The sequence below is a fragment of the Tiliqua scincoides genome, chromosome 6 (genome assembly GCF_035046505.1).
Source record: "Tiliqua scincoides isolate rTilSci1 chromosome 6, rTilSci1.hap2, whole genome shotgun sequence".
NCBI lineage: Eukaryota > Metazoa > Chordata > Lepidosauria > Squamata > Scincidae > Tiliqua > Tiliqua scincoides.
In genome coordinates this window covers 59800740-59870859 of record NC_089826.1, presented here as the reverse complement: position 1 = coordinate 59870859, position 70120 = coordinate 59800740, and the positions used below count along the sequence as shown (strand labels likewise).

The 70120-nt window shown below is 42.6% G+C and overlaps 1 protein-coding gene across 1 annotated transcript; it reads left to right on the top strand.

Moving 5' to 3' along the window:
• The first annotated feature begins 29725 nt into the window (after positions 1–29725).
• On the top strand, positions 29726–68904 carry ENPP6 (ectonucleotide pyrophosphatase/phosphodiesterase 6). The gene is made up of 8 exons (XM_066632219.1): positions 29726–29963; positions 38785–38964; positions 50411–50522; positions 51954–52095; positions 53692–53871; positions 55525–55662; positions 65391–65514; positions 68699–68904. Exons 1-8 carry the CDS (start codon positions 29726–29728, stop codon positions 68902–68904), a joined length of 1320 nt encoding a protein of 439 aa, XP_066488316.1.
• Positions 68905–70120: the final 1216 nt, after the last annotated feature.

The window sequence follows — 70120 nt, the reverse complement described above, 5'->3', positions numbered from 1 at the left end:
TGAAATGTACTTGGACGTTGGTAATTTATCATACAGAGTACAGCTAGAGCACAACTAGGAAACCACAAGGAAAGCCAGCCAAGCCCTCATTCTTGTGCCTGGTCCTGATAATGGATTTTTCAAAGTATGAGTTATTTTTCTCATATTTTCTCAATAAAAGATTGCAGTGTAGCCTTTTAACTATTTCATGTCACCTGGGACAAACAGGTCCAAATGCATGTATACTTGGTAGCAATGGAATAGAAAAGGCATAGATAAAAAATCTTGTTTGGACTTTTTGTACCAAACAAAAAGTACCTCTTGCTCTGCAGGGTAGATCTACAACTGGACATTCTTTCAGAGCTCTGAATAGCCAGTGTGAAACTCATGTATCATCAGGAATGTCTGTATTCTTAGAACAAAAATGTGGGATTTATGTTTGCGCATCAGGGATCCCTGAAGTTGTCTCTAGCCCCAAAAGGTACAAAGAGAACCTCTTACATGTGTAAGAATTCTCTGCACTATGGTCCTGCTTCAGCTACGTTCCTGTGCAGCAGCCAGAACTATGTACTCGTAGATGATTGGCAATAGTGCTATTCAGACAGAAGCTAGAAGAGTATAGATCCAGCCTCATCCTCTGCAGTCTATGACTAGGTCTAAGCATGTACTGTCCCAACAGCTGGATTGTGGGTCCTTCAGGCATTTTAGCATACCGTACTGCAACCAGCAAGTGATATGCACACAGAAGCCCCCACCACCACTGGATTGGAGGCATACAAATTCACTGCTGCGTTTATGTTCATTTAGCCCAGTGTTTCTCAAACTGTGGATCAGGACCCACTAGGTGGGTCACAAGCCAATTTCAGGTGGGTGCCCATTCATTTCAATATTTTATTTTTAATATATCAGACTTGATGCTATCATGATATGCGACTGCATCTGGGGAAATGTTACAGCTCTGTACTTTTAACAGGCTACTATGTATATGTTTTCACCAATGATAGTAAATGGGACTTAAGTGTGGGTAGGATTGCAGCCTAGGATTGTTAAAAATTTTCCTGCTTGTTGATGTCACTTGCGGTCATGACATCACTTCTGGTGGGTCCTGACAGATTCTCATTCAAAAAGTGGGTCCCAGTGCTAAAAGTTTCAGGACCACCGATTTAGCCAGCAGAGGATCCTGAAAATATCTACAATTAAATGCTTATCATTATTAAGATATCTGTGGCACAGGTACAATCCACTCATCCCCACCCCATTGCCACCTTTCACCTGCCCCATTTTGACCTCATTCTGCCCACCCACCACCCTTCCCCACCTCTCCCATTGTCTTACCTTTGTTGGCGATTTGCAGGATATGTGCTGGAGTGGGTGGGAAGGCACAGGCCTTCCTGCTGGTGCTGCCAGCAGTGTGCCAAGTGGCGCAATGACAGAGCACCCTTTGCAACTGGCGCTGACTGCTTTACGGCTGTCAGTGGAGCATTGGATGTGAGAACAAATAGTGACTATAAGATTGGGCTGTCTCTGGCCATTATAATATACCATGTACTTAATGACTTGCAAAAGTGTCAAAAATGCCATCTATTAATAAAAGCAATGAGAAGCCTACTAAGAGAACAAGTGCATAATACATTGTCCAAAAGAATAAATAATATTTAAAAGGATACCAATGTGAACTCCACCCTTTGGTCACACAAACTTCTGATCACAGCCAAATAAGCACCTTGAACAACAACAGTACAATTTCAGCTGTGTCAACAAGGCATCAGTTCCACACCTGCTACTCTGAAATGAATGTGTCAGAAACTAAACAAACCAGCACCTGTTTCAGTAAGGACTGGCTCTGCCAAGTATTGAGTGGGAAGATATTTCAAGATCAAACAATGCTATAGAAACAAGGATAAAAAGAGCCACTGTAATACCGTAGTTGGAACCACCTGCTACATTGTTAACTGGCCAACCTTGTCACAGTATTCTTCACAGTGGGCCATGGTTCTTCCTGTCACTACATCATAAGGGTTAATCTGGTGGAACTCACTTAGGAAGTTTGTTCATTCCATGTTTTCCAACCAATGTTTCAGTCACTGGAAATCAGGAGGAAGATCCAGTTGCAGCTATAGCCACCCATCAATTGCATAAGTGTTTTCAGGAAAAAGCAGATTGGCTGCTGTTTACTGGAACAGAAAGCTAGTTTGGCATTGTCAGCCTTTGTCCCCGAAATATGAACAAATCCCTTCTCTGTGTTACTGGAAATTATTGATAGATAGACTGCATCCATGTGTTAGAACAGTGTTTCCTTTACTGTGGGTCAGGACTCACTAGTGGGTTACAAGCTGCTTTTTGGTGGGTCATGAAAAGTTTTTTAAACATTGAAAAATAAGTTTGCAAGCACCCTTGCCTAGTTTGCAGAGGAAAATTGTTAGCTGTAATGAGGTTATCTTCATAACCCCATATTAAAATGTCACATTTTCCCATTTTCTCTAGTAATTGGCATGCTGTAGATCACATGTGAACCTAGTTTCAGCCTTTTGTCTGAACTGGAATCTCCTAACTGCACATCTTGCTCTCCAGTTCAGCCTTCTGGGTACCCTGGAATGACTGTAAAGGTTTGGGGGAACAGTCCTTGAACTCCACTTCTTGGGAGAGGCTAGCAAATATCTGCACACACATACTATACGCTAGGTCTCTAGCAGCCTCTGGAGCACAGAACCCCAATTAGTATAAATTAATAATTTATTAATTACACAGGCCTACAAAATTGAGGCTCAGAAAAGTTTTTCCCAAACTTTATGGTGGTTTGATATGAATTTGGGGTGCCAATTCCAAAAATGTCATCAATTTTGCCCTATCACATCTAGTTTTGGAGATATAGTATAGCCTCATTAGTGAATGGTTCAAGCAGCTTCTTCATGAGGAAGCCATGGTGTAGGCTTGATCACGCCAAAACTAGGCGTGATAAGGCAAAACGGATGCCATTTTTGGAATCAGCACCCCAAATATACCCAGGAATTGGTGTAACATTTAAGGAGCCCACACAAATGTGTGTGGGCCTGTGTTATTATTAATAAATAAAATATTACTTTCTAGATTTCTTTTTTTGTCTAGTGGGTCATGATAGATTTTCATTTTTGAAGGTGGGTCCCAGTACTAGAATGCTTGGGAAGCACAGTACTAGAGTCAAGAGAACATGTCCAGGAAAACATGGACATTTTCTGGCATGAAAAGTTTCCTGCATGTTTGTGCAGCTGTTTCATCTATGGCCCTGGTGCTTAAAGGACACTAGTGGGAAAGAAAATATTTGTAAAATTATTCATCTTGAAAATTGATCACAACTAAAACTTCACAACCACTGTGGGAGGTTTTAAAATATAGCCAAGGTTTCTTCTGTGACCATGTGATGATGAAGACTTTGGTTTTGGAGTTGCATTTAGACCTGGAAGATGCAGGTCCAAATCCCCTCTCTGCTCTGAAGTGTCCAGGGTGACCTTGAGCCAGTCACTAGCTGTCGGCTTCACCTACTTCACAGAGTAGGTGAAGGAAGCAAGGAGGTGAGAAACTATGTATACCATCCTGAGCTCCTTGGAGGAAGGGTGGTATAAAAATGTGAAAAATGAATAAAAGTCTCAATTACAGTACTTGATATCTCATTTCTACTGTCCCTTCTCTGGTTCTGGGCATTTATATTTTTCCAGTTTTAATAACTTCCATACATGACATGAAGAAATTACTTTGCCTCCATTCACAATGGTGTGCCAACTTTTCTTTACTGGTTCCATGCCTGTGGCTTTAATAGAAGCCCAATATCCTTAGCCTGGGGGAGGTGATGTCAGGAAAAACATCATCAGCATCATTTGTTACAGGCACAGAAGCAAGGGTCAGTTAAAAAAAAAATCTGGCATCTTTAGAGTTTCTGCCTTTTTGCATGCACAGCAAGGTTTGGAAGAATGCTATTAAATCTGAGTAATTAAGGAGCTCTATTAACTAGCATAAAGTAGTCACTTGGATAACAAATCAAAATGTGTTAAATTCATTTGCACTTGGGAGGTATATATAATCATTGCACTTATGCATTAAACTAAGTAACGCCAGTCTTTATATATTTTATTTACATTTGTTATTACACAACAAGTTAGTGGTAATTGCTAAAATGTACACAATGAACAGTAGACTTTGAACTTAAACACCACTATTTATAGCTTACAGCATTACAAAGTACAGTATGCTACTGACTGCAATTCCCTGTGAACTTTAGACTGTCAATTGAGTATCTAAAAGCTGATCTTCTAGCACTGATTAGAGAGTTTCACTTGTGTTAACACTAATTTGGAGGGTTAAGATTAGCAATCACAGCAAATCACAGCACAGACATCCCTGTGGAGATGATGAGGATTGAACCAGGCAGTTTAATATGAAAATCGTATATTCTGTCAATGAATGATGCTCCCGTCAATAGAATTATGTAAAAAGAACTGTGTAAATACACTTTATTATTTAAGGCATACAATAGTATTTTGTAGAGCAGGGATTTAAAAAAACAAACAAAAAAAAAAAACAACCACAACACCTTAAAGGGCACTTAAACTTAAGAGCAGTGCAATTTTCCAGGAGCCAGACAAACACCAAATTTGTGATTCCCACAACAACTAGGCAGGTACTAGCCAACAGACCTAGTTTTGTTAGAACCTGGGCCAGAAGTGGGAAAAATGGCAACCTTTGAATAAATGTACACACTGCAACTACTATATATATTGCTTTCAAAGATGTATGTGGACCTCCCAAAAAGAAACCCTTCAGATGCAGACAGATTCATTGGTAGTCTACATTCTTAAAATGATGGAGAAAAGAGCATACAGATGGAAAAAGGAACCAGCAGCCGAGGCATGGCAAATTAAATGCATGCAAGCATTGAACTGCAGAATTTCTTCAAAACATAATCATGGTGTTTGGAATAATTGAAACTTCAAAATTCAGTAACTGACTTGGAGGGTATATGTTTACACTTTCAGTTTGCTCAACAATTTGCTCAGCTAGTCTGTGCTCCAAGTTGCCATAGTAATAACTCACTCAGCTACCTTGCCATGGTAACTGCCTATTACCTTCCAGTACTTGAATAACCTTTGAGCAGTAGAGCAATTCTTAAAGAAACATGGTAGACTACCACACAAGCAAGAAAGCAGACTCATATGTTCCAATCCATCAGTTGCTTGTGGGCATCTCCATTCACTTCAATGGAGAGGAAAATACCATGCACACACACACACACAGGAATGTCCCCATCATGGAAATGAATGAGGAAGCTGAGATCCAGGTAAGTACTGGGGGCACATGATGCTCAGGCATACTGATTAGTACACCACAGGATCAGTTCTACAGTATATGTAGAGAGCTTCAGTGAACATCATGTAGAGAATGACATAGTTCATGAACTAAAAGAAATATGGCAGAATAAGAGCATTATGTTTTCTGTGAATATTTGTATAGTTCTTAGTTACGTTGCTTCTGATTTGCATTTCTAAGGGAGATTAGTACTGTTACCAAGGAAACAATCTCTCCCCTTGCTATGAATTTGTTTTGCAGATCTTTAAAGGTTGCATATGGGTACTATTCCAAACACATGTCAGGACAGGTCTTGCTTGCTTGTTTTTAGTTGCACAGAAATGTGAAGATGTGCTGCTCTAACTATGGTATATTATGGCAACATGCAACATACAGTACTGCACTTGATAGGTTTTTGTCTGTTTATCTTGTGATGGAGATAACACCATGGTTTGGGGTTTAGAGAACACTTCAGAATACTGGCATGTATGACAGGCATTCTTACTCAGTTGTTAGAAAAGTTTGAAATATTACTTTTCTGAATCTCAACATTTTTTTACAAGTGCTATTTCTAACTATCTTTCTATTTTAAGAAACTATTACTGTATTTCAAAAGAATTCATTTTACTGTAGAAGTAGACAGAACAAATCCTTCTGATTTCCTTTGTTAAAAAAAATACTAAAATACAAAACTGCCCCCTTGTCATGCAGTTTCTTCATTTCAATACCATGTTATTATTAAATTGTTATTTAAAATATTTATATACCACTTTTCAACAAAAAGTTTACAAGGCAGTTGACATAATCAAGTACTGTAAATGCTCCCAGTCCAAGGGCTCACCATGTAAAAAGATGCAAAGGGGTATCAGAAAACCTTGCTAAACACGTATGGCAAATGTTTCCTGAGGTTTACCCTTAGATAGTTGCTGCAGTCAAGGGTTAGCACTATCATCTAACAAGCTGAAGTGAACAAAACCTAGGGTTTGGTTCCCAAAACATTTGTACAAAATGATCTTTTCTCTAACTTTTGAGTTGCTGCCCACAGGATGTTGGGTGGCAAAAGTTAATCTCAGGTGACTTTTGAGATGTGGTTAGACTCTGCTCTGATACAAGATTCCACCCCCCTCCCATAATTCTTGGTCTTGTGACATCATCAGACCCTGCCTCAAAAGTATCACCTTTGGGAATGTATCAACCTAAGCATCCTATTCAAGTCCCAAACCCACCACAAAGCCTTACCCTGCTTTCCCAACTGGATTCAAGATGGCAGGATGGAGCCAATGCCATGCTCTCACTGGAGATCGCTGTTACTTGCAAATCAGAGTGTACATTTTTATAACATCGCTGGTGAGTTTTGCTGACCCTGAATTAGAAGGTGAGAGCTAATTTTTCTCCCTGTTGCATCAAACTCATCAGTGCTTCTGTCTCACCTTCTCCCTTGGGCATTAATTAATTAAATTAATTAAATTGCTTTGCATCCAGGAAGCAGGTATCTGGATACCTGCCACCACTTGATACATTCTGTTCTGTTACAAGAAGCAACATGTAGCAACAGTCTTCCAGAATTGTACAATGACTTATTGAAGATTAAAAGACTTATGTACGTCATCCATAGAAGCTTTTTGCTGCTTTTCATATTGTGTTGCAGTTTTGCTGCTGGATGTTGCAGGTAATGATCCTTTCAGAAGCACCCTAATTGAAAAAATAAAAATAAAAAACCTACAAGTATGCGGTAATGGACCTGCCTTCAAGGTGTCCCAGGGCAAAGGTCCACGATGACAACCCACTGCACAATGCCACCCCCTCATATTCACTGAGCATGATGGAGCCTTGTGTAATTCCAGGATTGACTGGAAAAGCATTCTGAGGCTTCCCCACAGTATTAAAGTGTACCTCCGGAAAACTGGAAGTACAGTTTCCAATCATGTCAGGAATCTCAGTAAGGCTTCCCACATGGTCCTAAAAATCATCCAGGGCATTTGCCCCATTTGCCCAGTGCCAGGTCTTCAACTGAAAGTACATTTTAGTTTCCTCTGCTAGGATTTTCATAAATGTGAACAGTTTTACTATCTTCTTCCACTACTATGGCCACTAAAACATGAGGTTCTGACAGTGCAGCGGTAAGTTGGAATCCAAGTCAATGAAATGCTAGATTCCACATGAAACACAAATGTGTCACATGACCAATACCCCAATGTCTTGCAATGTCTGTACTGGAAAGATGTCAGTTAAAGGGCTGTTACACTGTGAGTCTTACAATTTTTTTTTCCTGATGTTGACCTTTCTGTTAAGACAACAAGGGGGAAAAAATCACATGCTCTGATAGAAACACAGAAATTCTCCTGTAATAAAGAGACAATTGGAAAAAAAATGCTGCTGTACACTGTACAATGATCTAACTAGACCAGTAACTGCCAGTTGACACTGGAAGTAACTGCTCATGGTCACAGGTAGTATTACTTTTGAAATGGTATACCAATTCAAGCCAGATATTCTGCATTAGGACAAATTAAACACACCACAGTCCAAGGTTCCCACTATTTGTCTCTTTCCATTTATAGCTGTAGGCCTTGTGCAAATGAACAGCACCTATGATGCAACTTCATCCAATATTACATTGTGTCAGGTTAAAAATAAACTGCTTGCTGTAAACTGGTCCAAAGGCTACATCAGATTGTTTTAACACTCCTGGCAACAACTCTAATTATAGAGAGCACATCTGATCCAAGAAACTTAAAAGGGTGCCATCAACTTCCCTGCAAATGCAAACTTATTAATCTCATTTGACTTAAAAGAATTTGATGCAAAGAGGTCTCTGATATACTTTCATGTAGGGTTGTTACATTTTTCTGTTAGCACTTCTGTGTATTTAAAAACACCTGTCAGAAATGTCCACAGTTGCAGCTTTCAGCATCTCTCACATGATCTCTATGAAGGGAGAAGATTCAGTTACAACCCAATTCTATCCCCAGCGCCCCCACCGGTTGCAGCAGTGTCAAAATAGCTATCCAGCAGAACTGCCAGGGCTACAGAAGGTCTTCTCAGGGGAAGGGATCTTTTGTCCTCTTCCCCAAGGAAAAGCCCCAAGTGCCACAATGGGGCTTCTCAAGTTTGTGCCAGCTATTTTGCCTGTGCAGACTAGAGAGCCTCTGTGTCCAGCTTTGAAGATCGTCATGGAGAATAGGATATGGCAGAGTAGGGCTCTGCTGGTCCCATCCTCCTCCTGCTCTAGTTTCTCCCCCACCCTCCCACTGCCCTGGAGTGTCCCCTGCCCCAAAGGCCCTCACTGCCACCTAGAGCTCTTACTGTGCTCTGGGCAGTGTCTGTCCAATACTGGGCTCAGTGTCAATTGATGCTGGGCTGACGCCAGTGCTCACTCCTCTATGGGTGTTGTGGACTTGTGTTACAGCACATTTGTGATGCCCAGTGCCGTGTGTGGACCTCACTCCAGGCACTGACCCACTATAGGATTGGGCCCTTAGTCTGGAGAAGAAATGTCATATTTTAATTAGAACTTTGGTGTGCCAAGCATTTTATAATGTTTTTATATCTACATCTGAAACCAGTTGGTGCCACTCTCTAATGTCTGAGTAGTCTGAGATATTGCGCTTTAATGTATCCATACTCCTAGAGATTGAAAAATAGTCACACTGTTAGTGATATAGTTGGAAAAAAAATTAGATGAGACAAATGGTCACATATGTTGGCAAATCATTAGGAGATGAATTAATTCACCAATTTTATTTCAATTTGCACATTTTGGGGGAAACTGGAAAGATGAATTTGTAAATGGATAAATATCTGTTAAAACAAACTGGAATTATTGCATATGATAACGAGTTTTTTTTCATTATGCGCTTTCTAAACAGCAAATAAAAAAAATTACATTGCTTCTTTTCAGAACGAAGTAAGTCATGTGACTGAAAATTAAAATAGCTGTAGATTTAAATGTGAGAAGTAAGACCCTGAGAAATGAGACAATGTCATTTTTCCAATATTATAGATAGTGAAGTTGATGCTGATGGTTTTCACCATCAACCAAATAAACTTTTAATGCCACAAGAGAGTACAAAAGTCTGTCACAGATCATGTGTATCAGTGTCTACAAAAGAAAACTAATATACAAAGGGTTAAAGAGAAAACAATTAAAGGAGGGAAGATGTTTTAGATCAGAAGTTTTAGGTCAGCATTTCTCAACCAGTGATACTTATACCACTGGTAAGTCACTGGTGGTACTTGGGGTGGTGTCCAGTGGTGTTCACAGGACCCTCAGACCTCTGCTACCTGGCAGTGAGACCAGCAATGCAGTGACAAACAGGAGGTTCGGATTGGTGGGTAGAGTCCAGCATGCACTTTTTGCACACTCAGATAAAGCCCTCCTATCCACCTTGCACCTCTTACTGGTGTTTGTTGCATTGCACTTGCATTGCACTTCTGTTGCATTCCAGAAGTTGCTTAATCAGCAACTGTTACCCTGCACATGCCCAATCTCGTCTGATCTTGGAAGCTAAGCAGGGTCAGGCCTGGTTAGTACTTGGATGGGAGTCTGCCTGGGAATACTGGATGCTGTAGGTTTATACCATAGTCTTTCGAGACTGAAGGTTGCCAACCATTTGGACCATGCAAAATGGTACAGCAGGAGACAAGCAATGAGAGACACTGTTTTAGATGAGTAAAAAATATTTTCCTTTAAAGAGAATTCTATTGTTATATCTTCATACTCCAGTACCCTAAGCTGTTCCAGGGGTGCATTGTTACCCTTGTAACAATGAATTGTTGAATGAATGAATGTCAGAATTCCAGACATGTCAGAAATGTCAGAATTCCAGACATGTCAGAAATGAATGTCAGAATGCCAGATGCAAGGCAGGGCACCAGGATGCAGGTCTCTTGTTATCTGGTGTGCTCCTTGGGGCATTTGGTGGGCCGCTGTGAGATACAGGAAGCTGGACTAGATGGGCCTATGGCCTGATCCAGTGGGGCTGTTCTTATGTTCTTACCTGGGTTTGAGTTTTCTTGGGAGTAGAGCCACAACAGTATCTTCTGTTAAGAACTTTGTGAAGAAATTGATCCCAGCAACCCAACAAAAGTATTTCATTGCCTGTGCTATGCTGTTGATTGTCCTGGGAAAGGGAATTTCAAATACATTGTACTCAAGGAATGCAAGCTGAGAAATGATGCAGGGGAACATCGAGTGCAAATGCACAACATATATTTTGCAAATGCAAACATGTTTGTGGTGGTAAGTCTTCATGCAGTATTTGAACAAAACTATCCATGCACTTGAAATACTTTGGCCTGCTGGTGACAGGAAGATGTGCAAAAGATGGCCCACCACTGTTATTCATTTAGGACAGTGGTTCCCAATGTTTTTTTCATTCATGTACCCCTTGGCAGTTTATTTCTATAAATTTCTATGTACATTTCTATGTATCCCTCATATTAGCAAAATGTTACTAATTAATATAGTTGCTGGTATTTCAAATGTATATGTTTTCAACTACTGATCCATATCTGAATTGATGACCAGAAACTAACACTTGTTGGGCTTTCACAGCCAGCTAGCTACCTTCCTTCCTGCCATGCCAGCTCCACAAGGCATTCTAATAGAGTCCTGTTTTTTTCCACCATTTTTCAATTCTTTTACAAGCATCCCTAAAGGTCCTGGTAAGCACCTGTGGGGCACACATACCCACAGGTTGAGAATCACTGATTTAGGACATATGGAATGATTAACAACACATGTGGAACAGAGTTGAAATATCAGATGTATGTCATGACTATGGTGGCAGTAAATGACTACTGAAGATTGGTAATGCACTGCTGGTGTTAACATTACCTGATATCTCCCATTTCATTGCTTGTATCAGCCAGCAATTTCTCATCTTTTGAAACGCAAGATATTGAATGAAGAAATATACTACAAAAACCAACCAATGCCAAGAGATGAAGCCAAGCAAGCAGTGCCTGAAGCGTCTTGCTCATCAAATTGTGAACTCATATGTTGTACATATGCCAAAATGACTCATTTCATTTCTTGTTGACAATTCCTCCAGATTAAGTTGTGACCTGCTGTGCCGCTTTGAAGACTCAGGAAATCTGCTAGAAAATGCTGGCAACCAGGGCCTAGGAGAGGGGGATATTTGTACCCGGGCCCAGGGTCAGAAAGGGAGCCCAGGAGCCAAATGAGGGGGCCCAGAAAGTTCCTGGGACCTGACCTTTTCCTATCTCATCTGAACTCAGTGCCAGTGCATAATGCTGGGGAACAACCACGCGCATGCAGTGTTAACTGCTGCTGCAAGCCATAAACACCAGGCCCAGGAAAGCATCCATGACCCTCCTTAACACAGTCAAATCTGGGAGGAAACTGGCCTGCTACAGTAGCTCTTTGGCTTGTGGATCCCATAACCATGAAGGAGTGTATAGAAGCTCAGGGACCCAGCTGTGGAGCTACAGTGGCTGCAGTTCATTTCGATCCATTCTAGTGTGAATCTAAATACAATTATGCTAATTTTCTGCAATCAATTTTCTATATTAAAAATTTTAGAGAGACTTAGGAGTGTGTTTGGGCTTTCTTATTACTTTATCTAGCTGCCAATGCTGCATAGTCAGGCAGACCTGGGCTCTGCATCAAGAAGCCTAGTAGATCTGAGCTCCAAAGACTATTGTGGCTATCTGCACCCTCTCCTGCCCTATTTTGCCCCCCCCCGGTTCTGCCTGCCCCACTGCCCCCCTTTCCCTTTGGGAAGGGACCCAGAAGAAACTTTCTACCCCTTGCTAAAATTCCTCTCATATGCCCTGCTGGCAACTGTATCCTCTGCATTTTCTTGCAGTGTTACTGTCATTTAGAAGAATGAAACCTAATTGTCTTTCATTGATGCAGGAGAGCTATTATGAATTCTGCATTTAGCATGTGTGGTGTCACGGATGGAATACTGGACTTGTATTGCAGAGACTAGGGTCAAAATCCCTGCTCAGGCATAAGCACTTTCAGCCTAACGGATCTCAATGAGGATGATACAAGTATAGACACAGCAAACATGATTGTCTCATGAGTGGGGTTCAGTTCCACATGGCTGTTGGCATCCTTCAGTCTCGGATGACTATGGTATTGCGCTCTGAAAAGTGGTTCTGGAACAGAGTGTCCTCTCCAGTGCACGAAGCCTGGGTAAAGTAGATACGGAGGATAGACTGTTAGCCATGCAGCAAATCCTCCCTCTCCACGTTGCTGAAATGGTCCAATGGAAAGGCAGAAGCCAATACGGTTGGTTTCAGTGGCGTCAAAGGAGTTGCCAGAACATGACTGTGTTCAGCCATGAACTGCCTAAGGGACTCCGGCTCTGGATTTTGCCTCGAGGTTGACTCCTGAAGCCTTTTCCACAATTGGATGTAGCCACAAGGCAGTGGAGGTTTGCGATAAGAGTTTTCCTTCTCTCAGATGAGCTGCCTTCCCAGGCTAACGAGTCCCATCTACCTGGTGGCTGTTTTGTCGCCTCTTACGACAAGTATAGCCAAACCGAGGGCCTATTCTTATCCCCAGCCCCCAGGGGATAGTTCCACATATAGTAGTAAGAATGGCAAGAAAGGACAGGATGTCCTGATAGTCTCCTGCCTTGATTATTGCCGGCTCCTCCTTGCTAGTTTTCCGTTGGCTTATCCTAGACCCTTCATCTTAATCCAACAATCTGTTGCTGGGGGCATTTATCCTGTTTGTCCCACAAACCACATCAGATCCCTCTTTAAATTCCTTCCCCGGCTTCCCAAGCTCCTTGACATTCAAAGCCCCATGACATTGTTCCTCCGCAATTCTCTGCTCTCCATCTGTGCTACACTCCTGCCTTTGCATTCCTGCTCTTCCAGTCCCACCAACCTTAAAAGGTTGAAGGTCTCCTGCTCCCACAAGTGACTCTGTACTTTCTTTCTTCCATTCTCCCCCAGTCTTCATGCCGGCCAGCTGCATCTGGGTTCTGTTGCATCAGAGGCTTTGCACCCAGATTTCTAGGCAGATGTGGCTGACTGGTCTGCTCCCACAAATCACTCTCCCTTTCTTTCGTCCATTTGCCCTCAGTTTTTTTTCTGGCCACTTACAAGTTCCAGTGCCCCAACAGGCTTTGCGCCTGGATTTGCGCAGACGTGGCCGGCTGGAGTGAAGACTGGGGACAAATGGAGGGGCTTTTGAAGGCTCCCTGGCAGAACAGTAAGCACCATCCATGCCAGGGAAGCCTTTGCCGGTGTGCAATGGTCTCCACTTTGGATATACACCTACTTATCAAGTAGATCTACATCTACTTAACTTGATCCTCATGTGGCTTCCTCAAAGCCAGAAGTACAAGATTTCTGGTTTTATTTACAATGCAAACGAAGGAGGCCCTTCGTTGTTCAGTCCCTTTAAATAAAACCAGCAGTCCCACAATTCCAAGTTTGTGGAAACCACGCAAGGAGCACAGTAAGGGGATGGTTTTGTTTTGTTGGTAATGCAGAGGCAGCAGCATTGTAATTGAACAGTGTTCTGGGTCACAATATTCATGACAAGAGGACTGTCTTAAAATGAATGAAATGAATGAATCTTAAAATGAATGAAATGAATGAATTAAATGAATCTTAAAATGAATCTTTTAGTATATTTAGTATATTTACTAAAAGAACGTTGAGATGTGTAAACACTTACTAAAATGCATTGTCATGTGCTCTGTGTGTACAGTTTCCTTTCAGGTTCTGCATACTCTGAGACATGTGTGTTCTGTATCAGAATAAAGAGAAGCTGTTACCAGAGTAAGCAGGCTGGTAAAACTTAAGAATGACAGCGTAATGGATCCTTCCACAGGCATTGCCCTGAGGCAGGCATTGCCCTGTTTTCTGCTTCCCCTCAGCAGCCATGACAACAGTCATCCCATTATAAACAGTTGCTAGGATGCCAGCCAAGCACCAAGTTGGAGTGGAGGAAACAGAGGCTAATTTACCAAAAAATGAGAGCTGAGATTTTCAGCATGTAGAATTTGGTCAATTAAATGTGACTGAACAGAAAGGAGCTGGTCTCACTTAAAGGGGAAGCATACTTTTTAAGCGTATGATGAGCGTTCGGCATGTCTCAGTCTTCAAGGCATCTATTGTACCTCAGCTATTAGCATTTTATCTGCCCCCTTAGAAAATGGAAGTGAGTTATGCTGGGGTTTACCCTTGAAACTTATAATGCAGACCAACTTTCTTTCCAATGTCTTGCTCTTCAAGGGAAATGTTGCATGGACACTGAGTTGTCTGAATTTGATACATAGACTTGTGTCCTGAAAGTATGAACCAAATTAAAAATTTGGTATCAATGGAGCTATATTACAAAAAATAGAACTCAAGTTAAACCAAAGACCAGCTGGGCCAGCGAAGCTTGTCCATAACACTGAAAGGAGTTGCTTTCTGTTCTGTCCCTTTAATAATTTCCTGCTCCTTTTAAAGGCAAATTAATCCTCTTGGGTTATAAAGATTTCTATAGTCTTAATTGGCATACTGCTTTACTTAAGCTTGATAGCTTGACTTCTCTTTACCCAAAGATGATTATATTCAGGATCTCAGGGAATGAGACATGTTTTGGCAAAAACACATCAAACCAATTCAGCAAATTTAAGATTTGCATAGCGGCTGTCATTCCCCAACAGGGTTAAGGTGGCAAACACAGCTGGAACAGAAGTTACCAGGAAAATTTGTCAATGGATTTTGCACAGAAAACTGCTGTGTACTGAAATGACTGCAAAAAGTAAGTTTAAACAATGCTGACACCTAGTGGCTACACACTATACACTAAGAGCTAAGATAGTAATTGCCTGACTAGAGCAGACCAAAGTCCATTTCATCAGTTTTCAAGTGACAGTGGTTAGCCAGGTGTATCTGGAATGAAGGATATGAAGATGACTTTCCCGTGTTTGATCCCATCATCTGTGTCTACCAATCTATCAGTATCAATATCCCCACTATTTATACATGGAAATTTCACATAGCAATCACAAATAGATATAGTATTCTCTACAAATGTATGTGTGAGGCCTCCCTGTGGGGGGAGGGGAGGATCCACCCAGCCTTTCCAAGGGGGACCCCCTCGTGGAGGCCTCAGAACAGTTCACCAGAAGAAGGGGGGGTGTCACCCAGTTCCCTCTCTTTGGGTTGACAGCATTTGCCAGTCAGGAGCAAGGGCTGCTAGCAGCAGACCCACCTGCCTGCTCTTCTGACTCCCAACTGCCTTGTCATCCCTGACCTCCAGGTTTATGTAGGGCAGACACCTCCCCTCTGGCCCCTCCCCTCCCCTCACAGGGATGGTACAAAAAGGGCCTGGCTGTAGGACTGCCCTCCCCTGGGATTACCACAACTCCTTCCCTTCCTCTCTGTTTCCCTCCCACCTCCTCTCACCTGGAGCTACCAGGGTTGTTCCTGAGAGGGCTGGGAAGGCTGCTGCCTCTGCTCTGGTCTCTGCCTTTGGGGGGTGGGCTGGCCCTGCCCATCTGGGTCCTGTAACTCTGCAGATGACTTGGGGAAGTCCAGCTATGGGCTCCTGATGTCACAGCCAGGTGCCCTGCCCGGCAAGGTAGGCCCCGGCTGGTTGGGTGAGGGAATGCTTCCCTCCCCCCCAAGGTGGGGGAGGGGTGGCTGCATCCTGTCTCCCCCCTCCCTCCTGCAAGGCGGGGGGCAAGGCTGGGGGGGTTTGGCACACAGTGTTCTTCCGCTGTGCCTTGCCACCCACAGGAGTGCCCAGGCAGCCTATTGGGAGGTGGCCCCATGTTCCATCGGCTTCCTCCCTGATCCTCTGGCCCAGAAGCCTCCTCCCTGGGTAAGTTGGAGACTTGTGGGAGGAGGGGAACCCCGACAGTATAATCATTTTTGTGGGTTGTTGTGAAATGTGACCTATAGTTGTTTTTTTAATGCAATTTCTTCATTAGTAAATTTGTGACTTTACAGTCAAATTTACAGCCATGCAACAGTATGAAAAACGGAGATTCAAAATATGAGCATGGGAGCGGTCCTTTGTTCTTTTTTTCTGACAACTAACATTGGAAGAAAGTTTTTCCACACAGTTTGTCATATTCTAGATCTAAATGTTCAGCCAACTGTTATAGCACATCAGGAATGGCAGTTGGCTCCTTTGCCCAAGGGCTCTCAGTCTGCATTTTTCTAATTATTCAGTAATTAACATCATGTGCAGTCATGCCATTAATAAACAAACCAAAGGTAGAGGGGAGAAAAGAGAAGAAAGGCACTATAGCAAGTAGCAGCTTTAGAGCAGACAATTTTTTGGCACGAAAACAACATGATGGGAAGGGCTTCTATCCTCCTCTCTGCACACTGTGTGGTCCTGATGAGAATATCTCCCCTTGTGGGCTTTTAAGTGAAGAAAAGATAAATCAATTAATCAGCAAGTTGGTGCACATCTTGTTTGGTCCTGGAAGTGTAGAAAGTTCATGGGCTTTATTAACATCCTAATTAGTGTCCTGACTAGACTGTTGGAAGATCTCCTCCACACAGGGGCGCTGTGGCACTCTGGAGAAGAAAAAAAAAAGCCCCTTACTGTACTCCTCACTTGATCAGTGATGTGCAATCAGGGTGGCAGGGTAAGTCTCACCTGAACCAACAAATAAAAATTTAAAAAGACCCAACAAATTAAATAAAGTATCTTTTGCCTTTCCCAAGCTGCTTCTCTCCACTTCAACACACAGCTCCTTTAAAGCAACACACATGCACACAAGGAGGGAACAAGGAAAGCTGCCAATCAGCTCAATCACTAAGGTGGTGTACAAAGAACAAAACAGGCAGGGATACCTGTGCAACTAGGAGAGCTACCTCCATTTGCCCAGTAAGAAAAAAGACAGCGTTTGTGTCATCAGTCTCTGGGGAGACAGCAGGAAGACTTACCTCCAGTAGGTTAAGCTGGAATCATAGGTATCTTCCAATTAAAAAAAGCAGGGCAGCTAGCTAGCCAATCAAAAAATAGCCGGTTGCCTGCATCAGCAAACTCTGAGGAGGCAGCTGGTTGAGTTGCTTCTCTTCTGTTTAAAAAAAAAAAAAAATCCAATGAAAAAACAAGGAACATATGCAATGGATTGCAGCACCAGGATCTCCAAAGCACCAGGAACAGCCATTTTCTTTAGAAGGCCTGTGCCAAGCTCTCCCCAGCTCTGAGTGGGGGAAGAAGAGGTTAGTTTAAAAAAAAATTATTGCTCCTCCTGAGGAAGTTCAACATCTTTTCAACCAATACTACCTATTATGACTGCAACAACTCTCCATCCAGAAGCCTCACTTTCCCAGTTTTGTTACTTGAACCACCTAATATGTTATGGGTATACATGCAACTCTATCCTATCCTGTTATATCAATTCATTCATTCATCAATCAATCAGTCAAACTTTTGCTACTGGTTTTGATCCTTGACTGATGTTTGCTAATTTTTCTTTTGTTAATTTATACATTGGTGAATTTATTTTATTGCTGTGTCACCTCCACAATTTACACTGAATGACTTTTGAATGACTTTTCTGTTTGGTGGAAAAGCAGCCTAAAAATAAAGGTAAATAAAATCATATATTCAGGCTGACACACTGTCATTGAGGCATCCATGAAAATAATACCAGAAAAATAAATAATTTTGTAATAAATAATAATAAAATAATAAATAATGCCAAACATTTGAATACTTTGTAATGGAGAGAGAGATGGAAACTGCCTTCAGCTGAGTCAGACCATCGGTTATTCTACTTCAGCAGTAACTGCTGATGGCTCTCCATAGTTTCAGATATGGAACTGAGAGGAACATGCAGGAAACATGTATGTTCTGCCACTAAACTACCATTCCTCCCCAGATAAGCTGTAATTTTTTAAACATGAGAGGGTGCATTCTGGAGTATAAAATTGTTTGATGGGACATACCATCTGACTTCATGAAACTGACTAAATTACAAGGGGTTGTGTGATAACTGAAACAGAGATGCTTGTGTTGGCTCGGTCATGTTGTGAGAATGGATGATGGCCGGATCCCAAAGGAGAATTCGTGCAAGGAAAGCGCCCTAGAGGTAGACCACAGCTGTGATTCAAGGACATCTGCAGGAGGGATCTGAAGGCCTTGGGAGCGGACCTCAACAGGTGGGAAACCCTGGCCTCTGAGTGGCCTGCTTGGAGGCAGGCTGTGCAGCATGGCCTTTCCCAGTTTGAAGAGACACTTGGCCAGCAGTCTGAGGCAAAGAGGTAAAGAAGGAAGGCCCATAGCCAGGGAGACAGACCAGGGACAGACTGCACTTGCTCCCAATGTGGAAGGGATTGTCACTCCCGAATCGGCCTTTTCAGCCACACTAGACGCTGTTCCAGAACCACCATTCAGAGCGTGATACCATAGTCTTTCGAGACTGAAGGTTGCCAACAACATGTGTGATAACTACTGCAGGCACTACAATGTGCCTTGTAACCAACCCCTCCCCCTTCCCCTCATAGTTGGAGCAATTCTGGACAGCGACAGCAGCGTGTGCCTACAGTACTTACCGCACAACCCCTGGTAGCTACGCTGCTGATGGGCAGCCCAAACCTGAGCTGCCTGGTGCACGGGCTGTTGCAGTCCCAAAATGGCTGCTGCACTATCCAGCACACAACCAGGCAGCCACTGGCAGCTCCTCAGGGGACGGGACCCCAAAATGAGGGCGCTCGATTCTATGGCAGTTCTGGAGCTGCTGCAGAATTGGAGAGTCCTGTGTCAGACTGCGCAGTCCCACACAGGGCTCAGGATCCAGTGAAGCCGAACTCCACTGGTCCCGTCCTCTTCCTGCCCTACTACTTCCTCCACCATACTCCCTCCCTGTCCTTTGCCTGCCCTCCCCCTGCCTCCCCCCAGTCCAGAATACCTCCCCCCACCTCCCCCCACACCCCACGCACCTCTCCGCTACCAGATGGTCTGGGCAACTGCTGGACAGCAGAATGTGGGCCCAGCACTGGAGGTGGTCCAGTGTGGGCTCGTGCTGGGCTACCTCTGGCACTAGGCCTGTGGTAAGGGCTCACAAACATGCGTTATGGCATGTTTGCAACAGTGCGCGCTGGTGATAAGCCAGTGCGCACAGGTCTGAATTGGGCCCTATACTGTAATACTATAGAAATAATAAATAAAACTATTGGAGAACAAGTGCAAAGAATCAGCCCACTCCTCAAGCAAGCACATTCACTTTCACCATCTTCAGTAAAAGTTGTAGCAACCCAGTTATGAATATACGTGAATGTGCTAGGAAATAACAGCTTCATTGTGAGGGTGAACAGTCAACCCAACAAATGATTTATTGCTGCATCCCTTCTTTTTTGCCAAGCACAAGGAAACCAATACACTTGGACACACAGCTCTGCATGGCATGAGTCATTGTACAGCCGTTGGGGGCATAGAATAGCCACATTTTCTAGAAAGACAAAAAAACCTCTCCCTTTTCAGCTTACAGATTAACTATGTGACGAGAAAAGACATCCTTGCTGTCAGGGCAGGAGGTCTTCTATAGCCACTGGTTTCCCTGCCTGGTGAGATCTTAGAAAAGAAATAAGGTTCATTTTGTCCTGGAGGACTACAAAAATAAATAATAGAGATTGAGGATATCAATAAGCAGTTTTCCATTGGACCATTTCAGTGACATGGAGAGGGGGGATTTGCTGCATGGCTAACAGTCTATCCTCCATATCTACCTTACCCAGGCTTCGCACACTGGAGAGGACACTCTGTTCCAGAACCGCTGTTCAGAGCGTGATACCATAGTCTTCCGAGACTGAAGGATGTCAACAAGAAGAAGGTTCAGAGTCCTGCTTCCTGGCCGACCACTATGATAAACAGGATATTGGGCAAGGCTGGCCCAGCCATGAAGTGAATGATGCAGCTTGCATCAGGGCGGGTGGCAGGAGAAGCAGCAGATGCAGGGTGTCCTACAGTCTGCTGTCACCACCTCCCTCTTGCCCCCTGTGGATGTGAGCCACACTGATCCAATTCCTTAAAATGCTCTGTCATGTTCAGCACATTCCTTGACTCCTTCGCATTCTCAAATCACCAAGTGTTGGTCTTTTGGTTTTGTTTAAAGAGGCGGTATGACAGCTCCTTTGTTCACACTGTCCCTTTAAATAAAACTAAAAGTCTGGCACTTTCTGGTTTGGGAATGTGAAGAAGCATGGTAAGGGGCTTCTCCCCCAAGAACACCATGGTGGAGGTGGCAGCGGTGGACGTGGGAAGCATCAGGTGATGGATCTGTTTGCACTGCCACTGGCTGGATTAGACGGCCCTTGGACTGACCCAAGAGGCCTTTCATTGTGCTCTTAAAGGCGCAATCCAGCCCTTGACTTAGGCACGTTTGCACCTCCCTGGAAGGAAGCTGGGCTGAAGAAGCGCTGGCCTGTGGAAGCTGATGCAAGCCTCCACGCCACCTTCCTCCATGTGCCTTGTGTTAGCCTGGCTGGGCCAACGCAAGGTTCTGAGGTAGGTGGGGGGGCGGGGAGGAGGTGGAAGGGAGGTGTTCCTGGGCAGGGGGAGGGCGGGTGGTAGGTGGCCATGGGGGCAGGTGGGTGGGGAGCAGTGGAAGGGCTGGGATCTGGCAGTTATGCCAGATCCCAACCCCTGTTCCTGGGGAGAATGGAGCAGCTTCAAGCTGCTCCGCTCTCCTTGGACTTGCACCACCTCAAGAGGTGGCGCGAGTCCAAGGAGACCCATAGGGGAAAGGGCGCCTTTCCCAGAGGTAAGGGGAAAAGTTTCCTCTTGCCTCTGGCTGAGCTGCTTATGGCCCCTATCCTGCGCTGGATACAGCGCAAGCCTCCTTGCTTGCCTGTTCCAGCGCAGGGTAGAATTGCGCCCTTTGATGCAGTAAAATGACAGAACACTGATGGTCTTGTTCAGGCATGTTAGCACTACACTGAAAGTATTTTATTGGGAAATCTGATACCTGAATATCAGAGGTGATTAAAACTATAAGTACCTTTGCAAAAACTGCTATTAAGTAGCATTCCAACCCAATGGTTCCCAAACTATATGCCAGGGCAAACTCACAAGGGTACTGCAGTAAGTCTCTCAGGTTTCTTCTTCCTGGCTCTCCCAGGTGCCATCATCTTGAATAGTGTGAGATCTTGCATGATTCAAGATGGCGGTGCCCAGAGAGTCGGGCAATGGCTCTGAGCCACTGTGACGGCGCTTCGTGACTACAAGGTGCTGTGACCACAGTAAGTTTCAGAACTGCTGCCTTATGGAACTGGCACTGAACACGGAGTTCATGTGGTCATCATATAACATCAGGGCTGGCCTTAGGACCTAGGAGCAAAGCATCTTTGTGGGGGGCCCTACCCTCCTGGGCCCCCTGCTCACCGGGATTAACAGCAGTGACAAGTCACCTGGCAGCAGTGTCACTGCCTCTGGGGGCGGGGGGCAATTTCAAGCCAATCTGACCATGGGGCAGGCAGGAGGGAGGGCCATCCAGCAGCAATGCTCTGCTTGCCACGCTCTCCTCATCACACCTCGGAATGGACGATTCCATTATAGAGCATCAGCTGCAGAGCAAGGTGCTGACTGCAGTGCTTTGCTTGCTGCCCCTGTGCGGGGCCACTCCAAGCGCAGGACCCAATTTGGCCAAATTGGTCAAATTGCCCTAAGGCTAGCCCTGTATGACATTACTAACATGTATTGTTAGTATCACATTTTTTTGAGATATAAGTATAGAGATAAATCCACTGGCCCACCTATTTTTTTGTTTTGTTTTTGGCATCACTTGTTGAATACAATTTTAATTCACTGGCTTTATCACTGGTATAATTTGTTTTTAAACTCTGCCCCTCTTGAGTCAGTTTAAAAGGGCAATTAAATCACTCTAACAAAAACAAGGTAATATTCATTCATGAGTTTAACTGCCCCTGTGCTAATACAAAATCTTACAGCCCATAACTTAGAAGCTCTTAAAATGTCCCTTAGGAACATGTAAATTCTTAAGAGCTTATTACATTTTAAAGTGACTGACAGAATGAGCTGTGAAGCTCTATATTCAAGAAAGGCATTGTTTGATTTTTACAGCATTACTCAGCCTTCCAGCAACCTCTAGTCAACTTAGAACTCAGAGAAGGTGAAAATGGAATTCCTGAAGCTTGGCTGCAGGGGGAATAAAAGATTCGCATATGTAGCGCATGGAAACAAAGTGAGAATTGAAACAAGGTGAGAATGAGTTCAATGGGACATGAAACCTTGCAAAACCTTTTTGGATCAGAAGAGAAGGAAAGAATTTTAAATGGTACTGTTTGGAACAATGGTATTCTACCAAAGGCCCAGTTCTATTCAGATGCCATGCCAATGTCACATAGACACCAGTGTGATGTCCATCAGATCCTAAGCCTTTCTTGGCAATGTCATAACAATGGCACACAAATGCTGGACAGCCAAATGCCAAACCTATCCTGTCAAAGCAATGCTGGCACAGCCCTTCCCAATAATATCCCCAGAGTCCATGGAAACATCAACACAACCTCATATCCATTGGCATGTTGAGCACATCATTGACATCAGTTCAAGTGATGTCTGAGCAACACTGGTGCAGTGTTTTTCTGACATAAGTGCCAATGTCCATGCTTCCCCTGTGAGTGGCCGTGTATCCTCACTGGTGGGGCTGTCATTGCACCGGTGTACATGGAGAAAGACTGGCATATCTCAAGGATAGGATTGGGCCTTTAGCCTCAGAGCATTTCAAAAGCAAAAATTTATTTACAATTTTTTTGACTCTGTCTGACCGCTGCTTCCGGGAGTGCATTGTTTGCCCATTTGTTTCCAGGCCCAATTCAAGGTGCTGGAATTGGCCTTTAAAGCCTTTCACAGTTTGGGTCCAGGTTATCTGAGGGAACACCTTGTCCCATACATTCTGGCCTGCTCTTAAGTCATCTGCGGCGGCTCTCCTTCAAGTGCAGTCTTTATCCCAAGTTAGAGGTATGATGGCAGGTGGGTGGCATGGCACCACAATTATAGAATTCCCTAATGGCAGTACTAAGAACTTCCCCCTCCCTTGTGGTCTCTGGTGAGGGTTCAAAACATTTTTGTTCCATCTTGCATTTGGGTGTTATTTCATTGTCTGTCCCTGAATCTCTATAGCAGTGCTTTGGTTATAAATAGTTGCCCTCCTCCAATTTGTAGTTGCTTTTATGATTTTATTTACTGTATTATACATTGTATATTTTTAGTTATTGAATTGTAAGTCACCTTGAGCATTTGCTCCGGCATAGGAAAGTGGGATATAAATCTTTTAAATAAATTAATACCAGTCAATAGCTTGCCATACCTGCCTGGGAAGACAACAGTTTGGGAAATTTGGGCTAAAAATTTGTTTGCATTCCTTGGTGTAACCACTTTGAGTAAAACTTTCTGTTACATTAGGCATTGTAGTTCAAAGCCTTAGGGCTGGATTAACCATTATGTTAAAAACCTTGTGGTGTATTATCAATGCCAATATGAGAGTTCAAACAATTATTTGCTAGCTTGAGAGGGCTGTCCACTGTTACATTTAACTGGCAACTTAGGGCCCGATCCTGTGCTTCACATGCTGGTTCCAGGCAAGTAGATATTTCCTTATCACATGATGAGGAATGCTAGTAATATTTCTCAGGACAGTTCCTTGAATCAACATGAACTCTATCACTGCTTAGAAGAGCTGAATGTATGCCAGCTGGCATTTATATCTGACAGTGTGCAAACATAAACCTGGGTCTCTTTAAATGAGATACAAATTACCCGTTCATGTACCAGCAATAGATGTGGGCAGGGATATATAGTTTTTTGTTTTCAAGCTCAAATAGATCAATAGATCAAAAATAACCTGACAAAACAAATCAAATTATTGTTGTAGGCATAAGAAAACACAAGCACACTGGAATTGGTGGAAGCAACTTCTACAAACACTGCAAGAATGAAATTTATTTTCAGAGAAATGGGGACTGAAATATATTGGGCTAAATCAATACTTGCCTGTAAGTTATGTATTCTGAATTCCTTTTTCCATCTAAAATAATGAAAAGACTGCATGCTGCTTTACTTTAGCTGAAACTGATTAGATCAAAAGCCAATTAGGAACAGGCAGACACGACTTAAAAACAATAAACCATATTTCCTCAGTTCCTATGCAGGTACATGGAGCCACAATTTTTGACTAGTTAGCAGAGTGCATCCAGATGAATGAAATCTGGAGACAGTTATTGTAGAGTTATCTTATGTTCATTGTTCTGTGTTCTGCTGTGATCTTTGATCAAGCTGATTTTGCAGTACCAGGGGAAAGTTTCAGACATATCACTTCTGCAATAGGCTGTGCATGTCATTGCAGGGCTGCCATGTGATGTGAATCTTTGGATAGTGCCCCTGACACACTTCTCCAACTCCCCCAAATGTCTGAAACTCTTTTGGAATGGTGCTTGAAACATTTACAATTATATTGTTTTTAATTTAAAAGGATGGGTACAAAGAGGAAAAAAAAACCCCACAACATTCCAGTCAGGACTGGAGTGAGACTGATTAGATTTGATACTGTTTACACTTTGCTTTAATGTAATTCATATGTTATTTGAATTATATGGGACTCTGGGGAATGACTGCAGCTTGGAACTAGGAGAATGAAATGAATAGCCCAAGCACACACACCTCCTAGTTTCTCTCTCTCTCTCTCTCTCTCTCTCTCACACACACACACACACACACACACACACACACACACACACACACACACTCTGCCTCCATTACATTTTCACAATTATCAGGCTACTAATGCTATACTAGAGCAAGTGCAAAATGAAGAGTAACAGAAATGTCATTACCATTATTCTACAGAAAGAAAAATGTCTGAGAAAAGCTTGCACAGTTAACCCACTGCATTTGTTTAGCCACTGCAGACTCCAGATAATTGCACGAAGTTTGCACTTTCATAAATCCTACTTAAAATTTCTGAGAAAACAGAATGCTGTCCATGAAATATGTGAGAATCGCAGCATGTCAGCAATTCTGGCTGATGTTCTATGCTCTTGGCCTCAGAGTGTCCTTGGCTTTGCTCTTGTTTTTCATTCCAGGTTACTTTCAACCTTCCTTTAACCATGACACAGCTCTGACCTTCTCAGCTAGTAACTGTGCCAGTTCTGGTTCTTTCTAACTTTGCCTTCTGACAATTTCTGGCCCTGTCTCTTGTCTGACTCTTTGTTTTGGCTCTTTTCTGGGTGCTTGCACTTTGCGTTGGCCTGTCTCCAACCACATCTAGTGTGAATCACCCTGTCACTTGGTTCTTGAAAATGAACAGCTCCACGGTAGTGAAAGTGGTGAAGATTGTTCAGCAAGAATGAATTGCTTTTTGTTAAGCGCCCAAAGTTTTTATATACAATTTCAGTGATCCTTACAACAATCCCCATAATCCATGGCCTGGATTATTATTCCCATATTATAGAGACATTTCTTTTGCTGAAGGATGCAGAACGAAACTGCTGACACAAGCTGGGACTTTTAAAGTCACTTTAGGAGCAACACTAGAAAACTTTTGCACAAAACAACAAGAATTTTCTGTCTTTAGATCATAATTGCTAGCAAAGACTGATCAATTCCTTATTAAATAGTTCACCTCTCTCTCTCTCTCTCTCTCTCTCTCGGCATGATATCCTAGTTAACAATAGGCAGAAGCATATTGATTTATTAATTCTTTAACATATTGATTTATTAATTCTTAATACTCAAGGTAATCAATCAAACCTCATTCCAATATCAGGCTTTGAACTAATGTAAGGGTGCTACCACTCAGCGATTCAGAAGTGTCCTACCTTATATAGCAGCATTTCTCAAACTGGGGGTTGGGACCCACTCTGTGAGTTGTGACCCAATTTCTGGTGGGTCCCACAGAGCTTCCAATGAAAACAAAGGTGATGGAAAGATCAGATAACTAATTGCCTCAAGCTCTCAGCCTATTCAAAAATGAGACTGCTGCTAAATGCCCTGCAAAGAGCTGCACTCCTGCAGTTTGCAAACTTGTATAAATATAGGGAGATAAACGTCTGAGCATTTTTTTCTGGTGTGTTTTGTTCCATCAATGAGAGGTAGTGGGGGCAGGTGAAGGTGGGCTCACATAACTAAGCCCCTCAAGCTTTGAGGCTATTTATTAGGGCTGCCTCATTACAAGAAATTGATTTTTTTTGCAAACAAATAAATAAAATATTACTTGTACACAAATAAATAAAAATATTTTTTTCTTTCTAGATCACCTTTTTAAAAAGTCCCATAAATTAGGTGGGTTCTGATAGACTTTCATTTTAAAAGTGGGTCCTGGTGCTAAAAAGTTTCAGAACCACTGAGTTTAAGCTGGGAACAAAGAAGCATATTCCTATCTCTTCTATGGATACAAAGTAAAAATCATAGAGATTAAGGGCGCAATCCAAACCTGCGCTGGAGCAGGCAAGCCAGGAGGCTTGCGCTGCATCCAACACAGGTTAGTTGGCTGCAGCAGCTCAGCCAGAGGAAAGGGGAAGCTCTTTCCCTTACCCCGGGTAAGGGCTGCTCGCCCCAATGGGTCTCCTTGGACCTGCGCCACCTCTGGAGGTGGCGCAAATCTGAGGAGAGTGGAGCCGCTTGAAGTCGCTCCATTCGCCCTTGGGACGGGGGTTGGGATCCAGCATAACCACCAGGTCCCAGCCCCGCCCCCAGCTTCCCGTGCGCCCACCCCCGGAGTCGCCCATCGCCCACCCTTCCCCCACCCAGAAACACCTTCCTCCAGCCTCCTCCACACACCCCCACGCCTACCTTCGCTGCTTGTGTGGACGTGGGTGCGCTGGCACAAGTGGTGGTGAGGAAGCTGCCGCAGAGGCTTCTGCTGGCCTCTGTGCGTCGGCGCATCTAGATGTGCCGATGCAGCTTCCTCCCATGGAGGTACAAATGTGCTTTATGGCACATTTGCCACCCTCCCAGGGCACCTATGCCAGCATAAGTGCCGGTTAGGATTGCGCCCTAAGCTGCATACTGATACTTCAGTATGCAACTACAGTGATTTGCTCCTTTGTTTCTTTGTGGCACTAATCCTGATAAGCATTAGTTGCTTGATAACTGTACAGATATAGTGAGAAAGGAGGAAGAGGAAGAAAAAGTCTGTTCACTCCCTATTCCTAATTCCTTATTGTTGCCACTTTTCCATGTCTTCTACAAATCACCTATGTGGTGAAATTTACTAAACCAGATCAATATCTAAGGAAAGGCCCCTCCCAAAAAATTTCTTTTAAGGAGTACCAGAAACACTTACCTGGTAAACAGGGTAAGGACTTAGAATGTATCTTCTAACTTGGTGTTGTTTACTAATTTTGAGAACAGTTCCAAAACTTGCTGGACATGGGGAGAAAAGAGAATACATTATTCATTTTACACTATCCAAAATTAGAACAATATGCTGTGATAACTCCAGTGGGGAGTGAAACTGGATTAGCAAGTAGACACAAAGTGTGGGTTGCATGCTAGTAGAACTAGTTTTTCCAGAAACAGGAACTCAAACTGTTGGAAAGTGTCTGTATTCTCAATGAACAAAGGGCTACAGAGTGTGCCTTTCTTTAAAAATGAATGAATAAATAATCTTCACACAACTATAATGGCCTGTTCTGGTCTGATGGTCCAGGGTCTGACCAGAAGACATAAGAGACAACACTCTTGCTAAAAGTAAGTGGAGCTGGGTCTTGTCAGTGCCTTGATTGGGGACTGCATCAGAAATCCTTGTACACCACCTTGATTCTATTGTGGAACAAAGGTGAGATATCTCTGTAGTAATTAAATAAAACAAATACTGGATCATTAACCCTCAGAGAAAACCCACAAGGCTGTAAAACTAGCTGTGCATCTTCACTGTGCCTCTCTCCTCACAGTGCCTCTCTCTTCTGCCTTTCAAATATTACTTAATTCCTTCACACAAATTGCTCATTTATTCATTCATTCCATGTTTTTCTAAAAGCTTAAGGTGGCTTCCAGCACTTGATAAAATTGAACTAAAAATACCAACTTACAAAAAAGTAAGTTTAAAAGTACAGAGTCCAAAAAAAATAACAACAAATTTAAAATTCTAAAGATGCTTGCAAAGCTGGAGCAACAAATGGGGAGACTTGATAACAAGCAGCCACAAGCAGTGCATTCTGATTTGTATAATCGACAAGTATAAGCATGACAGCATAGCAGAAAAAGAAGTGCAAAAAAGTGCACAGAGCATGTCAATGCTTGGCACCTCCTTTCCTCTGCAAATAGACTATAAGACAGGCAGCTATTTACATTACGGTAACATTTCAAAACTGGTTAACAAACATCTATATAAATTTCCCAATATTTAATACAAAATCAATAAAAACCAATATATGTTTGTGCCCTGTTAAGTTCAGTGTTCTTTATCTAATACAGTGGTTCTCAAATTGTGGCTCGGGATCCACAAGACGGGCCATGAGCTAATTTCAGGTGGGTCCCCATTCATTGTATTTCATTTTTAATATGTTAGACCTGATGCAACATAGTATGTGACTGCATTTTGGGAAAAAGCTACAGATCTGTCCTTTTAACAGGCTACTATGCATTTGCTTTGAACAATGATAGTCATTGGGGCTTACTCCTGGATAAGTAAGGATAGGATAGCAGCCTTTGAGATGTTTAGAGATTTTTTTTTAAAACAGATCAGCAACTGCTTAGGAGGGTTAGGAAAGTTCTTTATTTTAAATTCATTTTAAAACTTGTACTTATTATAACCTTTTAATTTACTTAATTTTATTTGATTTTGTCATAAGAGGGTGTAAAAACTTTTTCCTGCTTGATGATGTCATTTCTGGCCATGACATCACTTCCAGATTACTGACATCACTTTCGGTGGGTCCCGGACAGATTGTTTTTCTAAAAAGTGGGTCACAGTGCTAAAAGGTTTGAGAACTACTGATCTAAAACATTATAAAATATTACAAGATTGGGGGTGGGGAGTAATGGATGACATGGATTTCTTCCATTTTGTTTTCAAATGTATTAACTGTTATGTAAGTGCTCTGAAAATCCAACATGTAGTAACTGGAAAATGGCTGCATTATTCCTGTGTCAACTTGTTGCATGATTGGAAACAGCATTAGATTCAATAAACAGACTTCAGCTTCTTTGTCCAGTTTCTTTAAGCTCTTTTTTATTCAGCTAGAGCTCCCTGCTAGACGATGGCAGATGGCACTACACCACCTTTACACCAGAAGGCAAAGTTCATAACGTTATGCTAGTTAGCCAGTAACTTTTACAGTCTGGCATTTTCAGAGAATGCTGCTGTACCTTTAAACTCTGGAGTTAAAGTAGCAAAGTGAGAACAAGCAGTGTGAGGTCCAGCCCTTGACAGCAGCTTCAGACTCCTCAGCCAGAGTTGCTGCAAAGGGACAGGCAGCCCTAGTGGTGCTCTGGTGAGGCTCCTCTTCACTCAGCAGAATGGCAAAACAAATGATCCTCTCTCTTCTGCTTGTCCTCACCCTGGCACGCTCATCCCTCACACGGCGAAAGCTCCTGGTGTTCCTGATTGATGGGATGCGCCACGATTATATCAGCGATGAAGCACTCAAAACCTTGCCTGGGTTCCAAGAGATTGTGAACAGGGGAGTGAAAGTGGATTACCTGGCCCCAGACTTTCCCAGCCTTTCCTATCCCAACTATTACACACTGATGACTGGTGAGTACACTTTTTGACTTTCTCACTGTGATGCTCTTAAGGGCTGGAGGCTTTAAATTGCCACAGATCACCTCAGGTCACTGGGTTCTGTAACACTGTGGGATGAAAGCAGGTAAAGTTTGCCAATGAAACTCTCACCCCCTCAGTGAAGTTTAAGGCATGACTGGAATAACTTTAGTGTCTGAACTGCAAACTGGAGAAATCCATCTACATATTTACTCTACTCCATTCTCAAGTAAGAAACATTTTTGCACAAATATGATCTTTTCAAAGAGTTACCCTTTGTTGGCTCATCTCAAAAGCCTACAGTATAAAAATGCAACACGTTTATTTTAATATCCTTTCATTTTTAACAGCAATTATGATAATTCTGCTTTGAAACTACCAAGTAATGATTTGACTTCTCCCCTCAGGAGATAATACCTGACATGAATAAAAAGAATGAAATGATTCCAGGATATAGAATACTTTTTTTTTCAGTTGGCACATATTCCATCATTAAATTATGCCAAGTGTGTTTTTTCTTTGTTGACCTGTTAAATTAACCTGCAAAGACATATTTGATCCATTGTTTGAAAATGGATATTAAAACTTCAGGGCAGAGAAAAAATATTTCATGAGGTCAAGGATCCTTTCTTTATGGAAAGCAAAATCTGCAACCATACTAACTAAAGCTGAAGAACCACAAAGGACAAAGTGGGGTTGTTACTATTTTCTTTTTTTGTTGATTGTTGCACTTGAGAATGCAAATGCTTCCAAGGCTGGTTTTTGTACAGTAAAGAATGGTTATGTTGTAAATTTAGATGCGTTAGGGCTGCAATTCTATCCACACTTATATAGGAGTAAGTCCCATTGACTGTAGTGGGACTTACTTCTGAGTAGACATGTATAGGATTGGGCTGAAAGTCAACCTTTGCAGACATGAGGATTCCAATATATTCCACAAAACACGAATTTCTTGTTCTTGTGAAATTGCTTCTCCAGGATACACCCTGATACCAAGCATTTGTGCCAACATCAGTACTTATGACACTGCCCTAATAAATAACCTGTGAAGCTGGTAGAAAATCATGGCTTGAGACTTTGGGCTGGTGCTTAGCGACAGCATATCCTACAATGATACAGGAGGCCTTATCATCATACAATTACAGTAACTGCAAAGTTTGACCACTCATAATTACCCTGGACAAGTCCTATTAGCTTCAATAGGCTTCCTCCAGAGCCAACAAGTTCTGAATTGTTCACTTCCAGCATGTTTCCAAAGTACACTTTTCCTTCTTGATCCTGTTACACAACAAGAATGAGTGAGGAAAAAAATGCAGTGTAGACAAGGGAAGGTGCTGAGAAACTGCACAGGGAGTCCAGAATGAAGATGAAAGACAGGCTCCGTGTGAACTGAGGAACACAAAGGAGACTTCATTATTTATTAGACTTTTATTCCTCCCTACCGCCAAGAAGGACAGGTCAATATATGTGGCTCTTCCTCACCCATATCCCTTCTCAACAACCCCATAGTGAGAGAGGGCAACTGGCCGAATATCACTGGGGTGGCTGGCATCCTATACCTGCATGCCAGACTAAGGACGAAGGGCCTCCAAGCAGCTGGAAGGCCTTGACCACAGGGCTTATGACAGTCAAATGGGGGGTAGGAGGCGGAGTTGGCTACAGTCTTTAAAACTGAGATGTGAGCCAAGCTGGGGATGTGGAAGAGAAAGGCAAGAAGAGAAGGATGAAACAAAAGCTGATGAGAGAAGGAGGGGGACCTGAGATTAGGTCCCCCTAATTAGGGGCATGAGATTAGGAGACAGGGAGAAGAGACAGATTGGGAAGGAGGAGGACAAATGAAGGAGGCCAGGAGAAAACTGGATAAGACAAGAAGGAAGGGGGAACAAGGAAGTGAGACAGAGAAGACCTGGGCTGGCCAAGAAAAGGCCAGGGGGAAAGCCAAAGAGAAGGGGTGGGCAAAATGCCCTGGAGATGATGGTGATTGGCCAGCCATCCTATCAATTCCAGCTAACTCCTCCCTGCAATGAAAGGAAGGGTGCAGGACTACCACAATGGATCTTAAATATGTTTTAACTGCATTTTAATGAGTGTATATTGTACCCTATCTTCATTGTGCTCTACTGCTTGAAGCAGCTAGTTCCCATTTCAGAAGTGAGCTGGACTAGAGAAAACATCTTAAAGTAATGGAGCACAGTGAAGGGTCATGGAAGGGGCATGAATTTCACTCTTTTTCATGTAAAGAACAGACCCCCTCTCTACCTCCTTTGGTACATGAATGGAGCAAAGATGGGAGAGAAAAAAAACACATGGTTTTCCTATCACATCTATTTAAAAATATTCAACAGTGACTTATGCTCTCAAGTGAATTCTGGGAAATGTAATTTTGTAAGGGGAGATGTGATTAAACAGCACCTTTTCCTCTTTCTGTAAGCTTTACCTATTCCCAGCTCAGTGAGGACCTGGCAGATGTAGCAGTCGAACAATCAGAGAGTTCCCAGTTAAAGGACCACGGGATGAGCAAAGACTCTCTTCCTCTTTCTGTGGGAGCAGCCACGCCAGGGACAGCCTGCTCTGGTAATGAGAGTGAAAGACTGTTGGGAGTAACCCAGCAGCTCAGGTACATACAGGTCAAACCTTGTTATACACAGATTTTTTTATACATGGATTTGATTCAACACGAATGGCCCCTGCAAATGAGAAGGAATGTGCTGATCCCTGGAGAAGGGGAGAAATGCATCCCTTTAAAATCACAGTTTTAAAAACTGTTTTTCTTACTGTTGTAGAGAGACAGTCATGCAAGTGATCATTCCATTCTTCAGCTGAGCCAGGCAAAGGCAGGGAACTCTTTGCATTTCTAATTGCTGACTCCCTCTTTACAACAGTAAGAAAAGCTGTTTTTAAACCACAATTGTAAAGGGATGCACTTTTAATTTTTTTTAACTGCTTTTATTTAACACATTTTATGGTATCAGCAGGGAGTTCCAGAATTAAACCCTTGACACTTATTGTGTGTTAGTTCTAATCTTCAGGCTTTAACTCATGCATGCCTGCATTCCTTAACAGTGTCACATCTGACCAGGAAACTGACCTGCTACAGTAGCTCTTTCACTAGTGGATCTGCTTATCATGAAGGAGTATAGAGGAGCTCAGAAGTCAGTTTTGGTGTACACAGGACACTTTCCATTCTATTGTAAGCCTAAATACAATGATACTGATCTCCTGCAATGATTTTCTATATTTGAAAGATTTTTTGAGAGACTTAGGAATGTGTTTGGTTTTCCGTATTACTGTACCTAGCTGCCAAAGCCAGGCAAGCAGGTAGGCCTAAGCTCTGCATTAGGAAGACTGGTAGACCTAGGCTTCAAAGACTGTTACCATTTTCCCTCTGCCTGTTTCATCCCCATTCTCCCCACCCCCATTGCCACCCCTCACTCTGTTTCACCCCCTCCCACTCTGGGAAAGGGCCCAAAAGAAACTTTGTACCCCCTGATAAAATTCCTCTCAGAGGCCCTACTCCGAGGTAAGGGAACAAACATTCCCTTCCTTTGAGGAGGCCTCTGTGAGTGACACTCAACTGCAGGATGCAGCACATGTCCCACTGGCACCATTATTTCCAGTGCTGGAAAGCACTGACATAAGGGGTTAGGATTGCACCCTAAGGTTCTATGTTTTCACTGGTGAAAGTTGGTATGCATGTAATAGCCTGAAGCATAATAAAATAATTCAGTTTCACACAGGTGTGCTAATGTTTTGCTGTAATATTTTGCAAATCTAGAGATGTAAGAAAAGTCTCCTGATCAGACAGCCTTTCTCCATCCAATATCCCAATGCTATACCACTGCAGTGCAGTCCATTGCTATGAAAACTATTTTCTTGACTGTCACAGAAGATGATCATCTCAGGTAAAGAAGAGCAATGAACTTTTTACAACAGGCTCTTTGGGGCATGCATCCAAGGAACTAAAGTACCAAACAGAAAGTAATCTGGAAGTACTTTTCCCTGTTTTCTTCAAAGGGGTCAACAGCTCTTTAACCTACACTGCATTACTGCTCAGTTGATGGATGCTTGAAGATGGGAACTCCCTGGCATGTGATGCTTGTCAAAGGCAATGAAGTGTAATCAGAAAACTTACAGCAGCAGGGAGAAGTGTTAGAAAGAGTGCTTTTGGAAGAGGAAAACTGTTGATGCTGAATAGGATTCATGGTGATGAGATGTTCCAGTGGGAACATTTTTGACAGATGGTGTAGAAAGTTGTTGAGTGAATTGCTGAAAGGTTTGGCAACTGATGACAGAAATTGAGATCAAGTGTAGCAACTTGATCACTATATACTTGAGCAACTTTTGATCCAGGTGGGCTGTGGGCCATTGATGGCTACCTAACAATGCTGACCCCAATGTTGGCCTGCTTGAGCTTTTCTTTCTACAAAACACTTTCTCCACCAGCTTTTTTTTTTTTTAATTTCTGGGGTTATGAAGTCTTACAATGCTTGGCACCAAAATGTACAAAACAAAGATGAACTCCAGTCCACACAACCAAGTGGCTGTGATGGGAGCATGGGCTGAGAGTGACACTTTTTGCCAAGAGGTGTGGAAGGGTTGGGTGCCAAGGGTTGGGTGGCTAAATCAAGATTAGCAAAGCATTCACTCAGAAACCTGAGAGCCTAGATATCTTAATAGCCAAATTCTATCCAAATTTCCAGAGCTGGTGTAGCTGTCCCAATGGGGTGTGCGCTGCATCCCATGGTAGGAGGGTAGTTATGGAGGCCTCCACAAGGTAAGGGAATGTTTGTTCCCTTGCCTCAGGGATGCATTGCAGCTGAACTAGTGCTGGAAAGTTAGATAGGATTGGGCCCAAAATGTCTTGAAAGGAAATTTAACTTACCACCTACCTGTTCACAGGATAAAATCAAATAAACAGATATTTGCAGTATTTGGGTAATAGGGTGAAACAGAAGGGCAATGTGAATAAGAGAACAAACAACTACACAGGTCACATTCATGTAGTACAGTTATAGGCAGATGCATCAATATTAGTTCAATGTTGAAGTCAGCAGCCCTATTCATATATTCCCTTCCACATATATAGCCAACAAATGGAGGGGAATTGACCCTGCATCTGCCGCTAGATGAGGCTTGATTCTGCAGTTTCTGGCACACCTGCCAGCTCTGTTCTCCAACATCCTGACACCAATTTGTGCAGTGGCACATGTGAAAGAGGAGCCTGTGTGCATAGAGTTGTACATTCATCCGCTTTTCATTTAATTGGAAATCCCAACTGTGTAAGGTTGCCAATTGCATTTACAATGGTACACGTGTTGGTTCCCACTTTGTAAATCCCACCAAATGTGTGGATGGGGGGGACGGGACGGCAGGGCTTACAATTCCTTGGAACAGGGTTGATTATCTTCATGCATTGCCTATATGTGTGGAAAGCAAATTATGAACAGAGTGACAGAGACCTTTGAGAGTGTAGTGTTCAACCGCAACATGCATTTACTGAAATTCCAAGGCATATGCCATGGTTTGTCTTTACATGGTTTGTCTTTACAAACATGGTTTTGTCTTTACAAAAGTGAGTGTTCAACACACTTCTCTCTCTCTCTCTCTCTCTCTCTCTCTCTCTGTGTCTTTCTGTCTTCATTCTGATTTAAGATTACCCTGTCACATGCCCCAGCCATTCATTAACAGTAAGATTTTCTGTCTTTAAAAAACATTTTAACTTCCAACCAAGTTTAATTTAGAATCCTTTTGCTTTAATTCAGGATTATTTTGAGAAGACTGTGAATAAAATTAAAATCTATTAATATCTTAGCACAGAGATTCAGAGGTCTAGCTGGGCCCCCTACTATTTTGTGTTTGTCAAACTTTGTTAAGCCCTGGTTTCAACAAACATTTTCATTTAATACATAGCTTCTGTGTTTGAGTCATCATATCGTTCTCTGTGCGTTCAAGCTCTCCCCACCCACCAAGCATCAATACTTGAAACAAAAGAATCTGATACTGTCCACACACAACAACTGATACTGTAAGGCAGTGGTCTTCAAACCTACTGTCATTGCAATGCGCTCTGTGCTGCGGACTCAGAGCTTGGCACCCAGAAGTAATTGGCTGGGATGAAATGGGATGCAAGGACGTGATAACATTGCTGCCACTTACATCCAGGTTGCAAGACTGTGAAGCAACCCTTAAAATGGTGGCAGGAGGCTCAGGTTGGGCAGGTGAGCTTTTCATGCAGTGAAAACCTCCTGCATGGGGCCCAATCCGCCAAGCAGAGCCTGTGCATTGCGGTCTTCGGTGTCATATCATCATTGTTTTGCCAAGTGCTTCAGGTGATGAGTGTCCTGTGATGTTCCTGAGCATTTGCTGTGCTGCTCCACAGAGCTGTGACTGACAGCCTGGGAACCACTACTTAAGAAACCATGAGGACTTGAGAGATACCATACTCTCTCCAAAGTAAATCATAGACCATCTTTTACTTTTTTTAACTTCCACAAGTTAAAACAACGTTTTACAATGTTACACAATGTTTTCCTCTTAGTTGGGCTGCTCTTAAAATTCCTAACAGTTCTTTCACATTGGCAAGATTAATGTTCTTCAAGATTAAGGAATGAAGTTCACCATCATACTATGCATTTATTCTTCTTAAAAGTATTTTCACAGCAAGAATCTAATTCCTTATGCCTGCTTAAAGGATATGCCTTTTGCCCAATTGCCTCTTTAAACGAATCCAGTTAATGTTTAATCATGAAAGAAATTGGGATAATCAAGGAAGGCACTAGACTGGATGATGTAACTAGATGGGGCTGCCCCTGAAAACTGCTCTTTGGCTGCTCACCACCTTTTGGTGGGTTGTGGGTAAACAGCAGAGGTTCTCAAACTGGGGCATTGTTATGCCCCAGCCTGAGGACTTCTGCTTTTGCTCCTTTTAGGGGCAGGGAGGGAGGAATGCAGCGATGTGATCCCCAGTGTCCCCAGGATCATGACCCACTTCTGAAACCCACTTCACAAAAGAATAATTGCAATCCAGATGTGGGTTGTGATTGTTCTTTTGACATTTTCCACGGCTTGGGGAACCTTGCAGGGGGTTCCATGGAACTCTCTGCACCCCCAGGAGGTTGCTGCTCCTTCCTGTAAGTAAAAGAAAGCACTTGGTGCCCCAGGCAGTGGCATGATGCTAGGGATTGCGTTGCTGCATTTGTCCCTCCCCCATGGGGACTTATTGTGGCTACTGAACTCCCGGAGACTTTGGGAACCTCAGGTCTACAGAACACAAAATATGTTTGTCCTCCAAGGTCTGTCAGTTTGATTCCAAGGCTGATTGAGGATGTGGTTCTTAACTTTATAATATTGTACAGACCCAATACAAAGAAGATGTGGCTTCTCCTATATAAATCTCCACAACAGACTTCTTCCTGGGAGGTTTTGCATGGTAATTTAAAGAATTTGTTGGGACAGAGAGGTGAAGTTAGCAGGGTAATGTCTTCTCAGTGGCAACAGACGCAGAATGTCTTTCACGGAGAGATATGCTATATGTAATATTTTTGTTTTAATTCAATAAGGTAGTGAAAGCATACCTATCTCACCAGTTTCAGGGCCAAGTACCACTGCTGCCACTCTCTTTTTTGTTTTGCTCCTGACAAAATTGTGGTTTTCATCACTTGGTGTTTAGTCTTACCCTACCATAGGAATTCTACAGATGCTGTATGTTGCCAGACATGCTTCAGCAGGGGCTACAAAGAACCTATTGTAAGGCAAATTATACATTTTGATAACAGAAAGGTGAAATATGAATGAATGAATACTGTTGAAGGAAGGAAGGAAATTACAGATAGTTATTTATAAGCTTACTAAACAAATTATTTCACAGAACACCTCAGCATATTGCTTTCCTTGAGCAACTATTGTGTGAAGAAATTCTTTTGCAATTTAAGTTACTGTAGGCTACAGTTTCTTATACAAAATGCAAAAATATTGGAAACTCTTGCCCCAAGTCTGGCCTTAACTGAGCTTGCAGTACAGGCAGGCTGAACCAACAGCAGCCTAAGCATCCCTACTAGTCTTTGCTCTCTATTTCACACAAAATGTAATTGCAGTAAATGCTGATATGGCATTCATATTAGGAACATTAGTTATACAGCAAAACTGTAACAGTCAAGAGATTTCATTCTTATATGTCTAAGACTGCATGCAAAAGGAAAGAAAAGCATTTATATTAGCGGCCTTTGTTGTAGATTGGGAGCAAAGCCCAATGTAATACATAGAGCAATGAGGCTGTCTTTCAATCCAAGCTTACCTTTTCCTCTCCAGGAATGAGCAATAAAAGGGGGAACCCCCCTCAGTTCTGTATGTCACCGTCTTACATTTCTGAGCAATTTTGCACCTGTTAAAAATGTTTCTGCCTAAAAAGAAATGTATCTGTATGTAACATTTAAAGGGAAAGAAAGGCAAGCAGGCTGCCTGATGCATGGGGGATAGGAGGAATGCTGACGATGAAGCTGTGTTCAACTCATTGTAATGTACCTTTGCCATGAAAATGAGAGCAAGCTAGACTCTTATTGTGGAAAAAGAACCCTCTGGGATTTCTGCTGCTATCTTGTTCTGTCTTCATGCTTCACATTTCTCCTCCTATTTTGCTTTATACCAGTACTGGTGTAGGTGGCTGATAATAACTGACAACCAAAGTCTCAGTTAGACGAATTACCGTATTTCTCTAGTGGTGCCACAGAGACAACATTGGGATTTATTTTACTTTCACAGGGGTTTTTACTGTTAGATTATGGAAGAGTAAAAATATAAAGCAACTTTCACCTTTTAGGTCGCCACTGTGAGGTCCACCAGATGACTGGAAACTACATGTGGGATCCAACTACAAATACATCTTTCGATATTGGTGTGAATCAAGAGAGCCTGTTGCCTCTTTGGTGGAATGGATCAGAGCCATTGTGGGTCACTATGATGAAAGCGAAGAGGAAAGTCTTTATGTACTATTGGCCAGGTTAGTATGACTGGATTCAGCCTCCTTAAGTTGCTGACTAACAGTGAATTTTGCACTTTTTACCAGCTATAAATAGCAGTGTAAGGCAGATTGCTGAGGCTCTGATCTAACATAACACATATGGAACTCTTCTAAAAAAAAAAAAAGCTGAAATCCCATTGATCGGTTCTTTGGCAGATAAAAGATAAAACCCTGGATGGGTCCCCTTCTAAAAAGGGCCAATTGGAAGGATTTCCAGGTGCTTTTTTAAAAGAGCTTAGTACACAGAGCTCCAGTAACTGAATTGGGAACTATACACACAGCACCTGTTTCAACTCATGGTTTGCTGAGTAGAACTCCACTTCTACATGTGTATAGTTGGATCATTACATCTATGATCCAACTAGTGTTGAATATCGAAACACTGGTTATTCTTTAACATCTACACATGACTGATAAAATCAAGCCTTTGCTTTATCCCTTTGCCCTTCTACTCTATGGATATTAAACCTAAGCACATTACTGAAATATGCAGCCATATCTTAGAGAACACAGGAGACACATTTCCCCCAAAGTTGAATGCTGCATGAAACAGAGCTGTTGGAGACATATCTGCTATAAAAGGCAGGAAATGGAGCTGGAATGTACTGCTCCTATTGGTTAGAATGGCTGGGACAGAGAGCACTCTGACAAATCAGTGCTAAAGGAAGCTATCAAAGGTACACCTGTGCCCACTGTTACACTTGCCCACCTGCCCATTGTGTCAATCATGGATGGCATTAAATCAGTACTACTAATGATACTATTACTGAAGTTTAGATTGCTTGAAATTTACATAAAGGATGAATGGTTTAAGACCTCATCAGACTTACTTAATCTTAAACAATAAAGTGAACTTTTAAAAAACTCTCTCTCTCTCTCTCTCTTGCTCTACACACACACACAGAAAAAGAGAGAGAGAGAATATTTTTCAGAAATCCTCTCTCCAGGTTAACTGCAATCCGGAAATCATTGAACTCAATATAGTCAGACTGTAATCTTACGTGCAATTAACTTGAGCAAATTCAAGTATATGCACTTGGCACAGAGAGAGAGAGAGAGAGAGAGAGAGAGAGAGCACAGTTTAAATAGTGTGGGTGATACAGCCTACCACTCCAGTCACTGAGTTTAAATACCCTGAAGTGAGCATGAGAAAGGATAAAGAATCTACAGTTCTCTGAGTTGTCTTAGAGCCCAATCCTGAGCTCATACTGCTAGCGCTCCGCCAGCAGTGAGTGTCGCAAATGTGCCATAAAGCGTGTTTGCAGCCCTCAGCGCCAGCCCAGTGCTGGAGATAGCTCAGCACTAGGCTAGTGCCAGTGGATCACTGGAGCTCCATTGCTCAGCTTGGTGGTGGAGGGGTAAGTGGTTGCTTGTGGGGAGGTGGGGAGGAGGCATTCCAGGGTGGGGAGGAGGTGTGCCTGGGGGGAGAGTGGGACGGGAGGGAAGCAGGACCAGCAGAGCTCTGCTCCGCCACATCCAGAGTCTCCATGTTGGGTTGCAGGCCTGACACAGAGTCTCTTGATTCTATGGCAGCCCAAGGCAGAATCAAGTAGTCCCATTGTGGGGCAACTTACCTTACCAGGGGGAAGAGGATGAAAGTCCCCTTCCCTCAAGGACCCACCGGCGGCTGCTCTGTTGTGCATAGGATGCAGTGGCAGCTGTTTTGGTGCCACAGCAGTCCCAGCACGATGGGCAGCTCAGGACTGGACTGCCCGTTCCTGCCTGTCTCCAACAGTGTGATTTTAGTTTTAAAGACACAGTACACATGTGTGGGATTTAATTGTCATTTTGACTATACATGATTTTCTCCTTACCCAGTGACATCAGAACCTAACCCACACGTAAGGTGTGACCGGACTGTAAATGTTTATTCCATTTACGTAATGTAGCTGTACTATGTTAGTATTTCTATGAAGGAAGTAATTATATGGACTGCAAGTACATTATCCTGCATAGCATTTTGACTTCTAGCTCCAAACTCTGAGTGCTATTATTACTTTTACATGCCTCACATACTCAAGCCTATCGTTATTTCTGCTCATATTAAACATACTAATTTCAACTGAAATTTTACAATATATTTCCAAATACGAACAATATATTGATCAACCCAGTTAATGCATTATGCTAATGGTTCTCAAGCTTTTATCACTGGGACCCACTTTTTAGAATAAGAATCCAGAAAGATCTCTCCAGACTGGCAGAATGGGCAGCAAAATGGCAGATGCGCTTCAATGTCAGTAAGTGTAAAGTCATGCACATTGGGGCAAAAAATCAAAACTTTAGATATAGGCTGATGGGTTCTGAGCTGTCTGTGACAGATCAGGAGAGAGGTCTTGGGGTTGTGGTGGACAGGTCGATGAAAGTGTCGACCCAATGTGCGGTGGCAGTGAAGAAGGCCAATTCTATGCTTGGGATCATTAGGAAGGGTATTGAGAACAAAACGGCTAATATCATAATGCCGTTGTACAAATCGATGGTAAGGCCACACCTGGAGTATTGTGTCCAGTTCTGGTTGCCACATCTCAAAAAAGACATAGTGGAAATGGAAAAGGTGCAAAAGAGAGCGACTAAGATGATTACGGGGCTGGGGCACTTTCCTTATGTGGAAAGGCTAAGGCGTTTGGGCCTCTTCAGCCTAGAAAAGAGATGCCTGAGGGGGAACATGATTGAGACATACAAAATTATGCAGGGGATGGACAGAGTGGAAAGGGAGATGCTCTTTACACTCTCACATAATACCAGAACCAGGGGACATCCACTAAAATTGAGTGTTGGGCGGGTTAGGACAAACAAAAGAAAATATTTCTTTACTCAGTGTGTGGTCGGTCTGTGGAACTCCTTGCCACAGGATGTGGTGCTGGCGTCTAGCCTAGATGCCTTTAAAAGGGAATTGGACAAGTTTCTGGAGGAAAAATCCATTACGGGGTACAAGCCATGATGTGTATGCGCAACCTCCTGATTTTAGAAATGGGTTATGTCAGAATGCCAGATGCAAGAGAGGGCACCAGGATGAGGTCTCTTGTTATCTGGTGTGCTCCTTGGGGCATTTGGTGGGCCTCTGTGAGATACAGGAAGCTGGACTAGATGGGCCTATGGCCTGATCCAGTGGGGCTGTTCTTATGTTCTTATGTTCTTAATCTGTCAGGACCTGCTGGAAGTTATGTCATGACCGGAAGTGACATCATCAAAGCAGGAAGAGTTTTAACAATCCTACCCACACTTACCCAGGAGTAAGCCACATTGACTATCATTGTTAGAAGCATATACATAGTAGCCTGTTCAAAGTAGAGATCTGTAACATTTCCCCGAATGCAGCTGCATGCCCTGGTAGCATCAAGTCTAATATATTAAAAATAAAATATTGAAATGAGTGGGGATCCACATGAAATTGGCTCATGACCCATCTAGTGGGTCTCAACCTACAGTTTGAGAAACACTGCATTATGTCTCTCCTGTTATGCACACAATTCCCATACGGAAATACAGGGTGACTATCCCTTATCCAGGATTTCAAAATATGGAATGTTCCGAAATACAGAACGTTTCTGAGCACCAATTTGACTTTTTAAAAAACCATTTTGTCTAAAAAAATAAAATCACAAACTGTGTTTCATGCACAAACCTTGTTTCATGCGCAAAATTATTAAAAAATACTGTATAAAATTACCTTCAGGCTATGTGTATAAGGGATATATGTAACATAAATGAATTTTGTGTTCAGATTTGGGCCCCACCCCCAAGCTCTCTCATTATGTATATGCAAGTACTGTACTTCGGAATACAGTGGTGCCTCGCATAACGAATGCCTCGTGCACCGAAAAACTCGCAGAACGAAAGCGTTTTGCGATTTTTGGTGACTCGCACAACGAATTTTTATGACCCGTGCTTCGCAAGATGAATTTTTTTGTTTGTTTGTTTTGGTTTGTTTTAAGGGGGGGGGGATCTTCATGCCAGTTTATGATCCCATTCACCCTAGTAAGGGGAGGATCTTCATGTCAGTTTATGATCTCGTCCACCCTAGTAAGGGGAGGATCTTCATGCCAGTTTATGTAAGTAAGTCCCATTGTGCTTGCTCCCAGGAAAGTGTGCACAGGATTACAGCCTTCAAGCTCCCCACTCAGCATCCCCCCCCCCCGTTTTTGAAATCCTCAGTACAGTATGTATGCCTTTAAAGAGCACTTAATAAACACTTTGTAAACCAAATTTGACTTTGTTCTGACTTTTCTTGCCCATAGGAACGCATTAATTAAATTTCAATGCATTCCTATGGGAAAATGCGCTTCGCAAAACGAAAAACTCGCATAACGAAAGGACTTGAGGAACGAATTAATTTCGTTATGCGAGGCACCACTGTATAGAGATAACCAAAATCTGAAACACTTCTGGTCCCAAGCAATTGAACTGGTCAACAATTCACTTTGTGACAATTCAAAATCTGTGTCTTATATAACACAGAGATGCATGTGCACAACAGAAAATTTTGGTCAGTTTCCTAATCAGTTTTGGTCAGTTTCCTAATCAGACCCTGCCTCCCCAGAAACACTATCCATTTGTCAGGGAGGGATTTGCTCAGTGTGGAAACTCTGGATATGAAACTGTGAGGAATTGCCATTGTTAATATATGCAGTGAATTGCATATGCGCACAAATGACCCACATTAATATTAGCTTTTGTCTTTGCAACAGTTTATTGCTGCCTCCCACATGTATGTGCGTGTGATATATGTGTGTAGAACGTGCCGATGAGGCAGCTGATGCACTGTGTCCTATACCAATTCATTGCACCTCATCACATATGAGCCTAGTCACGTCCTCCTCATACAATAGCGCATTAGACTTTTTAACAGAAAGGTCAGTGTCTGAGCAAGAGACAGACAAAAACACAAGTTGGTGTCTGGTCAACTTTGACAGGCAGAGAGACAAGTTGAGCCATTCTTCTCTTCTTAAATAAGACAGCTGATGAACAACTCAAATATCACAGCAATTTAGACCTAACAGAGCACATAAGTTGCTACTGCTGTCAATTTCTTCCCGAATCTATCAAGATTCAACATCATCTCATGATAGCACCAAAATGATTATTTGATAATCAACCTATTAAGCAGTTGTTATTAAAACTGTAATAGTATAGCAAAGCATTACCCAGAAAATCTTTCATTTTAAAACATGGGTAATTCTGTAATCAAAAAACAGATTTTGATTTAGGTTATGTAAGGAGGTTTAAAAACTGCACTACCATTAACTACCAGAGAGCTTTTCCTTCCAAAAATAATGGGCAACCAAGAGATTTTTTTAATCGATTTCAATAGATACCCCACCCACTCTCAAGGGTTCAGACTAGGTACCAACATTTTACATCAAATAGTTAAAATGGTATATTAAGTTCATCTAATTCCTTTCTAAATTAAATTAAACAAGATTGTAACCCACCTAGAAGGTATTAATGCAACTTGAAGTTGGCTGCATTAGTTGGCTGGGTCTCCAGGGAAAAGAAAGTTAATGTACAGCCAAGGCCAGCCCAAAACTTCTTGATGCCTGACAGCACAATCCTGAGCTGCCTGATCTTTCGTCCCCTTCCCCCAGGTAAAGCAAGTAGCCCCGCAATGGGGCTACTCAATTCTACGGCAACCCAAAGAGCCTCCGTGTCCGGCAAAGCTCCACCAGTTCCGCCTCCCTCCCACTTGCTCCCTCCCCCCAGAACGCCTCCTCTCTGCCTTCCCTCATGCCTCCACCTATCTCTCCACTGCTTCACCACCCAACACAGAGGCTCTTGATTTTACACCGAACTTGGGTCACTGTAGAATTGAGCATCCCCAGAAACAGGGGTCAGTTACCCGGAAGAAGGGGACAATTGGGCTGTCGGGCATCAAGAAGTTTTGAGCTGGCCTTGGCTGTACCATAACTTATTTTCCCCTGGAGACCCAGCCAACTCCAAGCTGCATTAACACCTTCTAGATGGGCTACAATGGGTGAGCTGTTGCACAAAGCTTATGATTGGGCCCTGAGGGTCAGCATATTGAATGCTGCCACCTTATCTTATGATGTGCTAGCCTGTACGCCCCCCACTCTCAAATGTTGTAGCTCAGCACTCTCTTCCTCTTAACATTTCCCCTTCTTTTTTACCAATCCAGGGGGTGGAAGGAGAAGGAACAGCAGTGGAGGCAAGTAGGAGGACAGAGTAACAGCAAAAACATCTCCCACCAATGTACTGTCTGATTGTTTGGGTTGGCATCATGAATGGACCAGCCTTGGGTACAGTCACTCAGAACACCTTTGTACATGGTCTTGCAGTGTATATGAAGAGTAGAAGCAGGGAAACATTCTGGTTTGATCTTAAAGTACACAGTTCTTTGAAGCTACTCTTGCTACCTGGAGCTTTCTGACCACCTTTGACCCTAAGCATGAAGAGGTTAGAAAGAAACTATGTTGCACCAGGTACATAACATAATCCTTGACCATGAGTTCCCACATGCAGTCTGAAGTGGAACAGTTCAGAGGTTTACCACCTCATATGTTATTTGTAAAAAAGTAGGCACCTTGATTTTAAACATTTGATATGCTTGCAAAGCTAGTGCAATATCTGTTACAACTTGCCCTGAAAATCTATATCCTTTCATAGAACTCACTATCACCTAATATCTCAAGAAGTATGACAAATCCAGCATCTGTAGATGGTACAGTTTATTTGGATAACTGAAATTCTAGTCATGGAAGAAGGTAGATTATTGAACTGTTACTAAGTGGCAAATTGCTACAGAAAAAGGATTAACATTTGCTCTCTTTAAACACACACATGTCATGTTTAATGTCACGTTTTCCAGTGATCATTCAGCTGTTCAGTCCATAGCACAGGCACGTTTGCTTTAACTGAAGTGTAATGGCCACATCTTTAAACATTAGTGGATTTTTTTTGAAAGCCCCACTCAAATTCCATTCCTTTGACGCTACGCAAGACATTTCCCAGACCATTTGAGCAGTTCTGCAAAACTTAGAAAGATTCGTGCTGTGACATTCAGTATCCAACTGTTAAACCAATGTTTAGACGTGCGATTAGAAAATGACGGAGGTTCAGGTTTCCACGTCAAACAGATAAAAATGAAGAACGCTACACATTTCATTATAATATGGGTTTCCCATTTGCTTGTCAGCCCAAATAGTTTCACACTATAAACAGAAAATCAGCATAATACAAAATGGCAAGACTTGAATGTTCAAATGCTTTGAGTGTCAAATGAGCCTAAATGGAAACTGACATACTGCCAACAGAGGTCATAGCAAGAGTAGTATGACAGAGGCATAAAATGCACCCATGGTATATGTATGCACTTATGCTGCTATTGTCTTTGTCACAGGGTTTTCAGGTTTCTGCAGTGCTTCAGAAGCTGCGTCCCTGTGTACGGTGCCGCTGGGGACCCTTGGACAAAGAACTAACTGGGTCCCATCACCTAATGGCACATTGAGGGTTAACATTGCTATCAGTACTAAGGGGTCAGGGGTCAGACCAAATCAGGCCACCTTCTGATAGCCATGGGCCCTCAGCCAAGGCTCAACACAGCCAACCTCTGACACCACCACACTGTCTTTGTGATTTGAGATGAGAATGGGACAAAAATGACCATGTGTGAACCACAGGAAATAAAGCAGGTGCTTCTGGTATGACTATTGGTTTCAGCCTTTAGAGATCAAAATCATGCAAATCTTTGCAAATCATACAGCTGGTCACCATTTGTACTGGTTGGCAAGTAAGAAATACACAGAAACACAGTCAGTGTTTACAGTGAGTTTCTGGAACTTAGGGCGCAATCCTAACCAACTTTCCAGCACTGGCATAGCTGTGCCAGCGGGGCATGTGCTGCATCCTGCAGTTGGGGGGTACTCTTGGACTCCAACTGCTGTAAGTCCCCTATAGGATTGGGCTCGAGGTGACCTTGGGTCAGTCACCTTCATCCAACCTCACTCAGGGTACAATCCTAACTCCAGCACTGGCATAAGGACAATGCAGCTCTGAGGTAAGGGAACAAACATTCCCTTACTTTGAGGAGGCCTCCGTGAGGGACACCCAACTGCAGGATGCAGCACACGTCCCATTGGCACCGCTATGCCAGTGCTGGAAAGTTGGTTAGGATTTGGGCCTCATAAGGTGAATGTAAAGATAAAAGGAGGGGGAGGAGCTGTGAACACCACCCTGAGTTCCTTGGGCAAGGAAGGGAGCTATACAAATGTGCCAGGCAAAGTATACATTACTGAACTAGATAGACCAATTGGCTGATACAGTATTAGGTGGTTTCATTTGTTTCATATTCCCATGTGAATTCTGTAACACTTCAAATTTGAAAGACTTTGAGCTAGTATGCAAGTTGCAGTTTTCTAAGGGCGCAATCCTAAGCTCTTATGTCAGTGCTTTCTAGCACTAGCATAGAGGTGCCAGCGTGCTGTGTGATGCATCCTGCAGTTGGGTATCACTCATCTCCACAGGGATTCAGCATGACTGGGGAAATCTTTTTTCTCCCTCCAGGATTCCCATTGTTTTTCACACTATTTCCATATAGTCTGGCCCATATAGTCCGGAATTCCATATAGTCCGGCCTGTCCTCTTTGGTCATGAGGAGGGACCCTGTTGGCTGTGCTGCCATTGAGAGAGGTGAGGGGGATAGTGGCCAGAAACAGGGCTTTCTCGGTGGTGGCTCCTGTACTGTGGAATTCCCTCCCCTTTGAGGTTCAAACAGCTCCTTCTCTGTTAACCTTCCGGCGAGGCCTGAAGACTTTCTTATTTCAGAAAGCATTTGATACGTGATAGAAGGCATGATAGCTGCTTTTTAAATAATTGTTTTTTATACTGCTCATTTTAACGCTGCTGGCCTTGCTGTTTTAATATGTATTTTATTATTGTATTTTATAATTTTATGTGTTCTATGGTTTTAAGTGCTGTTAGCCACCTTGGGTGCCTTTTGGGGAGAAAGGCGGATTACAAGTCCAATAAATAAATAAACAAACAAACAAATAAATATTTCTTCAGTCTTGGTGCACAAGAAGCTGACATTGTGCTTTTGTGAGTGTCCCACAGAATCATACACAGATTTTTTTTGCGGGGGGGGGGGGGGGAATGCATTTATCACCTACCTAAATAGTGTCAGTTGTTTTTCTTCTAGAAGTTTATTTGCTGGAAGAATTCTCACATTATTTCTCCAATGCAGTCACCATTTTCCTGCATTCTTTAAAGGAATTTTTTTCCCTTCTCATTCTCAAAAGGGATTTATAGTGCTGACATTTTGGCAGTCTCTGGACCCTTCCTGTTTCAGTTAGAAATATTGTGTCTATTTATATGGTATTCATGTCTTGGGACTTTTTGAGGGCTCTTGGGTATTAAAAACTGAATTGCATGTATTTTTTGTTGCTGAACAGAGAAGCTATAAATATTAATTTTAAAACATGGGCCTCCTGTGTTCAGAGTACATGTTCTCCTTTAGGAGTTGTTTCTAGGACTCCAAACATAGTGTATTTTGCTGGAAAAGGCTAGAGGTGACAGAAAGTTAATTGATCTAAAATGCTCAAGGAGATCCTGTGAGAAAGCCATCCAACAGTTCAATATACAATTCCACAAAAAAGGTGTTCTGCATCTTAATACAAAGTGAAAGTACTTGGTGAAAATACAGACATCCACCTGCATCTGCGGAATACATCCCACCCTCCCTTCAGATACAGAAACCATGGATGAGAGAGAACCCTATCTTCGCAGCCCCCCCCCACTCCTGCACCCCTTACCTTTGTTTTTCTTCTTACTGATGGCACCAAGCAAGCATGACTCTTCCTTTAACACAATGCTGTAATCAGGCAAGCTTATAGAAAGATAATCAGGCAAGCAGCCTGAATGCTAGAGGGACACAGGTTTCCTGCTTCCTGTTAATGTTCTGCCCGTGTTTCTCTAGCATTCAGGTTGCCTGCCTATAAGAAGAAAAACAAAGGTAATGGGCGACGGGAATGCGGATAACTGAATCTGCAGATTCACGGATACAGGGACAGAGACAACTGTAATTGAAATCTAGAGTTTTACTTCAGTTGCATGCATGTTTACTCAAAAGGAAGACCCATGGAGCTCAGTGGGACTAACTCCCAGGTAAGTACATTTATTCCAATGTGTACTACAGTTTTGCAGATTAAATTTCTTGGAAGAGCCAGTGTCGCCAATTAATTAGATCCAATTACTTAGATGCTAATTTTTAAACATTTAACCCATTTTTAGGAGTGTGCGTTTTATTCATAAACAATCACACTCTGAAATAAATTGTTTTCTTCTCCTTCTTTCATCTGCCTTCGACTGCCTGGAGTCTTTTCTTTCACATATAGGGGGTGGGTTCCAAGCAGTTATGGAGGAGGGGGTCAGGCCAGGGACAATGAAATTGACAGTTCTAAGCTATCAGTAAGGCATACAGTAGGTTTCCTATAGTCAGCACTGCATGTCCTGAGACGTCCACAATTATGCAAAAAACAAAAATGCAAGTTTTTGTTTATGAACTCCTGAACACCTGCATCTGTGTTTCTGAAATTTAACAGGAATCTTACCAAGGTGCATTTCTACATTCTCTATTTAAGCAAAATCATGAGATAGCAGCAGTTAAAACCTTTTAAAATTATCAAACTTCAATTGCCCCTAGAATAAAAACTGGAGCACTTATTTTGATGAATGTTAGCTGACTTTGTCCCCTTATAGAGGGTTCCCCTATCTGTTCATTTCAGACAATTCTAAAAAGTAATTAAAAGTTGCAGTGAATTGAATTTTGCCTATTGAACTATGTTGGAAATAGTTTAAAAATGAATCAAAATTGAAATGAAGCATCCATCTTAACTGGGCATGAAACTATTGTTGAAACAAGTAAGTGAATTAGGCCATCAAACAAAGGAAAATCTGAAACAAGTAAAAAAATTTTGCATACCCCTACCATTGTTTGCAAATAAAATTACCTGAATTCTCACAAAAATCTACCCAAATGGTTAGAAACCCCATAAGATCTAGTTTAAAGATAGCATTTTTCTTCTTGGGAGCTATCAAAAGTTTCCTAGAATTCATGTCTAAGAACAAAGACATGATGAAACAAAGACTTTCTGATGAAATTTACATTTTTTAATGTGTTTATGTGTGCATGCACATGTCTACACACTTACATTAATTTTTGTGTGCATGCTGCAAATGTGATAGTTTGCACTGCTTTGTGATAGTTGCACTGCTGATTTCAGTCTCAAGTATTTACCTTGTGATTCATTTCAGCTGTAAAAATTACAAGAGAAGACTCTATGAGTGATTGTTTCTGTTCAGGAGCCATAGCCTTTTCCATAAATCTCTCTCTCTCTCTCATGAAATAAATTTGAGTTGTCATTGTAAACTGAGAATCAGAACAAACCACATCTAATGAAACATTTTTCTATAGGCTGTGAAGTTGAAATCCTTGGCATCAGACCTACCTTCTGCCAACCATATTTTAGTGTTCCAACAGATGCCAATTTCTCCAATGCTGTGGATAATGCTATTGAGTTTCTGAGGTAATGTCATAACATCAGACTGCTTTCTTTAAAGATCCTGGTTTGATATCCTTTTTGTTTACACACCATGGTTCAAGCAAACCAGGAATTGCAGAGTTTAAATGCAACATCATCCCTATTGTGTTTTAAGTCAGGCATAGAAGCAGCAGTTTGCCCCCAACCATGCATGAGGCTCATGCCTGTAGAGCTAAACCATGGTTTAGCATGATGACTGAACATGGCCAGTGAGGTGTTGAGGTACTGGTTTTTCATAGAAGGGAAAGAAAAGTTTAACTATTGAATATAAGCTTCTTGCTTTCTGGAAAGCCTCCACCCAGGATTGTGTGGGAGAACAGAAATCTAGATATAATTCCATTTTGCTTAATATGTCACTTTAGAAGAAAATGTTATTTCAAGACTAGAGTGTGTGGAATCACAATCGCAGTCAAGGCATTCATAATGATGGCTTTTGTACTTTTAATGTAGCTGTTGAGATGCAATTGTGGTAAGTGCCCAGTTCTGATAATGACTATGGCTTCCTTTATTTAGTGACTGTGCAACACAAAAGGTTGATGTGTGACCAGCCTCTGTAAACATGTATTATTAGCATTGTCAGTCTGTATGCCTTGATAAATTCTCTTATTACGTTGGCTTAATAGCACTTTCAGCTGACTATATGGATGGGTGAAGATGGCTGTTTGGGAGTATCAGAGCTTCTGTCCAGGACAGAGATTCAATTAAGGACAAAACTACAAGAGATGTAAGAAACCAGTTATTGGAACTCTGGACATTTCCTTCAATTAAAAAAATACAGCCATAAGAGGATTGGTTTGGGGTTTCAGAACCCCAGATGGAAGGAGCATTTTTAAGCCTTCCCCCATCCCACAGCGCAATTCTAACCAACTTTCCAGCACTGACATAGCTGTGCGAATGTGGCATGCATGGCATCCTCCAGAGGGGAGGCAGTCAATGGGACCTCCTCAAGGTAAGGGAATGTTTGTTACCTTAACTTGGGGTTGCATTCAGGCTAGGTCAGTGCTGGAAAGCTGGCTAGAACTTCACCCTAAATCACACACACTCCCTCAAACTTTGTCCCACTGGGGAGGTTTTCACTGGGGAGATTATTTTGAGCAGGAAAATTGCATGGGTGGGCGGGGGGTGTAAAGGGTTCATAACCTCCTCCCCAGATCAGTTTGCAAGAGAGTTAGCATGACATTTCCATCCAAACCAATTATAGATGTTTTCACAAAAAATGCATGGTGTGCTACTCAGGAATGAAGGATAGCAGGCCATGAGATGAAACGAGGTCTGTTCTGCCTCCTCCATGGGCAACAATCTATAACGTACAGATAGTATGAAAATGTCTTAGACTAGACCTGTCACATCTGAAAGACATCTCCAAACACCCATATTTGTTTTACACTCAACTCTTCTATTGCATTGTCACTGCAGAAGTGGCAAAGCTGATATGGCAGCTGTGTATTATGAACGGATTGATGTAGAAGGCCATCATCACGGTCCTTCATCTAGTCAGAGGAAGAGTGCCTTAAAAGCAGTGGATGATGTGATGCTCAAGATGACTAAGCTCATCAAGGTCAGTGTATTTAATGTCCTTTGAAACTATTAAACAAGGATTGTTTACTTATTACGAGTACAACTAAGGGTATATACACACAATATACTACTGTAAACAGCTGTGTCTGACGCATTGATATATTGGGTACATGCCAGGGACATAGAGCCAGGCATATGATGAAACTGGCACAAGCAGCTACTTCAGACGTGATAGTGTACACATGTGTAAACTTGGTGCACTCTCCAATTTTGAGTGGGTCATGGTGTCAGCGCAACTAGGAGGCTGCAAGTGGGGGGGGGGGGGAAATAAGCAAGCACACACACAAGACCCAGAATTGCAAGCACTCACAAAAAAACTCACACAAAAAAAGTTGTTACCTGAGACAATTCAAGTTGTGACTCATTTCTGAGTCACTAGCCCTGGGTTGCAAGTCGGGTCCGAGCCCATGATGTCCACGACAAGTTAGCACAAGTCATGAAAAACCAGTGTTTTCACAACTGAGGTGCCAAACCCTGTGATTTATTTATATTATATAATCAATAAATCACAGGGATGGACACTAAATAATACCATTTCACAAAGAGAGGAAGATGTAACTTCATTCTACTTCTCCACAAGATTGGGATGGTGGGTGTATGGAAAGCGAGCTCTTCTTGATGTTCCACCAACATCTGAGTTGTGTGAGATGCAAGAGAGAGCTTTCTCTGTGACTGTGTCCAGGATTTAGAACTCCCGAGCAAGGCCGCTTCTCCCTCTCTTTGATAACTTTCTGTTGCTATCCTTTCTTTTCTACTGCTGTCCTTTCCTTATTGGCAGACATCTACTAACTCTCCCTGGTATTTCCCTGGTTTTTCTCTCCCTGGTATTTGTTTCATCTACTGCTTTATTTTTGTGGCCAAGGGAGGCTGCACTACATGCTATGGTGTGTAGGTAAGACAAGGACGTAGATCAAACAGGAGGTAAATAAAAACATTTTTTACTTTCCTCCCAGGAGGCTGCCCCATCACCTATGGGTCTTCTTGCAGGTGTAAGTCTGAGGACAGCCATGAGGCATCCTAAGGAGGGGTTTGGGGAATAGGATTTGGGTGCAAGCAGCTGCTGCTGTATTTACCCTTCCCTCCCTGACACACTCCCTTGGTTCTTGCCCCATTACTCCCCCTCCCTACCCACAGGCTGTCCCCACGACCAATTTACCACCACCTGCAGAGCGTCCTGGTGTGCTGCCATGCACGCTGTGCCTCGTGCTGGCAGTGGCCTACCTTTCATGCCACTGTAACATGCCTTGCACTGCTGTAATGCTGGTTCTGGCAGCACAAGGCCTCACTAGGATTGAGCCTTATTATAAAGCGTGTTGTTCCTCAAAAGGAAGCCCTACTGATTTGAATTAACATGCAATTAACATTCTCTGGAGCAAGACGACACTTTGCACCCTTTTAAATTCAGCTCCTTTAATACATAAAAGTGGGAGAGGGCTCATGAGGGGGTTAATCCCTGTTGTGCAATTTCTCACCTCAGCAGCATTACAGGTAATCTGAATTTTTTTACTGGTCTGAAAATGAGGAAGTACATGTTGTCCTTTTCAAGTTGTAATCATAGTCTTTATTCTCCTGACAGGACAAGGGCCTGCAGAATGACCTGAATGTCATTCTTTTCTCGGATCATGGGATGACTGACATTCACTGGATGGAAAAAGTGATTGAGCTTAGAAACTGTATCAACATGAGTGACGTGATACAAGTCAAGGACCGAGGCCCTGTTGTAAGCCTGTGGCCAATCAAAGAGAAAGAACTCGAGGCAAGGAAAACCACCACCTTTTCCCTTCCACAATTCACCTTGTGCCAATCTTTTCTGACTTGGTTTTAACAGTCCACACCTAAGTCTGCTGGTCAGCCACCACATACTGTTCATGGCTAATATGCTAATACATGGGTGGCCAAAGCACAGCTTGGGAGCCACATGTGGCTTTTTGACATGTGATTGCAGAAATACATTGGCTGAGCTCTTTTTTTGCATTACAATTAATATAAAAGATCAATAAGACATTTTCAAGCTTTATAATTACCAGATATAAACTGAGAGTCCACTCAACTAAAATGTAAGTTTAATGTTCATGGTGAGTAAATATTCTTAAGAATTAAATATTCTTAAGAAGTAAATATTCTTAAGAATTTAAATGCTTCTTAAATATTGTTGCTGTCAAACACCTGAAGTATGTGGCTCTTGTGTTATAAGCACGTTTAGCCACCCTAATACTTATGATTGCTTGATTTATTTTACTATGTAACTGTGAACTACTTTGGTTGAAAAGTGGTATATAAGTATTCTTAATAACAATATCAACAACAACAGCAATACATAGCTTGATGGAGAATTGGAAGGTGGAGGGGATTCTTGAGATCTGCCTCTCAACCCTTAAATCCCTACTATAAGTACAGAGGAAATTTTGACATCTGACATTTTGACATAGACCATTTCTAAAAACAGGAGGTTGAACATACACATCATGGCTTGTAAAGTTGTTTAGGAGAAGACATGGAAAAGGAAAATCTGACACTTTCAACCACGTGCAGGAAAGCTGAGAGTTTAAAGATTTGCATTTGGCACACTAAGAACATAAGAACAGCCCTGCTGGATCAGGCCATGGGCCCATCTAGTTCAGCTTCCTGTATCTCACAGTGGCCCACCAAATGCCTCAGGGAGCACACAAGACAACAAGAGACCTGCATCCTGGTGCCCTCCCTTGCATCTGGCATTTTGACATAGCCCGTTTCTAAAATCAGGAGGTTGAACATACACATCATGACTTGTAACCCATGATGGATTTTTCCTCCAGAAATTTGACCAATTCCCTTTTAAATACATCTAGGCCCGATGCTATCACCACATACTGTGGCAAATAGCTCCACAGATTAACTGCACGCTGAGTAAAGTAATATTTTATTTTGTCTGTCCTAAGCCATACTGCCTCAAGAATTTGGACTGGTCCAGGTGTGGGCTTGTTATGTTTCCGTGTAACTGAGCTGTTCTTAAAAAAAACAACTGTAACGTTCCTAACCATTCAAGATGCATGAACATTTAAAGCCATTTCTGCTCAAGGTTGGATTTACGCAACAGGGATTAAATTTATGCACCTGTGGTCTGGGCAGAAATGGGCTAAAGACGGTATCTTTAAATACAGAACAGAAAGGTGGGGTTCAGAACATGAAAGTCAAAATGTAGGGTTCCTCCACTTAATTTTTAGAATGTTTTTCCTAAGCTCATTTTGCTATATGGAAACTATTTTAAGTTTTTCCTATATGAATTAACAAGATTTGAGCTGGAACATTCCTATTTCAAAAGGGGAGGGAACAGGCCATCCTAGCACAAGTTTGGCATTCTGTACGATTGTGCCTACTGCCACATGGAAGTCACTTGCCAAGAGGTTTCATAATTTCCATTCATTTGCAGGTATATAACAAACTGAAAAATGTGCCACACATGATGGTTTACAGGCAAGAGAGTATCCCTTCCAGATTCTATTATAAAAATGGGAGATTTGTCTCTCCCTTGACACTTGTGGCTGAAGAAGGATGGTTCATAGTGGAGGTAGGTCACCTATGCCCTGCCTATATGGTTTGTGTCCCATCAATCAGATATACATAGTGGCCTTCTAGTTGTTTTTCAACTCTTCTGTTACTGCACTGCCAGACTAGTAGCCAAATGAAAAAGTTTACTGAGATCCTGATGTGCCACCATGTGTAACTAGTAATGTGCTGTGCAGAGCTTGCTCAAGTTATTAGACGGGCTGGGGCTGCCTGCTCCCCAATTCCATGTACCCCTTAACTTGCTCCTTCCTTCAAGCAAGTGCTTTAAATGAAGTAAAGTGTGTCTGGAGCACTTTCAGCATATACGGCACTTCCTATTTTTTTTAAAATTATTTATTTATTTATTTATTTTTATTAACACATACAAACATATAACATACATTTAGGAGTGCTAAATACCATATACCATTACTAATTAAACATACCATATCTCCTAATCTACTTACTCATCTATTTCTACCACTTATTGATTTATCCATTTATTTATATAATATACAATAAATTTTCCCTAATGCCCTATACTATATTTTCTAAATATTCACTTTCTACCAAGCGTAAACCAACTTCAATTGCTCATTAATATTAAAACAAAATAATCTAATTACCAAAATTATCACTTCAGCTATTTCAACTCCAATCTAATTCTCCAATCTAATTACACTTTTTTTCTTTGACATAATAACCACATATAAAACAATTCTTCCACACGTTTACATTTCCAGCTATATTTTTTTAATACATTAATTCATATTTATCAATTTCATATGTATTCTTTTCTTCTTCAAATAAATTTGGACCATTGTTATTAGCTGAATAAATCCTCCAATTTTCTTTAACCCTCAGATTACCCCTCAGGATTCTTTTTCTTTCTTACTTTCCATTTTTTCTCCTGTAATATCTTTAATAATGTATCTCTATAACAGAATCTGATAAATCCACACTTTCTTATATAGGGTGTGTTCATTCTTCCAGTTAACTGGGATATATTTTCTCCTTCTTGTTCCAACAAATTTTGTGATTTGTGCACTCCTGTTACTCTGTCCATCTTCTTATCTTTCTTAATCTCCATCAGCGCCTCTTCTTCATCCTGTTGATCATCCTATTGATTTTCCTCCTTGTCCGCTTTTTCACTCCCTTGTTTATCTTCTGCTTGTTTCTTCACATCTTTCAATTGTTCCTTACAGACATCTATCTGGGGGAAAGAGTCTCCAGACTGGCTTGAATCTGCAAGGACCAATTCAGCTGTTGTCGCTCCATATTAAGCAATCTCTCTGTGTTAATCAAGATTTTCTGTATCCACATGTCTGGAACAGAGTCCATTTTGCAATTTCTCTCTAGTCCACTAGATGTCCACAACATACTATTCTCCTCACTTCCACCACATCATTACTACTCTGCCATCCACATTCCTTACATACCACTTGCAGATAACAGTCCAGTGCGGTTAACGAGAGAAAAGCAAAACGAAAGAAAACAGTCTCACCATCTCTGGTGCAGAGAAAACAAAGCTCTTGCAGATCTAATGAGAATTATATTTATATCCAATTATGTCCAAGAATAATTCTGGATTTTAGTTCACACCCAAGTTATAGTTGTAATTATAATCCACCACCAATTTATTCCATGACAGAGAAAAAGAGCACTTTCAACCTCCTTAAAAAGTCTCTTGTTAATGCCTCCAATATATCCAGGGCCTTTAGCCACATCAGTCAGTCAGAGCTGGGAACAATATTAACACTTGCTTATCTTAAATTTCCAGCTTAAACTTTACACTTCACACTCCCCCCCCCCATATGGCTTCTCAGCACAGAGCCAGCAGCTTGATTGCAGATCACTGCACCTCCCCCCAATACTGTTAGATTCCTCTCAGCAGAAAGCCTCCCCCCACCCCTGGTCGGGCTTTCTGTTTCCCAGATACCTGCACGATGAAGATCTTGTCTCTCCTAACAAAGATCTTCAGGTCCTCTTCAGACTTGCAGTATTTGGGGGAAAACAAACTGTCTCCCAGGAGCTCCTGGGGCCATGTCTGTTTGTCCACTGTTGGCTCCTCCTCCTCATCCACTGCTTTGTTTAGAGGGCAAGTGTGGAGGAAAGAGTGAGGTAACAGGGCAGGATCGTGCTTTCTGATTCTCAGAGAGTCATTTTCTGCCCCCCTCTGACTTTGCTCCTTCCTCCGAACAGGAAGTGTGGAACATGCTGGGAGTGCTCCCAGTGCACTCTGCATTTCCCGTTTTGTTTAAAGTGCCTGCACAGAGTAAGGTAAGTAGGGCTGACTCAGGCTGCAATCCTATTCATACTTTCCTAGGAGTAAGTCTCATTGAATACAATGGGACTTACTTGTGAGTAGACATGAACAGGATTGGGCTGTTAAATCAGCAATGGACTAGAGCTGTGGTTTTCAAACTCCCAGGGATTTTGAAAGCCACAGTAAGTTCTTGTGGGGGCAGGGGGAGGCAGCCGAGAAAGGGGAAAGGGCTTCAGGGGCTTGGGAAGTGGCTGTGCAGTAGTGGAATGTGGGCACTCCACTTTCACTTGTGAAGCTTCAGGGGACCCTGCAAACAGCTGTGCAGGACTCCCCGCATCCCAGGGAGGCTGTAGGAGGCTCTGGTAAGTGTACCCAAGCCCCTGCAGCACCCCTGAGGCTGGGGATCGTGCTGCTGCCTCCTCCCTGCCTCCTGGCTGCTCCCACCCCTTAAGGGGAAATAGGCCAGGGACCACAGGCTGGGGTGTCGTGACACCCCACTCTGAAAAGCTCTGGACTAGAGGGGGTCTCCAAACTTTTCTGTATGAGGGCCTGTAATGTCCATGGCGGGCGGAGACCCTGTCCTTGGTGTGCGACCAAGCACAGGGGGCTTACCCTGTCGATGAAGGGCGATCGTCGACGGAAGAAGGGACAGGAGGCAGACACAGCCATTTTACACAGTCGGTTTACTTGACTTAGCCATTTTACATTCATGTGCCCTGTTACATCACAGGCCCCTTTTGCTTACACAGACTCGTGCCGTCGACGCCAGTTTGGATCGTTCCCAGATCCTTCCCAACCCCTTGGAGTCTGAGGTGGAGCTCCCTGGCCTGTGCCCCCGGGATATGGGTTCCTGGGGAGTCGATCGCCTCCAGTACTGGTATCCGGGGTCAGCCTAGATGTCCTCAGGAGGACCCCAGGTACCTCAATGGCTGCACCTCGCTCAGCTTGCCATCGTTGGGGAGAGTCAGCTGGCAGTCCCCAGGCCTGTAGCCTCACCTCTCTTGAGGTCGTCGTCGTCGTCGTCGTCCCCCCCCCCCCCGACAGACCTTGGATCACCAGGCTCCCAGTCCCAGCTCACTCTCTCACAGGCTAAGGCTGTCTAGCCCCCCTTTTGGGTCCTGGGCTGGTAGAATAAAGCCAGGGTTGTTATTCCCTCCAGCACTGCAGCTGCCTGGAGAGGAGCAACCTCCCCCTAGGCTGCCCAGGCTGTTTATGAAGTCAGTCCAAGGCTTAGCTGGCCCCACCCTTTCCGGCCATGAGGCTGTTTGTTGCTCCCATGAAGCCCTGGGCTCTACTCCCAGGGAGATGTCTTGCCTGGGGGCCCAGTCCTGACAGTACTTGGGTCTTACCCCCAGGAGGCCCCTACCCAGGAGGAGACCCCTGCTCCTGAGGAACTCCTGGCCACCAGGGCTGGGCCCAGGTGACAGGGCCACATTGTGTATGTTACACGTTTTCATGGACTGAAAAAAATCAGTTTTATAAATGAATGAATTAAGTTTTACTTGGATCATTTTTGTGATCAGCATAATTCATAACAAAAGGGAAATGTGACAATTACAAAGATACAATGCTGTGCTTAAACTGGGAAATGCTATATAAAAACATCAAACATTAGCAAATGCTCTGACAAAAAAAAAAAATTCTCCAGGCCAGATAAAAACTTGTGGCAGGCTGTATATGGCCCCCGGCCATAGTTTGGAGACCCCTGGATGAGAGGGAGGTGGTGGGTGTCTCCTTGCTGGTGCCTCCAATCTGCTGCACAAGAAGAATATTATTGTTTGTGTCATGGATGGGCTGATCAGGGGGCTGTTTAGCTTGGCGGTCTTATGCTATCCAGCACTATGTGATAGTACAGCAAGTTATCAATTAATTCTTTTTTTCAGTTTAGCTGTTCTTAGGTTAGACTTGAAAAGTCAATGCAATTAATTTGAAGTATTAAAGTCACATTTGAATTTCAGGAATGTTAGGAATATAGGAGATAGTTAAAAGATATTTTAGTGAACTGCCTTGACTGAAAAGCTCACTTCTGAGCTTTGGTCTGTTGAGAATCAAGTCAAGCCAGATGTATTCTTTAATACTTGGTTTCCTTTCTTCTTATTTGTGAACCAAAATGCATTAACCAGTCTGTCAGCCAGCATTTGTTGCTATAAAAAGATGATTGATCTCTCGATCTCAGGACTTATTTTCTTTTATCATTCAGCACTACTAATGCAAGAAGATGGCTGCTTCAGAATATTTGCCTGAACTTATACTTTCCCTTTTTTGGTTATAGTTCTTACTGGTTTCTATATTTTGTAATTCAGAATATCAAAAACACATTTTAGAAAGAACTCCAAATGTTTGAAAACCTCAAATGTGGGCTACATTTTTATTCACAAAATAAAAAGGGATTCTTTCCTAAATGGCGTAAACTTTGACAGACCTTGAACAATATTAGCAGAATAATGATGTCTGTCTTTCTGCTCTTTACTTTTTATTGGTTCTGGCTTTTGAAGGTGTCTCCCTCTTCTACCACTTCTTCCTGAAGCACACTGTTTTTTCATTATGGAAAGACCTGGGCTTAAAAATGGATTTCCTAATGGAAGATGTCATATTTTTTCCTAATAAAACACTGTAAAATGGCTGCCACATGTTACTATAGTATATTCAGGAATTTAAAATATCCAAAGATTATCGCTGGAATTACTGTCTTGGCATTTTAAAATTGTTTCTTGCTAAAGCATCTAACATCTTTCTGAAAAGCATAAATGGAAACCAAAGATTCAAAATGTTTCATAATGGTATTTCACTTCAATATTTTGCATATCTAAATTTGTTGTGTGTTTTTTTTTAGTTAATAAGATATCTCCCATAAGATTTCTGTCATGTAACCATTTTCTTAGTTGGATTCAAAAAATATTCCACTCCATGTATATTAGGTTCAAAATGATAATCAATCTTTCTAGCCATCCTTTAATCCAGGGGTCTCTAAACTTTTTGGCCAAAGGGCTGCATCAAATATCTGGAGCAGTGTCGAGGGCCAGAAAAAAAAAATTAAATATAAAATTTAAATAAACACATTAGAGATGAAACTTAGATGAATGAATAGATGAATAGGCTCAAATGTCCAGGACTTCTCCAAAAACGAACACAGCACAAGAAATAAAACATACACTTAAATGGACCCCCATTCCCCCACCCCACAAGCATAACTCTGGTTCTGTTTGGTCAACTGGGTCAGAGGCTCTCAGGGGATCAGAGCCTGGCCACGGGCTGCATCTGGCCCCCGGGCCGGGGTTTGGAGACCTCTGCTTTAATCTATTCTAACACAAGGTAATGGTGTCTTACTTAGGCCATAATTCTATATGCACTTACCTGTGTGTAACAGCCCAATCCTATGTGTGCCACCCAATGGTGGTGCACCTCATGCACTGGTGCTGACTGCAGTAAAGCAGTCAGTGTCAGTGGCAAAAGGTGTTCCAAAAGCACACCGCTTGGTGTGCTCTCAGCAGCCCTGGCAGGAAGGCCTGTGCCTTCCTGCCCACTCCAGAGCTTCTCCTGCCACTTGCTAGAGCAGGTAAGTAAGTAGGAGAGGCAGGAGGAGGTGAGGGAGCATGGAATGAGGGAGGAGAGAGGGTGAAATGAGACATGGGAGGGCAGTGTGGGGATGGGGATGGGTGAATCAGGCTTAGGACAGATGAGCATTGTCAATATTGCTAATATCCTGTTCCTGTTCCCGGACCCAATCCCATGGCATAGGTCCATGCATACCTTTGCCAGCTATTTACCTATTGCAGGTTAAAGTAGACCCCTCCGTGCCATGAAGGGTTACCCCTGGATAAAAAAAAACTATTGTTCCCTTACCCAGAGAGGACCTCCTGGACTACCCCACCACCACCATAGAATGCAGCAATTACCATTTTGGTGCTGCTGCATCAGCTGGGGGAAGGATAGGATTGGGCCACCAGTTGCTTTGAACTCAGTGGTGCTCAGACATGCAAAGGATTGCACTGTTAATGCTTGATCTGTTAATCTGTATATAATTTTGCCTGTCCTAGTTATACAGTTAACAATATTTTTCTTCTCAGGAAATTATAGCAGCTTTGAGGTAGGTGGGTGGGTGGGTAAAGACATAAGTACTAAAATAAAAGATACCTTGTGTCCATTTAAACCTGCATTGACCCTGCCAAAATGTTAACAGCAGGAATGCAGTTAACTTTTTTTTTTAATCAAGAAGGGGGGATGAAGAAGGGATTTTTTTTTTAATCAAGAAGGGGGATCCAATTTCTGAAGCTTCATAAAGGAATGTTGTATTGATTTTACAGTGTTATCAAAATCCATTTCAGCTTTTTAATTCTGGAGAGGATAAATTCAATTCTGGGAGGAGAAGGAGTGCCAATTTGTTGACTAGGGCAATTGCCTCATTTGGCCTCATGGAAGAGCCAGCCCTGCAAGGTGGAGAACCAATAGGGTCTGTGTTAGCCCTAGATAAGAATGCCTCTGGGCTTGGCTTTCCAGTCTGAGCTTCTCATCTGACAAAGAAAATACCAAACAGGCCTTGCTTTGCATCACGCCCTTGTCTGATGATCGTATGCATTTGTCAGTCTTGTAGATAGGTCGAGGGCTTGTTTTGAGCCAAAAATCACAAAATTTGCTATGACGTGTGGATAAGTTAAGAATTATGAAACTCTTTGAATTAGATAATTTTGTCTGATTTTACCTGACCATTTCCCTGACCCAAAAGAAGCCTCACCCAATTGCCCTCCTGCTGACATCCATCACCTGCCCCAATAGATGGTCCAAGGGAGAAGTCTGCCATGCTGCGCTGTCTCAGCTGGCTCTTTGGCTTTACGGAAGGTGCTTGCCTCTGGGGCGCCCAGCTGGAAGCATCTATTGTCAGCCTCATTGGTGGTAGCAGACGCTGGGTAGTGCCCCACCACCTGACCTGTCCAGCCACAGTCAAGCCTGGACTCAGCCATCGTGGCCAGATCCACTTCTGGGCCTTGGAATGTTCTTCTGGGAGGTCGCATGGATAAGTCAACCCAGGTTTTCAGGGTAAAGGATACTCTCTTGCAGGAATATGTGCTTTGGTTTGGATTCTGCTAATGATAAATATGCACAATGTGAATGTGACTTGCATGGTACCTCATTATCTCTTGTGTTAAATTTGAGCCTTATATATTAAAAAAGATTCATGATTCCGGATATATGCCATGCTAGTATACAGGCTCTGCATCCACTGGTTGAATATTCAAATTCCCCATCCTTTATGAGCGATACTGACATGTGCGTGAGTGACTAATGGCTCAACTCAAGAATGATGCCCTTTCAATTTATAGCTTCTGTGAATTTTATCTACTAACACAATAAATGGGTTCTGGACTCCCTTTTGATTTTTTCCTGCTTCTATTTATGATGAGAAACCATGCCTAGAAACTGTCAGCACTGTAGTCATTTTTTAAAAAACCTTGAAAACATAGGAACCCCTTGAGTATCCATACATTTCTTTGTATCTAATAGTCAGCAGATGTACTAGATAATTGAACAATTGTAGCTGACAAATTAAATCCGCTTTCTTGTCTCCATCTATTTTCAATGACAGCACTCAAAGGTTGCAAAGGAGAAAATGGACTCCCGCTTCCTGCTGCAGGGCCCCTTTGTTCTGTTTCTTCCACAAAACTCACTATCAGTGGACTATACACTATTAGGCAGTGTCTGCCATATTTGTTAGTATCAATGCACGACCTGCCAAGCCTTACATAATTTGCGAACTCCAGCATCACTGTGATATATCTCAAGTTAATAATAATAATAATAATAATAATAATAATAATAATAATAATAATAATAATAAATAAGTTAACCCTTTCACCGTTAGTTTGCACTTTCATCTTGTTAGGGAACAGCATGTGGACGATGAAAGTAAAAAATGAATGAATGTCAAAGTGTAGCTTTATTTAACTCACAAATTTATTTTGGGTAGCGAAAGACATAAATAAGTAACGCATGAATGTGTGTGAAACCTAAATAAACAGAAATAAAAGAAAAATAAACATAAGAATATCAGTTAGTGTTGTGGAAGGTTGGATGAAATCAGACAGAATAGGAAAGCACATGGATGAAATCTGAAATGTGGTTTTAAAGTAATTGAAAACATTTGAAAGCATAGCAGTGAAGGTCAAGTGAATGAAAGTCAAGGTATTGCTGTACTAGACAGTGCTGTTAACTTAGCTAAATCTGTGTCGAAAGCAGGAAACGGAATCCTGCTCAGGCCTACCTATGCTGAGAAAGAGTGCATCAATGCATAGTGATAATGCAGTCCAAAAATACATCAGTATTCACTGCATCTTCACACTTGCAAATGTATTTACACATTTTCTAGAATGAATAAGTAAGTGGTGATCTCATTGAACTGATAGTGTCCCAGAGTTGAGGTGGAAGATGGCTAAAGAACCTGCACTTCTCTGAAACAGAGCAGAAAGTTGGGACTGGGTTGGTAGGAAGTAGACATTCAAGGGGACTTTTGTCCCCTTCCCTTGAGTAAGAGCACAGTGGCTGCAATAGGTCTCTTCCATTCTGCACCAACTATTTTGCCAGTGCAGACTGGAGGAGCTCCTTGTTAGGCTTTTCAATCCAACACAGAGCATTGAAACTGGCAGAGCAAGGCTCTGCTGTCCTACCCCCTCCCGTCTCCTCCCTTCCCTGACAAGCCTCTCCACTGCCCGGAGCTCAATCCTTTTTCCCGTGGTGTGTGGCTGGCATGCGGTTGGTTTGCCGCTGGCGCTGAGCCAGTGCCAGTTCTGACCCGGCACTGAGTGTCGCGGGTGTGCCTTATGGCATGTTTGCAACACTCAGTGCCAGCATTAGGCCAGCACAATGAGCTCTAAGACTCAGACTATGGTGCAGGACCCTGTGGGAGAGGGTTCAAGGGGCAACTGGAAGAGACAATACGGCCTCTGCTCCAATTTTACTCATAAATATCTCCATGGTAGACATCCTCATAATCACTGAGTTTTAAATAATACAGTTTGAAAGGATGGAGGCCAGTCAATCACCTTGCAAAATGTTATATTCCTGATTGTGTTAACGGAATAATGCTAAATAGTAATGTATTTATACTGAGTAATCTTATAAATTACCTCATTCAACCAGACAGGTTTATGTTTGAATGCCCTCCAGTTTGTGATACTGTTCTGCTCTTTCACCTGGCATGTCCTTTCTTGATTCCACCATTTCTGTATCTATGGAAGAAAACACACAATCTAAATTGCTGAGTAAAGGCTGTAACATTTTTCAAGTATATACTGAATATGTGTTCAGTATTTGTATTGCGGTGTTGTGTGACTTTTTGTCAAGGCAAAATGTTGCTTCATGGTTCCGTCCTGGAAATTCATTCCTCATTAAATCCACCTTTTCATGGATCCTTTTCCCAAGTAGTGATGTTTAAGATCGCGGTCGAAGGTGTGTGACACATTCGTGTTGAACAGAGTGTCTTTCTTCTACAGAGCAGAGAAACCCTTCCATTTTGGGAGAACGGCACTGGGAAAAGAGAGGCCTGGCAAAATGGATGGCATGGCTATGATAATGAACTCATGGATATGAGAGGAGTCTTCCTTGCATACGGGCCAGGTAGGCCAAGTGGAGAAGTAGCTGATCATCAACTGAAAGCTTTTGCCTCTGTTCTCTAACAGCTGCACTGCTGTGTTAATTGTATATGGATGATGTGTGAGTCACAGATATATTCAGCTTTTCCATTGGCATAAAGAAAGCATGCCTAGAGTACTTTTAGCGTCCATACCTCCTTTCAAACTGCTAGGTACAATGACATTTAACTTGCTTTACCAACATAAATGGCCAAAATATCAAAATATCAAGGTACTAGCCATTATGGTCCACTGAAGACACTTAACAAAGCCTCTTCCTGTTAATGCACTCATGACTTGCTAGAGAACCCAGAATTAGCTCATGTAAATCTTGCAGAATTTGGGATCTTAAATTTAAATCCTAATTCTAAATCTGTCATTGGCCACAGGAATATATGCAGAGTTAATAACCTAAACCCAGAGCAATCCAGAACTGTTCAAGTCTAAGAGGAAGTCTAAGAATTTCTGTGTTAAGTGTATTCAGTCCCAAATCCATTCCAAGATGATTTTCAGTCCTCAGAGTGGGGTGAATGAGTCACCCCGTTTCTCACATTTTCTAAGGAGTGCCAAAGGGACTGTATGGCTGCTGCAGCATGTCCAACTGCCATTGATTTACCCACTGTAAAGAACCACATCTTGTAAAAAGAATTGGGTTGGTACTTGATCAAGTAGGACCCAGACTGAGAATAATAATTTTTAAAAATGTAGTCATATACTTTAGACGCTGTGAAACTAGGCTAGGCTTACTTTAAGGTCACAGAAGAAAGGAAGCAAAATATTAATGTATTTAAAAACAAAACATAAATAATATGTACTTAATTTAAAAATGTTTTTAGGCCAGAATTTAGTCCTATTGATGGAATCATCAAGTGACTCAGGCCCAAATCTTCAGCAACTTTCCAGCAATGACATAGCTGTGCCAATGAGGTGTTTGCTGCATCCTGCAGTTGGGTGGCAGTCACGGAGGCCTCCTCAAGGGAAGGGAATGTTTGTTCCCTGCACTCAGGGCTGCATTGCCCTTATCTGAGTGCTGGAAAATGGGTTAGGTGCCCTTATAATCGCATGAAAATACTTGGAAAAACAACCAAATAATCACAATAGAAGCAAGCAAAGACAAAACACCAAAACTAGGCAGATCAGACCTAAAACACCAAAGGAAAAACTAAGAAACAAGGTCTTCATTGCTACCTTAAAAATGGACAATGTAGGGGCTAGCTCAGGGGTGGCATGGCTAGGTCTGACTCTGCTTCTTGGTCTGCCACAGCACACTGAAAAAGGGAGGGGGGGACCTCTTGCCATGCTCCATGCACAGTTTTTGCAAACTCAGAAATGTGGGATTTATAGTTGTATTTAAAGAGATTGAGCAAAGGAAGGAGCTCCTTTGTTTGCATGGTCCCTGAAAATAAACTGGAAGCCTCACACTTCCAGCTTTGCAAAAACCATATGATGGAACACAGTTAGGAAGCGGATGGTCATTTTTAGTGAGCAGGACGTATATCAATGTGGCTCACATCTGTGGCAGATTGGAGGGAGTTTGTGGCAGACTCTGGGTGAAGGGCACCCCAAACCTGCTGCCCCCTCATCCACCCACCCACTCCTGCTATTTGTCACTGACACAAGCTGCATCAGGTCACTTCATTGCTGGGCTGGCCTTGGACTAACTGGGCCTTCTGAGGGAGGAAACTGCAAAGTCAGGAGGCTGCTGCTGCTGCTAAGGTGCTGCCCCACATCCCCCTCCCCCCGTTGGGAGCCAATGAGCATAGGTATAATATGCTCTGACCAGTGGGCACCTGAAAGCACCTGGCAACTGTACTCTGCACTAGCAGTTTATACTAGTTTATGGGCAGGTTTCAAGGGCAGCCCCAAACAGCTCCACACATTGCACAACTTGATTTAGGTTGTGAAAGCACGCATTTTCTGTGATTTGTGCCAACTCAATTTACATGTGTCACTGACTTGCACTGACTCAGAGCCTCGTATAAACTTGAGTCGTGAAGACTTGTGGGTTTTGTGCCTGTGACTCAGTTTTGTGCCTCTGTGTTTTGTGCTTACTACTTTTTTTGCTGCTTCCATGTTGCCCCAAAAGACCATATGGACTATCCGGTAGCTGGCATTCAGACTGGTGTGAGCAGCACACATGGTGGGAGGAGGGTAGGTTGGCTCCAGGAGGTGGGGGCTGGGGGGTGGAGGGGAGGAGGGATGCTTAACAAAGCTGGGGGAGGAGGGGCAAGAAGGAGAGGCAGCCGGGAGGAATGGGGCTCTCTTGTCTATCTCGGAAGGAATAGACAATTGATTGGCCAAATGGACCCTGATTTCTTTCCCTGGATGGTGGAGGAGAGACAGAGGAGCTCAATGGATGGGGTAGGGGTTTCCAGTGATAGGAAAATGCCTGGATAGCCCAGAGAGAGAGCAAAGGAGGTGGGCATGAAGTAAATCTCCTTCATGGTTAGCAGATCCACAAGCCAAAGAACTGCTGTAGCAGGCCAGTTTCCTCCCAGATATGACACTGTGTTAAGGAGTGTCATGTATGCATTCCTTGGCCTGATGGCCTGACATATATGGCTTGTGGCAGTATCCACAGCTGCACCCCATCGGTTGTACCCCAAGCATCCAATGCAGGCAATGCGTTCTGCAAGGGATTGGAAAATGTTAGATCCCAGGAATTTCTGGGGCCCCTCCTTTGACTCCTGGCCCTGGTACAAATTAGCCCTTTACCCCCCTCTCATGGGCCCTGGATGCTGGTGATACTTGCAAACTTTATTTCTCTTGCCATCTTCCTTTCTCAGATACCTGACTGCATGCAAAAGGGAGGCAAAAGATTAAACCCCACAACAACAACAACAACAACAACAGTATTTATATACCGCTTTTCAACAAAAAGTTCACAAAGCGGTTTACAGAGAAAATCAAATATCTAATGGCTCCCTGTCCCAAAAGGGCTCACAATCTAAAAAGATGCAACCCCAGCAGGCAGCCACTAGAAAAGACACTGCTGGGGTGAGGTGGGTCAGTTACTCTCCCCCTGCTAAATAAAAGAGGAGCACCCACTTGAAAAAGTGCCTCTTAACCAGTTAGCAGGGGAAACCACAACAGTGGTATTCAGTTAGCCTGAGTGATGCCTCACTCTGAATTCTTCTGGTCTAAAATGTCTCATTGTTATTTTGTTTCAGATTTCAAGCCAAACTTCAAAGCAGCACCAATCCGATCAGTTGATGTTTATAACGTTATGTGCAAAGTTGCAGGAATAGAGCCGTTGCCGAACAATGGATCCTGGTCCAGGGTGGAGTGTATGTTAAAAAATAATGCCAATTTGGCACTGTCATTACAGTGGAGCAGCTCTGTGCTGGCACTAATTCTGTTTGCATTGTTTGTATAACAGATCTTGTTACTCCGCTCCCAACACAATGTCAGTCAGTGTGTCTGGTGCTTTTTTTCATTCATCATTTGAATCGCAGCATTAATTGAATTCTGTGTGGGGAAGAGTGTATATATTCATCTCAAAAAAGTTAAGCCTGGTTTTTCTGGACCCTAAGAAACAAAGCAGACTTTTCCTTTTTGGGGGTGTAACATGGCATTACCAAAGAAAGCAAGAGAAGACATCATCAGTGGGATGTGTCTTCAAGTGCGCCATCAATCTTCAGTGATATAAGCAAATGCTCAAGGTTCATGATCACCAAGCAACTTTGGCTCTGCCAGGACTCGTGATTCTATTTCCTCTTCTTTCTAACAGTTTCCTGGCCTTGCATTTATCCCCACTTTCTCAGGAAAGCTCCATGTAGTAGCTAGACAACCACTATCTATGCCATTCTCTAGTCCCCTCTTACACAACCATTAAGCTTCCCCCCACCTAAAAACTGACATTTAATATATCCTGTTCCCTGGCATGTCTACCTTAAGCAGAGTAATTTGGCATTTAGCACTAAACATTTAGTTCTAAGCATTTACGTAGATAGGAGAAAAATCTCATTGATTTAACATAACTTAATTGCAGATGAATTCTTTTTCATATACAGGGGGGGCTCCCCTATCAGTGAATCCCATAACCGTGGATTCACATCCACAGATCAGGTCTGTGAGATACACACCCCCCGCGCACCCCCTCTGGAGGGCTTCCCGGGGCCTCCTAATATCTTATAAGGCATGAAAAACATCACTTCTGGTTTCATGGAGAAACCAGAGGTTGCTTTTTTTAAACTGTTAGTCTCAGTTTGAGCGTGGCAGAGGCCATAGACAGACATCCATGGCTTCTGCTCAGAGGACCCTCCAGAGGCTAAGTGAACAGATCACCCCTTGATCCTGGGGGGGGGAGGGCATTCGCCCGTATCCACAGTTTCATGTAACCGAAGCAGTTTCTGGAATGAAACCCCTGCTGATATAGGGCACACCTGTAAACACATTCTAGAGTCTTTGTGCCAGTTTTCCTAACACACCCTGGCAGCAAAGTGGTGTCACAGAAGCTGCTCATTTGCAAACCACTCTCCCCTCTTCATTCATATTGTTATACGGTAAAACTGTATGATTTTAATTTAGTTCTATTTTAAAATCTTATTTCTAGTGAAAAATTTACAATATAGAACCTCTTTTACACCACA

Excerpts from the sequence above, each read along its gene's own strand:
- ENPP6 (XM_066632219.1), top strand. The coding sequence starts at position 29,726 with ATGGCAAAACAAATGATCCTCTCTCTTCTGCTTGTCCTCACCCTGGCA. Across the intron at positions 52,096-53,691 it reads AGATGACTAAGCTCATCAAG|GACAAGGGCCTGCAGAATGA; the intron begins GTCAGTGTATTT and ends TTCTCCTGACAG. Across the intron at positions 53,872-55,524 it reads TCAAAGAGAAAGAACTCGAG|GTATATAACAAACTGAAAAA; the intron begins GCAAGGAAAACC and ends ATTCATTTGCAG.